This window comes from Scophthalmus maximus, chromosome 10, assembly GCF_022379125.1.
Source record: "Scophthalmus maximus strain ysfricsl-2021 chromosome 10, ASM2237912v1, whole genome shotgun sequence".
Taxonomy (NCBI): domain Eukaryota; kingdom Metazoa; phylum Chordata; class Actinopteri; order Pleuronectiformes; family Scophthalmidae; genus Scophthalmus; species Scophthalmus maximus.
Genome location: NC_061524.1, coordinates 4,653,716 through 4,725,000, shown reverse-complemented (window position 1 = coordinate 4,725,000; position 71,285 = coordinate 4,653,716). Strand labels below are relative to the sequence as shown.

The 71,285-nt window shown below is 44.6% G+C and overlaps 2 long non-coding RNA genes across 2 annotated transcripts; one reads left to right on the top strand and one right to left on the bottom strand.

The window, feature by feature from the left end:
- The first annotated feature begins 21,996 nt into the window (after nt 1–21,996).
- Nucleotides 21,997–23,625, top strand: LOC124850760. Its single transcript, XR_007031648.1, has 3 exons — nt 21,997–22,098; nt 22,379–22,433; nt 23,489–23,625. It is a non-coding gene; the product is annotated as an uncharacterized LOC124850760 (long non-coding RNA).
- Nucleotides 23,626–23,691: 66 nt separating this feature from the next.
- On the bottom strand, nt 23,692–48,228 carry LOC118283630. The gene is made up of 3 exons (XR_004784615.2): nt 47,935–48,228; nt 39,217–39,391; nt 23,692–23,825 (listed from the first exon to the last, which is right to left on the bottom strand). It is a non-coding gene; the product is annotated as an uncharacterized LOC118283630 (long non-coding RNA).
- Between the last annotated feature and the right edge of the window lie 23,057 nt (nt 48,229–71,285).

Genomic DNA, 71,285 nt, shown 5'->3' with positions numbered 1-71,285 from the left:
TCATTATCTGCAGCCTCCCTCCCTGCGTCCAGGCTCGACGTAAAGGAGAAGAGGAGGAGGAGGAGGAGGAGGAGGGCGGCTCGTTTCATTTGTTTAACCCCAAGCCACTGCAGATAAAAAAAAAATGGAAATTCAAAGGACAGAGAGAGGGAGAGAAAGTGGAAGTAACGTGATTGAGTATTATTATGTTATTATGAGTTCCATTAAGTCTGAATAACGACATCCTGAATTAAAGCGCGCAGCTTTTTACGCGCCTTTGTAGTGGCCAATATAACGTGATGATTATTAAACATATCAATTGACCTCGTGCACGCGAGGGGGAGAAAGAAACAACAGGAGAATCTGGCAAGGGGGGGGGGGGTGTTTCAGTCTGCATGATGCAGGTCATTTGTTTGACCATTTGTTTGCTCCATGAACAGAAAGAGATGCGTTATGAAAGTTTGGACCTCGGACGTAAGGAGCAGATCCAGGGCCCCTCACCGTGAAGCTCTCACATTTATGTCATTTTTATTCTTGAAATAAATTATGTTTGTTCCAAAGATTTGTTCCCCTCCTGTCCTGACAGAGACAAAGGTAAACGGTTGAGCCTAGAAATTCAAAATGACACATGCAAGAAAAAGAAATAATGAAATCAAAATCTTGTGATTCTTCAGTGGTATATATATATATATAGTTTATATATATAGTTTGTTTGGACTCCAGCTTTGGAATATGTCACAAGCTTCATCACATCATTAAACCTCTTCTGTAATTAAATAAAAGCAAAAAAACTTTTCTGGCTTTTTGATTTCCGAAGCTGGTGGTGCTGCTCTGCAATCTTACAGATAGAGAGAGGGGAGGAGGGGGCTCTAAGTGTTGCTATGTGGGCCATGGGTGGTTGGAGACATGCGCACTACAGTGTGCGGCAGACGCGAGCAGTGGAATAAGGCAAAGGGCTCGTGCAGGAGGGTAACAGGTAAAAACTGTGACAGGGTTTGTGGTGAAATTACGCAGAGCAGGAGTCTTCAGCTGTGTGTTTCCTCGCCATCCCCACAGCTCGCGAGCAGAGGCGTCGGTTGCCGGTTGGGATGACATGTCGTCATGGGCCTCGGCGTTTATTCCCCTGCTCCTGCTGCTCCTGCTGCGGGGAGGCAGCCGACGCCGCTGGCTGCGCGCACCTCTTTCCAGCGGAGAGAGGCAAACCGCGGCTCGGTTCGTAACCTAACCAGAGATGGTCCTGTCAGCACCTTCCTGGATACCCAGCCCCACTACACCCCCTCCTCTCTCTCTCTCTCTCTCTTTGAAAAGTCACCTTGGCAGAGGCATGCAGGAGGAAGAAGAAGAGCCAGAGCAGCAGCAATAGTGACCTCCTCCTCCTCTCAGGCGCACGCTCATGCAGCCCCCTTTTGCCCCCCCTCCCGCTACAGTGGATATAATAAGCAAGAGGTTTGGCTCGGAGCAGAATTATGTTGTAGCTCAAAATGACTTATTTGCAACCACACATTCTCTCCTTCCCTCCGTTTTTCTTCTTCTCCAATGAACCACCTTTGGAGAATTTAAAATAAAATTCCTCTCAGAGGGTTTGACCCGCTGAAACTGGAACCAGAAGCTTGAAACAGTGAGTCAGCCGTTCGGAGTATAGAGTCCCAGAGGGAAAACAAAACAAAAACACTAAATATAAAAAAAGAAAAGGAAAAACTTCAGTCTCCCCGCCGAGATATGAGACTGCAGAGTTTGAACAAGAATGGCGCTATTGTTCGTCGGTTGTGCGTAAAACAAAAAAAGGGACGTCACCAACACCGAACACTGGATTTGGAAAAATTGGAAAATTTATATTTATCTTCAAGAATATATTTAGGTCATTTCAGAACAATACACATAAACCAATCTTTTTTTAACTATAATTATTCGCTGATATTATCCTGCATGCAGACGTGTATTACGCATCAGCCTGTGCGTCAAACCAGGAGCGCGCCCTCGTTAATTAGCTCGTGCATAATGATATGACGGCTTGGGTGAGTTCTAATCCGGCTGTTCACTACAAGTGCTGCCTTCACGGCTGCAGGACAGAGGCTGCAGCCGTGGAAAAGAGTAAAAAAAGCGTGAGGGAGCGAGTCGAGGCTGAATTCCACGCCACCGCAGCACAATGCTGATAAATGATTGGCCCAGAGCTTTGTATACGTCTTTCATTGGTTTATTTATACTTCACCATTCATCATGAGATCCAATCTGTGCTCCTCGTCTCGCAGTGTGTTTTTTGGGTGGTGGTGACCGGGGTGTTTGCTTCCAGCCCCAAAAGTGAGGAAGGTTGTGAGATTTTATTATTTGCCAAAAAAAAGGGGGTCAGCTGTTTGAGAAGTGCAATATTATGGTCCTGAAAAAAGCTCCCACTTTATTTATCATCACTGGAATTAAGACACCGACTCAACACCGACTCAGAAGAGTGAATTACCCGGAATATCCCATTTGGGAAAAACTGCATTTACTTTTTGTATTATTCCCCTCATCATTGGCATAAGCTTCAGGACCCCTTTAAACTAAGACTTTCTCTTTTATCCCCATAGAGAAGTTTACATTTGTTTGTGTACTTTATAATAATTTAGTAATTTATTTGTCTGGTGTATTTGCTCTGTTTATGTTTAAGATTGTTGATTTTCTATATTTTCTCTACACTTTTTTTTTTACATGGCTCGTCATGGTTCTGAATTCGTGTTTGCAAGGGAACAAGGAACATGCGGTATATTCCCTGATGAAAAAGGAAGCCCCTAGATGTAACATGTCTTAAAATATCAAACAAAAATATAACAAGACAACAAGTTAAAGAAATGAATAGAAGACAGCAATAGTGTATTTGACATTCAGTCGGAGCAGAGGCCACATATTCCACACACAAAAAAAACTGTATCCCTAATCTTGATACTGGAGTCACACAGTTGCATTTGGGATTTGGTTTTAAAAAACAGAAGAAGATGTAAAAGTGACAAAGTCTCCCCCTCCACACTCCCACTGGAAGCTGTGAATACGCACTTCATCTCGCATATTCATCAGCATCACGACACTGATGGGTAAAGACAAATGTCAGCTGCACGTCGCTCTCACCCTGTCAGGCGGTTCTCCACCCTGCAACCGTGACAATGTGCGTCTTCATCGCCCGCTTTGTCTCGGTTCCTCCATACGTCTTGCTCGAGACGCAGCCTTAAGTGTGTGTGTGTGTGTGTGTGTGTGTGTGTGTGTGAGAGAGAGAAAGAGAGAGAATGAGCAGCTGAAAGCACTCGTCATTTAAAAGTAACCTTTAGTTCTGATGACGTGAATCCCTGCGAGAGTCTCAGTTTTTTCAGTTTTCAAACACATGTCGCTCTGGTAAGTAAAGTTTCTTCTCTTTGTTCAGTTGGCGTCTCTCAAACGACAGAGCTTCACTCCCCCTCCTCCTCCTACTCCTCCTCTCCACACTTTGGGCTGTGATGTGTTCGATAATGTGGTTGTGATTATTCCCTGTCCACTCAGCTCTTTCTTCTGCCACACTCTCCCATTTCATCCCTGCTTCTTTCCTTTCTTTTTTGCAAGTTCCTTCTTCATGTTAATCTTTGTGGATGTGAGAGCTTCGCCCCCCCTGACGCCACTGCGGCAGTTTAGTTTTTGCCATTTACTCAAACTATTCTGCAAAACACAGATGTTGTTTTTGGAATGACATTTTTTTGTTAAATGGCAGAGAGTGCATTGTTTTAAAGACACTATGGGTCATAAATCTTCCTGGTGGTCACTAGAGGTACTACAGTATTAAATCTCCTTCTCTGGCTTTGTCATTTATTTCATGCATCAATTCTGCAATTGGCTGGACATTAATTTCTACAATGCACCTGACTTGCCATGATAACGATCCATGTCATAGCACGGCGTGCAAGTTGTGTTAAATCTTTATATCATCTTTAAAATGATCGTGTCGGGACAGTTGGCGCAGGCTATACATCGTTTTCAACTTGTCATTGTCAGAGTCTCCGGTTTTCCACTAAATATAGGAACGTTAATCATTTAACACATTTCATGGCACATTGTGACAGGATGCAAATGAGAAAATTCCAAAACTGGAAAGACACTGGCACATTTGCATTAAGTTACAGAGAGTAATGCAAAAGCATGTGCAAGTAATTCATATTTACATAATCAACAATATGCAAGAGGAAGTCAGACCCTTATATTTTGTGGTTTTGTCTTTTTAAGAAACACTTGAAACCATTTACATGTTCTGAAATGTCCTATATATTTTCTCATCTTTACCAAAATTAGAGATATGTAGGCCTATATTGCCTGTATAAAAAGTGACTCCCCTGTCACTCTGAGAGAGATGGCACGTTTGAAATCTCTGCTCCACTCTCCGATCTCTAACCCCGTCTCTCCTCGAGACCCAGGGTTCCTTATTCTCGCACAATTTACTAAGCAAATCTCGGCCAGGGGAGCGAGGAGAGGCGGGGGCCCTGAACGGGGCACGTGTCCCCGCAGGCCCGACACTGTGCAGTGTTCCATCGCCCCGGCGCTGCACAATTTATGGACCATGGACAGTTTATAAGAAGCAATGCAGTTTATCAAGACGGGCAGGCAGGGGGAAGCGAGGAAGCTGTGTTTTTGGAATAATATACGCCCTGATAAAGATGTTTCCCCTGTGACGTAAAACAGCAGGGAGCACCAACGGCCACTTACTCTACTCCAACCAAATATGAAAGAGAGTCTTTGAGCTGCCATACACCTTCTTTCTCCCTCTTTCTCTCTCTCTCTTTCTCTCCCTCTCTCGCTTGTGGCTGCTTCATCATTCAGTTCAGCTTCCAAAAATAATTGTCAATGGCATTTGAGTCGGGCTGTAAAGGATAATTGTTGGAAAGAGCATGACATCGATATTTATCACGCAGTAGCCTCCGTGTGCGTGTTGACACTGGTCTTCTAGCAATTTAGCCATAAAAAATACTGCCAGTGCTTCTGCCTGCCACTATCAAATACCACTTCATGTAACAACAGCCGTGTCACAACACAGTGAAAGTGTGTTGACCACTACACCCATGAAGAAGAATCCCTTTCTGAGGCCTTCAAAAACAGGTTTCAGCTGTTTCCCCAAAGCAAATTGATTTGTATTTTCTAAAATCATATTTAATTCTGGTTTTCAAGTGCAGCAATCAGTCTTTGTATTTCATGTTTCAAGATTAAAGACACAAAATTCTCTGATATTGTTGAAGCAAGTTCCATTTGTACTGGACACATTAAGAAGTTGTACCCTACCAACAGATTTTTTGTCAGAAAAATGACTTGCCAAGGTGAAGATTGTCCGGATCGAGCTCCACTTAAATGCCATTTCGTAAAAGTTAAAGGAAAGTAGTCATCATCATTCATAATACATGTCATAAATAACATTTAAAAACGAAAATGACTTGTTAGCTGAAACTAAAGGAAAACTAGGGCTGCAACTAACTAACAATTTCTTTCATTATCGATTAATCTGTCGGTTGTTTTCTCGATCAATCATTTGGTTGTTTGGTCCATACAATGTCATAAAATGGTAAAATAAAATGGCCATTGTGTTTCCCAAAACTCCAAGATGTTGTTTCATTTTGTCCACACACCAAAGATATTTAGTTCACTGTCATAGAGGCGCAACGAAACCAGAAAATATTCACATTTAAGAAGCTGAAGTCAGAGAATTTTGACATAAAAAACCCCAAACAAACTACTTACTACTGCTTTAAAATTGTTGGTGATTAATTAAGTAGTCGATTACTAATCGATCAACTGTTGCAGCTCTAAATACAACAGATCTTTTACTTCTTAAAAAATTATAGATTCGCTTTTTTATTATGTCCTCACATGAGTGTCAAGTGACTCCTCAGACCTGGACGAACTCCAACAAAGCCTTGGTGGGAAGTGACTCAAAGTTGGAGCGGAGGAGAAGCTTCAACAAAACGTGACAAGAGGCAGAAGAATAATGGAAGGATCTGACCGACTTCCCTCACAGGCCTGACATCTGTCAAGGCGTCGGTGTCACGAGGGGCGGCTTGTTATGCAAATGGCCGGCACGTCCCCGAGAGACGCCCGACAGGCCAGACTGCTGTCCAGTGAAGACGTCACTCGTCTGGCCGCTGCGCTCACACACGCCGCCGTTCAAACGTCGCTTGGCTTTTTAAATAAGCAAGTGAGGAGAAAAATATGAATATGAGGCTGTTTTTCATCTGCCCCGGTTTCTATTGTTTGATGTAGCCCGGGGGGGAGGGGGGGGATTCAACTGGATAGTGAGAGACACGAGAGCAGTGAAACAGGTCTCCTCAACATGTGAGCGTTCCAGCGACGTGCCTCCGTCGGTGCGACCTGCCCCAGTGGGTTCAGGGGTTGTTTATGTGTGGATGGGAAATCCCAGGCAGCGGAGTTATCACACGCATCCATCTGATAAGAGGTTTAAAAGAGAGCTGGACGAGTCCCAGGACACGCACGCACACGCACGCACGCGCACGCACGCACGCACGCACGCACGCACACACACACACACACACACACACACACACACACACACACACACACACACACACACACACACACACACACACACACACACACACACACACACACACACACACACACACACACACACACACACACACACACACACACACACACACACACACACACACACACACACACACACACACACACACAGAGAGTTCTGTAGGTTTTCACGTGAAAAGCTTTTAGCAGTGCAGAGGCAGCTGAAGACACGGTTGTTGTTAGGCCCCGTGATGGATGAGGCGGAGGTATGTTAGTGCTAACGGACTGAAACACAGCTGAATGTATTGAGCTGCGGATAAGCGGGGTCATCATCGCATCCGAATGGAATGCCCCCGAGCCAGATATGATTTGGGGGGTGAATAAGGAGGCACTTGCGTGAGAAGGTACGGCATGTACATGGCGAGCATGCACACGAAGCGGAAGATTGAACATTTTAAAGTTTCCAAATACAATATGAAGGCACTAACATGGAGTACGCTCATGGACTGTACCACACGGACCGACGGTACCACTGACGGTGTAGTGTATCCTGGGAAAAACCTCCTCCTGGTCTCCTTGGTGATGCAAAATGAAGCTGATAGCTTTAGGTTTAGTTCTTTTCCAGGACAGTGTAGCAGCAAATACATTAAATACATTTTTACAACCATCAGGATAAAGCCTTGGGTTCTTTCAATAGTATGCATCTGTGCTGCTATTACATAGTAAAATTAAGTACAATACAGTGAACTTATAATGGCGCTATTCCCAAATACGGAAACACAAGCTTAGATAAAAAGGAATGAAGTGTTGGTACTAACATCCAACTAGCAGCCACCCTCTCACTCTAAAGTTCATATTAGATTTTTATTTGTTTTTATTTATATCCCTCTAAACACAAATTAGATCCATGATCAGTGACAGAATGACCGGGTCAAGTTCAAAACCCCCATTAACTCTCAACAAGGGGCATCTGCCCTTTAACCGAGGGGCACAAACATCCATAATGTCATACAACATAAACACACTGCGTTTGATTGGGGGACATAAAAACATTAAGACAGTTGTGTTTATGGTCAGCAAAATCATTAGAACTCAAGGGAGATATTGTGGTATTAGGAGTAGAGGGACCTCAAACAAAACCCCATAGCGGTTATACTTGTCAAGTACATGTCGCCCGCGCCACAACAAACCATCCAAGTGTACACGTTGGTAAAAGCAGGAACATCCCAAGCATCACATTACCTGAAACCCCTCTACACTTTCTTCATACTCTACATCTCTACCCATTTATCTGTCGTAAAAAAACGAAAACAGGTGCAATTTTGTTTTCACGCCCTCGTCCCGGCGTTCTCCTCGTCTCTCCTCGTCTTCGCCGGGGACCCTGCGCTCGCGGGGGCCAGCCCTCGACCTTGGCTTCCCCTCCGCCATCGCGGCGAGCCTGTCAACGGTGGCCCGTGAGTTGTGGCCCGGCGTTAAACCGTGCTCCAGCCACAGTCAATGTTTATGTCCACCAATCAAACGCAATGTGTTTATGTTATATGGCATTATGGACAAGGAGGTGCTCTCTGAGACACACAGGCTGGAGGGGGAGTGCGGCCCCAGGACCGGAGGTTAACGGGCGGCTGAGCGAAGGAGAAAAAAGATGGAGTGTCAGTCGGAGATGCGAGGTTCGGGGAACAGAGAAGCTGGTTTGTTTGGGTTTGACATAACTTAAACATGCAAATGATAAGCAAAGATGGGAAACTTAAGTACTATTTGAGGGCGTTTGTGAAGAGAGTACCCAGTAAAAATATTATGGACAGGCCTATTTTGTTAAAATTGCTTTATAGCTAAATTCTATCTTATAAACTCAGTCCAAATCCAAAATTCAAACCCTAAACTCGGACTGTCAGAAGATGGAAATCATACGATGGAACTGAGGGACGGACCCTCGAGTGTCCCCATTTAAATACCCCATCATGATCCCACTACTGCTGTCAACGTCCAAAAACGCGGCGTGTGTGTTTGTGTACAGATCAGGTGACGGGATTAGCCGACTCCTCCCCGGCCGCGGTTCGAACATGGGCGTCTTTGTGAGTTGCGAGGACACGAGGGGGGGGACTCGAGCCGTTTTGTCCGCAGCGCCACGTGCGAACGCGAAAGCAAACAGACTTAATCCTCGCGGATACTGAGACTTGACATCAATTTGTCCCTGTAGGGGAGGGGCCCCAGGCCAAGTTCACTCCTCTCCCTGTGTCCAGGCCAAAACCTCCTCCTTACTCTCGGTCTTGCCCCAACTCAAAACATCTGGATGGACCCGGAAAAACAAGGCCGCTAACTTCTTCACTCGGAACTATCTTTCATGTGTCCTTGAGCAAGGCACTTAACACCCCAACATTTTGTTTTGTTGAGATCCATTGACTGTTTGCGCACGGCTCCCACCGATATGGAAATTCATTAAAGGCAAAGCATTTCGCTGAGAGCAAAAACTAATTTAAGATGGGAGTAATCTGCGAGGGCCAAAATGTCAGAGTCTATTGTTTTAATTAAAGCACAGAAACTTCTTTTGTACGAAGAACGCTCTTTGTTTCCTCCGTTTGAGGGGGTTCATTACCAACTACCAAGTTTGGAAAACATATAGAGGCTACGGTCAGATAGTTTTTTTTTTCCATGAGATTAAAAGAAAAGTTGAGGAAAGTGGTCTAATGTTAGATCCAGAGGACTGGATCTGGAAGTGTATGTAACTTCCAGGTAAAATCCTGTGGATTGTGTTTCACCTTTGGATCTTTTTGAACAAGTAGTCCAAAAAACAACACAACCTAAACCCCCGAACTAAATCAAAAAGATCTCTTGTCAGATTCCTGTCCGTGTTTCCGCCACATCTGAAAAAAAATGCAGAGTTCAGCTGTTCTTTGTAATTCATTGCTACAAGAAGCTTTAAATGGGATGTGCAAAAGTTAAGAGAGAAAAGACTGGACTCCAGAAAGGAAAAGTGGATTCTTTGATTTCCTGGTTACTTATCTGCTTTTGAATGGGAAAAAAAACACAGTAGTTGAGAAGTCAACGTAACTTCAATCAATAAAGATTAGAAAAAATTCCCTCTATCCATCAATACAGAAACCACTAGCAAGCAAGTATTTTGCCTTGGACAGGAAAAACCGACCTAGCAATAAAGTCTAGACCCTTGTTGCTCATGCCAGATTCAAGGGGCAGGTGGAGAGTTCCTAAAAAGGTTCAAGGTTTCCTGGGAATTTCATATGGTGCCAAAGGCCGTTTCATCGTCTTCGAACAATCTGTTGGTGGCGTTTTTGCAGGTATTCCTTTTTGCTTTCGGGGCTGAAACTGCATATGTTTTGTTGTTTATCCCAAATCCAAGATGCCCCCTACTTCCTGTTTGCCAGAGAACCGCCCCCCCAACCCCCCCCAACCCAGGAAAGAGTTACCAAGCATCTGGTGGTCGGAGGAGCAGATGTAGAAACTCGCATGAAGCATTTGGCTGCATTCGCTGCTGTTTTGTATCAGCCGGTCGTAGAAAAGTAGCAAAGGAGACAAACAATATAAAGGATAAGGACTTTTTCTTTCTGCACCATCTGCGAAGTGGAAGCGATAAAAACCGATGACTTTTCCATAGCTCCCGCCGAAAACATCGGCCATTTATCAAAAGTGGTTGAAAACATCTGTTTCGGAAAAAAAATATTCCAAAGTTCATCACTCACTATATCCAAAAGACCGAGGAACGACGCCATTAAAGTTTTATCATTTTGTCAATCGCATACATCCAGTTATTTATTATCATCCTCTGAGAAAATGCCATTATTTTCTTTTCATTTTGTCATTAATCTTTCTTTTTGCAACGTGTGTTGCTTCTATCAAACAGTGACCATCTCATTTTGGAACAAGACAGTATTTGTTCAATTTCGTCCCTCCGCTACAATCCTGCCTCTGTCCTTCATCCAAAACGCTTCTGTCTCGACCCAAAGCAAAATGAATAAATTGTCCCGCTTCTCTCCCCATTTTCTCTTCCATTTTCTTCGCCCTCTCCAAATATTCCTCCATTCAGAGTTGTACGCCACGGCGATAAATCCTCGCAAGGTGGTTTCAGTCAGAGGGCCGTAACTCACGTCACCGGCGGGGCTAAATCTGAGCGCGGCGGACGGCGTGATGCAAGCCTGTTGGAGATGTATACACGTGGGGATTTATCGTGGCGTATTTCATCGGAGGCAACGCTTGCGCCGGTTCCGATGTCTGTTTTGCACTTGTGAACCGGGACGTCTGGCGGAGAGGCACGTGGACAGAGCTGTTCCGGGCGCGATGATAAACACTAGGAAAAAGGCAGAGCAAGAGAGCTCCTTCAATTCCGTTTTAAATGTCATTTAAATTTGTATTTTCTCTGTATACACCGACTGAGCACTTTATTAGGCACACCTGTGCGCCTGCGTACTCGTGCAATTATTCAACGGGCCAGTCATGCAGAGACAGGTCCTGAACTTCAGTTAATGTTCACATCAAACATCAGAATGGGGGGGGGGTAAAATGGCACGATTGGTGGGTCGCCAGATGGGCTGGTTGGAGTATTTCTGAATCTGCTGATCTCCTGGGATATATTTGAACACACAGCACAGTCTCTTGAGCTCATTCAGCATGGCGCCAAAAGCACAAAAAAAGACCCAGTGAGCGGCCGGTCTCTGCGAACAGCGATGCCTTGTCGAGGAGGGGTCGGCCGGTGGTGACTGGTTTGAGTCGACAGAAAAGTCTACGGTAACTCAGGTAACCGCTCTTTGCAACCGTGACGGGCAGAGAAGCCGATGATATCAATCATTTGAATGATCGGCGTCATTGTAACGTCTTCTAATGGCAACTTTCCAACCAACACAATGCACTATACGTCACGAAGCAGAATCCACCTGAACAACGAGTTCGGCGAACGTGAACGGGCTCCCCGGTCAACAAATCAGCATCCAGTTGAGCAGCTTTGGGAATGTGTTAGAATGGGAGGAAACCGCTGAACGACAAATTTTACCGAAAATGATGTAATGTGCAATCGTGTCAACGCGTACCTGCCAACATTTTGTGGAATCAACGCCGTGAAGACCTGATGCTGTTTCGGGAGCAAAGGCGATGATCTGCCCCGTCTTGTGATGGTGTTCCTAATAAAGTGCTCAGTGACTGTATATGATGTACTCTCGTCGGTATCTGGTCTGAATAAATGCCGAATGTATGACATGTGAGACACCACTTGTGTCTATGCCAAAAGGAAAATGAGAACGTAACTCCCAGGTTCACTGTTTTATATATAAAAACCCACCCACATGGTGAATCTTGCCTTAAGCTTTCTTTAACCTGGAGGACTGAAGCTCACAGTTGTGGCATTTACCCTTTGTTTCTAATTTAAAACATTTATTTCCTGACAACATGAAGATAGATAACCATCTTCCATGGGAAATATAGACATCTATCTTCATATGAGTGATGTCATTTTGTTTAGAATCGGTGAAGCCCCGCGTGAGAAGGAAAGGAAAAACTGTTTGTGTTTGAAATATTCCACGGGACAATAAATAAGCTTTTCATTAACTATGAAGTGTATATCGATCGTATTATTTCCTCAGATGGCAGCCCTTTTCCACGTGCGACGAGCCTCGGCCCCGTTGCATATGCTGACGAAATCTAAGAAAAAAAAATCTGCTGCGTGAAAGATGAATCGGAGGCTCTGTGCCCCCGACTGGTCACCGGAACACATGTGGGTGATGTGGAGGAGATCGAGCGAGCGGAGGGGAGAGAGCGAGGTCACCGGGAGGCTACGAACACAGATACACGTGGAAAAAAGAAAAAAAAACTGCCCCGTAGAGAAAACTCCGACGAAAAAACGGCAACCAACTCGTGGGACACCCAGTCCCGTTGCTCGCATGCTGCTCGTCGGCTTTTGAATGGTAGTTAAGTGTCAACAATCCTCTTTTTCACGGTGGGAAATCATCAGCATTCGCTACACACGACTGAGAAAAGACACTTGTGGCATTCCTACTAATTGACTTGCAAGGGATTCAGGTGGAACATGTGGATCCTTTGAAAGATTTTTTTCATCATTCCGTGGCTTTCCTTTGCCCCCCATTTATGCTTTTTCTTCCCTCCTTTCTTTAGAAGACTAAAGAAAAAGTAAAAAAAGAAAAAACCTGCCAATCGTGAACCGGCGGGGTGAGGCAGAGGACACGCTGTCTTGTAAAACATATGCACTTAATATTAGGGTCATAAAACTTGTTAAAATTAAAAGCTATTTTGGAAAATAGAAAGAGAAATATTTATGCGTCTGGCTCGGGATAGAGGTCGTTTTATCAAGGGGGCAGCGAGGGCCCGCCGGGGCACAGGTAACGACTGTCAACAGATGGGGGGGCGGCGGCGGCGGGGGCTGCGTGCTCTCCGTTTTCCAACCAGCTGCATTGCGCACTGTGTCCAACCAGATGTCAATATGTGTGACTGGGTTTCCCCCTTTGCCGTTGGCCAACGACGAGGGGTTTTCGAGAGAACGAGGGGGAAATAAGTTCGGAGAGAGTTAAGAGAAGAGATTGAGAAAAAAGAACCCAGGATTCTTCGCCACTGCGGTCCAAACAAAAGTCACCAAAGCAACACTGGCGCGCAGCTAGGGACGCGCAGCGCAGCCTCCCCGACGGCAAAAACAAAGTCCACCAAGACGCGCTGATTGAAAAGCTGCAAAAAAGCAATTATGATTGTGAGAATGTGCAGACCCTCGCCTGAGCCGCCAGCAAACATCGTAAATCGTGCGGCGGTCCATGTTTACATTGCGTTGACCCCTGCGTGCCCTCTTGGTGCTGGCTGGGCTCCCCGTGCCCTCGGCACTGTTGACATACGTACACATGGAGGCTACTCCACATATACATGAACTCTGTATATAAATATATATATATATATATATATATGTATATATATATGAGGTGTTTTTCAAATTTCCATGACTTTCGTCATGTCTGCTGATTTGAGATAATTGGCCTGATGGGTTTTTGTTGACCAACTGTCTTTGTAATTATTGCCGTCTCTAATCCCTTGAGTTCTGTTCTGTTTTTTTGGGGCGTTTTGTTTTTTGGCGAGGTCAAGCACATGTCACGTCTGCAGCATATGTTGAATGCATGAATGTGCAGTTCCCCTCGATTTTCCTTTGCTTTCTGGACATAAGGGCAGCGAGGAGAAACCCGAAGCTGCAGCTACAGCATTGGCCTTTGGACCAGCGGCGGTCCCCCTTCACTGTCTTTGGTGTCCTCCACCTGGAGCTCAGCAGCTGGGATAGGAGGGGTGCAGCGGCCGCAATCTGACCAATGGATAACCAGCTACTGACGCCTACTAAAGGTTCTTTTGGTCTGGCACCTGAAAGAGGCCTGAGAAGAAAAACTGTGGGCTATATGTTCAAAGAGCTTGCTGAATTGTTGAAGAGGACATTTTTGTCCACTTTCTCAAAAACGGGCCATCCAGACTGGCACGGCGAGGGGATTGCAGATTTGCAGGAAATGAGCTTTCAAATTAAAATAAATATCAAAGCTTTCCCCATTTTGAACACGTCTACTCCCATCACTTTGCATGCCAAATACGAACAACACCATGAATGGTGAGGAAAGACTGTAGCGAATTGCAACTATTTTTAGTGTCTCCAGGCCTCAAAACTGAGGTTTTCACTTCTCCCCCACTTCTCTCTCCCCTTCACCCCAACTGGTCGCGGCAGATGGCCGGCCCACAACTCGAGTCCGGTTAATATTGCAAGGTCTCAACCTTCAAGTGCCTCGAGATAACGTATGTTGTGATTTGGGCGCTAATGAAGTTTAATTGAATTCAAGTGAATTGAACGGAGCCGCGTCCTGTTTCGGTTGGTTTGATGGATCAGAGGGAGTTGGCTGCTGTGTGTGTGTGTGTGTGTGTGTGTGTGTGTGTGCGCGCGCGCACGCAGCCACTGCAACTGGACTCGACTCCCATGCACTTCAGCAATTTTCTCAACTGCGCGGAGGTCAAGAGACCGAGAGTCCGGGACAAATCTGCTTTCTTACAGCAGCCTACTCTGATATTTATCGGAAAAAAAACGAGTGAAAACTCGACTCGTCAGCCGCGAGCATCTTGGCCAACAAGTTTCTCCAGTATGACCGACCGCGATGCAGGAATCTTTACAAACAAAAGAACACACGAATAAAAAGTGAAGTGCAAAAAAGGGCTGAATGAATTTTTGGAACCGTCCCTCACACTCTAGAACACCACCGCTGTCCAAGACCGGACCCCGAGGAGCAGCTGGCTGCAAAGTCATCATTTTGGTGATTTACCGACCGAAACACACACACACTTGTGCAAAGTCAATTCAAACAGCTCCATGAAGGTCGAGTGTTCGACAAAGCCGCAGAAGATTTGAAAAGTAGGAGTCACAAGGTCAGATTGGGGTTTGCCTCAGGCCCAAATCATGAAGTGTCATGATCTGTAAAAGAGAAAACCGCTCTCAGAAGAATATGTTTTTAATGGACGTAACATTCGCTTCATCGTACGCAGAGGAGCGTGGCAGCAACAGCAGCACTTTACTGCTCGCTCTTGGAGAGAGACACAGATATTTTAAATGTATCGTCGGAACAGATGGGAGCTCGGTCAGGCGTCGGTTTTAAAGCAGGTAGTAAAGAGCAGTTACTGGATATACTGTTAACTAAATATATGTCGATATCATTGCAAAGGGTGTATAAATAGATCATTTGGAAATAAATACCAAGCGATAAATTTATTTGAATGAAATACTGGATATTGAGTGCGTCTGTTCTCCTGTTAGATTTGATGGCACATTTGAAAGTGAGAGAAGATCGTAAGAGGATCTTTAAAACACCGAAGACGTAGCAGCGCAATTTATAGTAAAATATCCAAGCTATGCCTTTGTGCAAATGCTGACGAGTGAATACACACACACACACACACACACTCTTTGGGTGCGTAAAACACAAACTGCGTGTGCAGCTCTGGCAGACCTTTATGTTTTCGAACAATAAATACAGACGCAGCCTTTTTCTCCGTGAACCTCACGCGCATGCACGCACGCACACGCACGCACACACACACACAACGGACATGCTCTTAACGTACACCTATGCACACCTCAGCACGGCCAAAATGCACTAAAAAAATTTACGACCCCAACATTCCTGCAGGGTCAAGCAATTTATCAAATCCTGCACATTCTGGTTTCAATTACACCGCCGATTGTGGAGAGCGGTTATTTTAGCAGGTTCATTTGGCCCAGTAGGGGAGGTTGAGTACGTCTCTCTCTTGTTTTCTTTCTTTGCCCGACTCCCCGTCCCCACGCGCGCAACTCGGGCATTACTTGGTGAGGCGCAGATGCTGCAGCCTCTCCCGACGCTACAGATGGCGAGAGAGGAATCGCGGGGCTGCTGGAAACTGAGCAGATGAGCCGCGGGTGTCATCACACAACTGTCTCTCTTAATTTCGTTTCCCCTCTCGTCTTTTGGCCCGGCCCCTTCTTTTCCAGACCGTTTTCAGTCCATCATCCTTGCATGTTCCCTCCTTCAACCTCCCTCATCTGTCTGAGGCTTTACAATGATGAAGGGTCTTCTCTCTTTATCCCTCCGCAGGTTTCCCTCTCTGCCCCTTCTCTATCCCCTTTTTCTCTCCCACGTCACCCGTCTCTATCTGACTTTCTTGATCTCTTCGTCCCTTTCTCAGCCTCACACCCTCTCTTTCTCTCTCTCTTTCTCTCTGTCTCTCTCTCCTCTCTCTCTGTGGTAGAGTGGTGATAAATCCCCATTTTATTGCCGGAGAATTCCTCTCTCCCTGCAGGGCTGACAGCTCCCCACGTTCTAAGACACTGCTAGGACCAAACCCAATCCTCCCTCCCTCCATCACTCCATCTCTGCCTCCATCTGGCCCTGATTACTGGGAGGGTGGAAGAGTGGCGGGGCGGGGCTGGGGGGGGGGGGGGGGGGGGGGGGGGGGGGGAAGCATCGCACCATTGCACCCTGGGAGAGGAAAAGGGAGACAGGAAGCGGGGACGGAGGGAGTGGATGATGCACAACATGCTGGTGTGGAGGAGGAAGACGAGGAGGAGGACGAGCGGGAGAGCGGACGCCGGAGGTGAAAATTGAGAGAATAAGGATGTTGAAATAGAAGTGGACAAGACGTAGACAAGAGGGACCCGAGTGGTCCGGATGAAGAGAAGGATAAAGGGTAGAACAGCAGAAGAATTCCACAAAAATGTATTTCTTTATTTCAAATTTGTTGCTGCTCTTGGTCTCAGCAAATGATAAATGGGGTGAGCAGAGAGAGAGAGAGACAGAGAGGGAGCAGAGGCCGGAGAAACAAAGTATTTAATGTCATATTCTCACTGTGACGGAACAGGGCAAGAAGAAGAAGGTCAATAGAATTTATTCCGTCGAGCCACACAGGAAAAATGTCCGTTTCCAGGAGACGGAGAGAGAACAAGGAAACAACAGGTGACGAGCCGAGGGCAACAAGCGTCGGGACGAGAGCTGAATAAATGTCGGGGCACGGTCTGTGGCGTGTAGTCTCAGACGCAGCTCACGGGAGACGCGATGTGGGATGACGTGCATCCAGCATCCCCCCCCCCGCAAAGCTACAAAACATCAACATTAAAAATTCAATAGTTCTGTTATTATATTACGTCGTGCCTTTTGATTAAAGCTTCCCAGTTGTAAGAAATGGTCGCGCGAGTTTTAATAATAAAAAAGAAACTGTTGGGTACGTGGTGTTTGTTTTTCACAATGCGACGCACAGCACGCCACTGAGGCAGCAGCTGAGTCCCCGCTCGCCGTAATTGAAAAGTGATAATGGCTAAACATTTGAGTGGGAAATGGGCGAAATGGAGAGATTTTGGAAGAGTGTGTGAGTGTGTGTGTGTGTGTGTGTGTGTGTGTGTGTGTGTGTGTGTGTGTGTGTGTGTGTCCTGGCAGGGCGGCTCGCTGCAGCAGGTGCCAAAAGAAGTGTGCAATAAACACAACTGCTTTGGACAAGCTGGGCCTCCCACATCGGATAATGCGTTCTGGCGTCGTGTCCACTCGAGCTGTTCACACGATCAACACTCGGCGGCGAGCGAGCGAGCGAATCAAGGCGCTCAAGAAAAAACACAACTCATTAATATTACAGGTTTCCTTCTCGTGGCGGGGGGCAGCGGCGTGCGATCCGAGTCCAGTTCGGGTATGGTTCAGTCATGGTGCCGGGTCAACAGGTATACGTCAACTCTATAGGCAAGTGGATACTTTTGGTTCAAAAATGAGATTTACACCATTCGATGACACAAAATCACACAAAGCACAGAAAAGAAAGTTCAGTGTACCTTTTTTTTTTTTTTTAAACATATATGTCAACACTAAGGTTAATAACGTTCATGGAGTATTACTGTAAATACAATATCTTGTCACATCAGTTGCGATTTTAATGTTACCGCTGCTTTACACGTGTTGGCGAGAGGGTCCGCGCTTGATTAAACCCCTTTTTTAATCACACAGGATAAACATGAACACATAATGAATCTCATTAAATCCCCAAAGGTTAGTACATGCAAATTGTTGCATTAAATAATTTCAGATTCATTTTTAATTTGAAAATAAACGCAGCGTTCAAAGGTGTGCCCGTACGTATTTGTGCGAAGGGAGTTGCCGAACATTAGAGAACATCCACAACACACTGTTGACTAAACTGTAAGCTCCACGTCTCACCCCCCCTCCCCCCTCCTCCTCACTCGCTCTCTCTCTCTCTCTCTCTCTCACCACCTCCGCCCAAAATAATCAGGATAATTTCTATTCATTATTACACCTCCATTTATCTGCGAGACGAGACGCGGGGAGGACGGGGGTATAACTCTGAGGAATAACAATACCATTAAAAAGCCTGCGCGGCAAATATCAATCATTGTTGCCGTTAATGTCCCTCCAGCCTATTCAGATGGCCCCTCTCTCTCTTTTCCTAATGTCCACCCATCTGTGTGTGTGTGTGTGTGTGTGTGTGTGTGTGTGTGTGTGTGTGTGTGTGTGTGTGTGTGTGTGTGTGTGTGTGTGTGTGTGTGTGTGTGTGTGTGTGTGTGTGTGTGTGTGTATGTGTGTGTGTGTGTGTGTGTGTGTGTGTGTGTGTGTGTGTGTGTGTGCAGAAGTGTGTGTGGCCGTTATATTCAAAGCCCTTTAATCAACAATCGCTGCATCTGGGCCAGATAATGAATGGCATTGTTTATAACGTCGCTCCTGTACCGGGGTGATAAATGCGCGCGCGCCTTAATGCTATCATTTGAATAAGCAATGAGATTGTGCTTTATTTTTAATATCGAAAGAGAGATCGTGTTAATATAAATTTCTCTTGGTGAAGTTATGATGATGATGTTGATGATGGTCGATGGTGATGGTGAGGATGATGATGATGATGTTCCAGGCCATTGTAATAATAAAATAGTAAAAATGTGATGATGCAAAATGAAGCTGGGAAGCAGTTGTTTGTGATTCATTGCCTCTGACGATCAGATACAAACAGCAGCGGCTAAAAGGCAAAGAGAATTACGTCCAAGAGAAAAAGTGGATTTATTGAGTCGCAAATTTATACACACAAAAAGAAATACACAAACTAAATGTTCTGCGAGCAAATCCACTTGAAAGTAATTCCTGGATCACACGAGCACTGATGCCATGTATGTGCGGCAGCACTTGTGTTTGTAAAGTGAAACTAGCCGTTGTGGAAAAATGTCACGCCTCGGATTAGATGAAATATTGTAAAATGTACATTTTTTGGTTTTTGTTGAATTTGAGTGCAAAAGTTCAGAGTCGCACAGTTTGAACTTTGAACTGAAATGAGCCGAAACTCTGGATGTTAATCATCTTAATCTCCATCACAATTTCCCGTGGCGTCGTAACTTCGGTCGTAGCTACAAGCTGAAATGTTCATATTTATGTTACTGGTATTATAATAATATAATATGTGTGAGGTGTTTGACGAAATGCTATGATGCACAATACAATTGGTCGTTCTTGACTAGGGATATAAAACTGTGCAGGTTGTTTTCGTACAACACCCGCAAACCTTTCAGACAATTTTGAAAAGGTGAGAATATCTATTTATGTATTTTTCGCTGAACGTCCTGGATAGAACAGGCTCCAGAAACCCCCCTCAATCCTGCATAAAAGACCCCATATCATACAGAAAAAGGAAGAAACCCCCCCCAGTGCAGACAGATTCCTGGCACTATTTCCTCGGTGTCCTTCTCCCACCGGAGCGGCGGCGGCGTTACAACCTCGCGTGTTGCCACAGTGGAATACAGACGGAGAACAGGCTCTGCTGCTCGCTACCCGGGGAGACTGGAGCTGTCCAAATCTTTTGACGGTTTCTTAGCAGCTCGCGAGCCCCCCCCACCCCCCTTTAAACTACGAAAGATTCCAGTGACAGATATAGGGGGAAGCCCCCCCCTCCCTCCATATCAGGCACAATCATTGATAGAGACAGCCTTTCAGGGATGACACTGATAGCTGCTCCCAAACCATTCCAACAGTGATTTGCCTGCCATTTTAGCCGCCGCCGCCGCCGCCTTTATGACGCGCACACGTGTCCGGGGGGGAAGACGACGAGATCGCCCAGCCTGACGATATTCGATTTATTGAAGAAGAAAAAATGGAGCATTAAATGCAATGAAGCGTTACGTTATTTAACTTTCATTTTAAAGCGGATCAATTTAGAGCTGATAAGCGTTTTCCAATTTCCAAGTGGCGTTTATATGATTTGACAGAAGCTGCCGCCCCCCATTCCTACGATAAATACCTCTTTTTTTTTAATTGATATTAAATGAATCTATAAAACATGAGGGAAAAAAACGCATTTCTCATCCTGTGTAAAACGGATTAATGTGGGTTGTTAAAGAAATGTCAAAGAGCATCTTGAAGACGTAGATACAGCTGAGGGTCTGGTATCAACATCTTCCAATAGTCATCACAAGAAATGCACGATGAAGACAAAGACGTCGGAGCGCTTCAGGCTCGCACGAGAAGACGAAACACGGGGGCCAATCGCGACGATTTTCTTTTCGTAAAGATGAAAACGAAAAAAACAGCTGAGGCGCGTCGGAACAGACATTTTGAAAGACGAGATATCACTTCTTTTTTTACCTCCAAAATGTTTCACCAAGACTTTAATTTACTGCATTTGAGGGGGCCAACTCAGATATGACATGGGAGACACTTGTCTCTTCTCCTCCGTCCCCGTCCCCCTCCCCTCGGCTCCCGCCTCCCCCTTCGCCCCTATTTTCCTCGCCCTCCGTCCCCCATCTTCGGTCCAAATGAACGACAGCCAGCTGGGTGTCGGTTGGCTGATGCTGGGCCCTGCTAGGTGGCATTGACAGCTGAATTATCCCACAGGCCACGGCAGCTGATTATCAGTGGAGAAGTCATCAAGGGTGTCCCCCAGCCTCCGCTCCCACTCCCCCCCAAATCCCCAATCTCTCTACCCCCACCTGTCCTCTTCCACCCCCCCCTGTCACCCCTTGTCAAGAGAGGGACGCCTCCTCCGAGCCCGCCGCCCGGGCCCTCTTGACAGGTAATCTCAACAATAACAATTACCGCCATTACTGGTGTCATAAACAAGTGGCCGACCCCAAGCCGGGGCAATAACAAAGGCTTTATAATTCACCATGCAAGGCCATATAAATACATGTCAACAGGTAACAAGTAATCTCGCAGAATGGATGAGGGCTGGTGCTCCCGGAGCAGTGGACTGAATCAGTGTGTGTGTGTGTGTGTGTGTGTGTGTGTGTGTGTGTGTGTGTGTGTGTGTGTGTGTGTGTGTGTGTGTGTGTGTGTTGCAAGGAGCCGTGAGGATGCAGGAACAGATTGGAGTTGAGGCTGCAGACATGCATTTGAATATGATGTCATTAAAAAAAAAAAAAATGTGTGTATGTGTATGAATATTCTTTGTGCAAGTCACATTTGTTTGATTTTCAAATATGTGCCGGCGTGTTTCGTCAGGGTATCGTCGAGACCATTTTTTTTCCGAGGATGTTATCGATCTTTGAGCTATGTCATTGATTTTGCAATATAGAGACAATAGCTCGCCAGAGTTTTCTGTAAATCTTTTTGATCATCGGGGAGGAAAGACGACGACGCCAAAAATGCATTGAACAAAGACAAAGAATATTGTCAGAAGAGAAGAAAAAAAAAAATCTAAAATAGAACAAAACTATGACAAAATTATATATTTTCAATAAATACAAATATTTGATTTAATAATAAATTAATAATTTGACTGCATCATAAACACAAAGTTGTTGCAATAAAATAATATTATTATAACCCTTTTTTATTGTTATAATTTCTTCATAATTTCAATTTAGTTTAAACAATTTTTTTTTGGGGGGGGGGCTCGTAGATAATTAATAATTTTAACAAAATTCATTTATCGTAATAATTTCCTATTCACCAAATAATAATTCTGCCTGGCGCCTCCTCTCCTCGTCTCCTCCTTCTTCCTCCTCCTCTCCTCCCTCCTCCTTCCTCGGCAGAGCACACAAGGCGTCGTGGCCCGGAGTGCTAAAATAATCTGCGCCTCCCTAATGAGGAGAGCTGAGCGGCAATTAACACGTGTCACAGTCGACATCATCAGGTGCCACTCTCATTTTCTTCCCCAAGACTCAATGGATTTGTTTTTTCCCTCTCTCTCTCTTTCCTCTCGTTCCTTCCTTCTCTTGTTTATTCCCAATCCGAAGGCGACGGTGTTTAAAATAATAATAATAATAAACAGAAGAGGTGGTTCGATGCGCCTGTGGACTGCGGCGCGTTTCATAATCGACGCCACCGACCGAGACTCCGTCGCTCGACGTCCCGCCTCATCCTTTATTCGTTTCCTTTATTTCCCTTTTCATTTGTTTCTTCCTCTCTTGCAGCGGCAGTCGGAGCAGACAGGCCCGGGCAGCGGCGGCAGCAGCGGCAGCAGCAGCGGTGCGTAAAACTCCTGCAGGAGCGACGCTCCGCGTAAAGGAACCGGGCGAGGAGGAGGAAGAAGGAGGAGGAGGAGGAGGAGGAGGAGGATGGGCGTTAAAAACTGAACAATAACTGACAGATTGAATTATTATTTTAGACAAGCAACAAGTGAACTACATAATTTTAGATATAATAATATTAAAAATGTTTTTTTTATAGTGTTGGCAACAGGAGTGGTCTAATAATTTGTATTATTCCCGATTAATAGAGCTGTTTATTTAGCCAAATAAAAGCCAACTAGACAATACGAAGTAAATATAAATTGGGGTAAATGTGTATTTTCTTCTTTTTTATTTGAGGGATTTTATATTAAAATAATAAGGTTATTTCTAGTCAGACGTGTAAAGGAAAAAATAAATGGCTGTGTTTAATTTATTTAATTAAGAAATAACAAAAACAAACACTGAAAAGCATTTGACACCAGCAACACGATATTAGAAGCAGACCTGAAAAATATTAGAATTAATAAAAGCCGGATAGCATCAAATAACTGCCAGTCAGAACAGTCTTCTGTAATATTAACGTTGTATTTTATTATAGAATTAAAACTGTTCATTTCACTCACATCTAAAGCCCCGTTTCATGACACTACACTGTGACGACTAAATACCCATGTTGGAGTTTTATTTTGTAATTATGTGTCAAAAGGAATTACTGTCAAATTTATATAAACAAATGTGACGTCCGCATGAGCACAATTACAGGGCACACTTTGATTTCTTTGCTGAGCTCAATTTTGTTTTCACTGTCATAAATTATGACAATTATTATTACAATCATTATTACTGTGACAGTGTGTAAAGTCTGGATGTAAAACACAGATGTGTTTGATCTCCCGCTAATCCCACGAATCCCACCGTGCTTCACAGAGACAGACAAGGAGAGAAAGAAGGAAAGGAAGAAAAAAAACCTACCTAAATCTAGAAATGAAAAAAGCAAACAACAACAACACATCAACACCTTCATTATGTGGCAACACGGCGACCTCATCTTTCACTTTGTGTTTTTACCAGTTGGCATCTTCTCTGCAACTCTGTGACGCGCAGGACGGAGGAAAGGGGACAGAGGAGAAGAGAAGAAAAAGGGAGTAGGAGGGTTGTTTTGTTGCCATTCTTCTGACCTGAGCCGCTCATCTTCCTCAGAGCTCAGCGGGAACTCGGCCCGGCGCTCGCCTCGCCCTACCCAGGGTCCTTTTGGTGTGTGCGCATCTCATTTGCATACATTACTCGCCCGCCGGACGAGGCCTCTTCTCTCATTAAAGCCTCGTCCTCGCAAATTCCCTCCCGGAGTCCTGCTGGTCCTCGCTGCCATGGATCCCGTATACCTGCGGTGGCCGCCGATGACGGCATGCTGTTTGTCCAAAAAGAAACCGAGGCGAGGGTGAGAAGATGGTGGGGTGGGGGGGGGGGGGGCAAAGCCAGCGAGTAACAGAGGAGAAGTAAAGGAAGAAAGGGCAACAGTTGCTGTGCTGTGAAAACAAAAGAGAAAGAGCAAAAACCGAAGGAAGAAAAAACTGCAGTCGAGAGAAAGAAGATAAATGAGTCGTCTGTGCGCCTCTCTCCCTCACTCCCTCGATGTTCCCCTCTCTCTCTCTCTCTCTCCCTTTCTGACTCTTGAACCAGGCTCCATTTTGTGTTAAGCAGCCCCCTCTCATGACAGATCTCTGGAGGAGTCAGGGGTCAAAGTTGAGGACAGGGTCAGCTGAAACACAACATGCAACGGGGGAAACTCTACAAACTCTCTCCCTCGCCAAAACGTCTCTTCCATCACTCTTCTGTCCCTCTCGGCAAAGGACAAAAAAAAGAAAAGAAAAAGTGCTTCACAAGCTGCCGGGTGATGAACTATACTGCGTGGTGTACGATATGAAGATAAGCCCTGTTGTCCACGAATGCCATGAAGAGACCGGGGCCGACAATGCGTTGCTGCAAACTGATCCAGGACGTCCACTTTTTAAAAAAAAATTGATAATAAAAATTACAAGTTAAAAACAACTTCATAACCGTTTCTAAAACGATGGAAGCAGATTTTACAAGTGTGAAAAGTTGTGGGTGTCAGGCTAAAAGAAAAATAAAGCTCGCCACACATGTTCGACAGGAGCGGCACCTTGCATGCTGTCGCACTGTGGTGTTAGGTTTTTGGAGAAGAAGCCAGACCTCAGCTCCACTGCGCCGTGTCAGCGCGGGACAACGGCCTGACGGCAGCCACTGTCTTTCTGCCATAGATTTTTTAAAAAACATAAACATCTGGGCAAAGAATTACTCAACCAGAGCCAAATAGTTCATTAGTTTTTTTTAAACTGTATAAATACATATTTAGTGTGTATTCAGGACAGTGTTTTTGTGATTGACTTGCTGTGTTCAGGGCAATAAAAGGAACAGGTCCTCCAGTTTTGGATCAACAGAGGATGCGTGTAATATGTATCTGACATCACCCGGGCTTCACCTTTAGAGGTTTACTCCAATCAGAGGGAAGAGCCGTTGAAGACCGCAACACGACACGCCAAAGGAATTTAGACATATTGCAATGTATATAGCAATAGCAGAGACATCGCTCTCTCTCTCGCTCTCGCTCTCCCACACACACACACACACACACACACACACACACACACACACACACACACACACACACACACACACACACACACACACACACACACACACACACACACACACACACACACACACACACACACACACACACACACACACACACACACACACACACACACACACACACACACACACAGAATGAATCAAGACAGTTCAACCACGCCGACCAGCCACATCACTCAAAACTCTACACCACCGAACACAAGTGGAGGAGAAGAAAAAACAGAACGTGAAAGAGCGAGAGAGGGGAAAATTGATGAAGTCGGACTCGAACATCAAACAATAAACAGTCCATTAGGTCGGTGGGTGGAAGGGTTTTTGGGGGGTGATGGTGGTCGCAAGGCAGATATTGGAGAGAAGGGGGGGGGGGGGGGGTAGAGGAATGATGGGAGTTTATTTAAAGCATGGTGACCCCGTGGCCGAAGGCTGCCTCGGTGCAGGGATGAATAAAACTTTAATGGCTCATAAAACACAGCGACTCCTTCTCCGAGCCCAGTTCTCACTGCGTTTATTCCTGCCGGGCCAATCGGATCGCGCGGATCTCCAAACACAGAGGGCGAAAATGGAGGGGGAGAGGGGGAGAGGGGGGGGGGGGGGAGAGAGAGAGAGAGAGAGAGAGAGAGAGAGAGAGATGGAGGGGAGAAACAGGTTAAAGGAATAGTTCAACATTCTGGTGGGGGGGGGGCGGCTTATTTGCTTTCTTCCCAAGAGTGAGAGCAAAAGGTCGATATCAATCTCATGTCCATGCAGTCTGCGCTAATCAACACATTTCTCATTTGTATAAGCTGCGAACTATACCGGAGGCATTTAAAAAAAACAACATCATTTCAGACTTGTCATTCCGCAAGCGTCGGCTGCCAAAAATCATCAGCGATCACTACTTTTGGTTTTTGGAGTCTGCGGGGGGCTCGATAACTGCAAACCCCAACCAGGTATCGACCTCAGGATGTTGTTCGGAAAGAAATAGCTCCAGCGCTGAAGCCCCTTTAAAAAACGTAAATCAACGTATTTTCATTTTTGTCAGAGTTGCGGTTAAACAAATTAGGAACCACATGTAAATTAGCGAGCTGGTCGGGGGGTTACAAGTGTATTTTTATAAGTCTGGACGAAGCCGGGCTCATCATTTGCCACTACTTTCAGGCCACGTCTACATCACTACATTTTCATATTACCAACACGTATATCACATCGCATCACTGCTGCTACGTTCTTTTTAGCCTGCCGCCTGAATACTAAGTTTGGAAACGCTGCAGGCCCAAATTTATTTTGAAAACCCGTGGTATGGACGAGCAAAACAGGTTAGACGTTTGGAAATTAGGACGCAGTCACTCATTGGTTGCTATCAGACGTGACTGGGCGAAGGCAAAATGTTGTAAATACTTTCTTTAAGTTAGTAGTCAAAGCACCCCGTCATCAGTCGAAGAGAATAAACCCCTGCTCTTACTTTTCTGTAACCAATCAACCAACTGAGTGGACAATCCGCTTCCTGTTTATACCTGTACGTGATTGGTCACGTGATGCAAGTTCTAGTATAGACGGGGATTGATAATGATACGGAGCTGCTGTGGACGCAGATCGTTCCAGCTTTCAAATGACGAATTGAGACGAAAAAAGTTGTGGTATGGACGTAGCCTCAGTCTTTATGCTAAGCTAGGCTAACGCCATCCAGACTTCAGCATGTTATACTGCACACTTCTCGTAAAGATGTTTGCAAGAAAAAGGCGTGCGTAAAACTCAGCCGTAAGTGGAAGGAGAATATAAGTTGTGGCGGTGTAGTTACACAGAGAGAGAAGGGGAGGGCAGGGTGAGAAACTGTAGATCGGGAATAAACCACAAATGAGGCCGCGCTATTTATCCTGGTAGAGTTTCCACACCGACATGTAAATCACACACACACACACACACACACACACACACACACACACACACACACACACACACACACACACACACACACACACACACACACACACACACACACACACACACACACACACACACACACACACACACACACACACACACACACACACACACACACACACTCTCACTCACACACACTCACACTCACTCTCACTCTTGCCCCTCGACCTTTTTTAGCACGACGCTGCGAAGGTACAAACCTATCACCAGTGGTGATATCAAACCCATGTGAACCGTACTTTGCTGCCAGGCACCATTTGCCTCGCTGGAAGTGGGCCCGTGACAGCCCTGCAGCCGAGGTGTCAACCCACCAGCGTGACCCCCCCCGGGGGGGGTGCTGGGGTCGGTAAACAAGCAGCTGTCACCTCCTTCAACACTCGGCCATTTTGTTACTCGTCGCTTCACTCGAGTCGATCCCGCACTCGTCGTTTGGCCGACGCGTTGACGTGCCGGTCATTTGCGCACGTTTTCCCCGGGATCCCTCGATCTTAATGAGCCGACAGCTCCCCGATTGCTTTTTCGTCGAACCGCCGTGAAGGAGGTTTCGCTCAATCACGGTAAATAATGACTGCGGTCGCATTGTATGCGCATCGCAATGATGAATGCATCGTCGTTTACCTCTCGAGTTACATGTTGGATCTTTAACGACGCCCTAATAAAGTGACCTGGAAATTTGTTTTGTTTTCCTCGTTGTCCGTGTACCGGAAGTGAGAAAAAAAAAATGTTTTTAGTCATCCAAAGACCGGCAGAGGCGTCTTTGTTGTCAAAGTGAATGTGTATTCCACTGTTTGACTGTACAAGATGAAACATGTAGTGTGTGTGTGTGCGTGCTACAGTACCTGACCCCCACCCCCCCACCCCGCCCCTCTCTCCCCTCCCTTTTCAGCCCAGCGGGTGTCATGCTCAGGTCATGAGACTGTAAATATACACAGTTGGACCCCAGAGCCATAAATCAGGGCCGAACAGCCCCCGAACTCCTACATGCACAGATAACATGAGACATGACACGTCTGCTGGAATAAAATATTAATAGCACATATTCTGCTTACACTGAGCCAGGAGTAAAAATATTAACACAGCTAACAGTAGCGCTATTGATACACGCAAGCACGCACGCACACACGCACGCTATAGAATCATAAGATGCAGTGTTACTACCATTGTAACGTACGGTGCACTATAATTGTTACATTCCTTTTTAATAAATACATTTATACACTTATACAATTATTTTGGTAATCGATTAATCGGTTCAAGTAGTTTTTATGAAGAAGAAAAAAAATTTTCAGCTTCTTAAATGTGAATATTTTCTGGTTTCTTTGCTCCTCTGTGACAGTAAACTAAATATCTTTGGTGCTAAGACAAAATAAAACAAAATCTTGGTCTTTTGGGAAACATGATCAACATTTTATGGACCAAAAAAGTAATTGATTAATCAAGAACATAATCGACAGATTAATCAATGATGAAAATAATCATAATAATAATAATCGTAATAATGCGCACGTTCAATAGAGGCTACTATCTATACACAATGGTTTTGTCGCCAAAATAAGTTTCATATGGATACTAAATGCGAAATATTTCACGCAACATTAAAGGTCTCAGAAGTGAATCATGTGGGAATTCACACTCCCAAGAAATATTCCGACCGTTTGGTGGAAATAAATCTATGCAACTTTGAGTTGTTTGCACACCCACACACATGCACGCACTTGAACGCTCCAAAAAAAGCGAATGCGTGGACCGTGAGTTGAGATTACTTTGTCATCCTGAAGTCAAGAATAGACTTTAAATGTTACCAAACATTTAAGATAAATGTTACACACTGAAATATGAATATAGCATTATCATTCCCATAAGAAACACCATTGTACAACTTGTACAACAAAGGCTATGACCTTCGCCACCACGACACCTGCCGTCGCTGCCCCTCTGCTACTTATTACGTCTTCTATTCATCCTGCTCGTGTTTTTAACTCGTCGACTTGTCTTCCAGCAATAAATTTAGATAAGTCTCGGCTTCACGTTCATTAAAAACTGCCTTGAAACAGAGCGACCGGACTAATAAGCACGCCAACGCTCATAAACATGTCGCGACATGGAGAGGGAAAAGAAATCAGAGTTGAATTCTGGGATGAATCTGTTTACGGAGCTTCTAGTAATGCGAGACGACGGCTCTACAGCTGGACTGCATTCGTGCTGATTTCCATCACTCCTTTTGGATACGTTGTTATTATAAATATCCACAATGCGTATTGATTCATGTCCGGGCAATTTGTTTAAGAGTCTTGTTTTCTCTGTGCTATCAATACTTTTGAAGTCAAGTTGACTCTACTGTCACTACGATAAGTTCAACTGTCTTTCGGAATGTGTCCTTATTATTGTAGTCGTTATATTTATATTCAGGCAGCGTGTGTAGACTAGAGACATTTCTATTAAAGAGAGATAATAGGCGCAGAGGCTGAATATTGATGATCCCATTTATGCGGCGTCCTAAAAGTAAAAGTAACTCGCCTGTCAAAGCTTGTCATCGAAGCCAGGTGTCGAGCGATATAAAGAAAACTGTTAAGATTTTTAAACACAGCTTTTAAAAATATCACGCATCTCTCACTCTCACACTTCAAAGATGTTTTACAATCCAGAAGGTATTTCTGCGTTGCTTCGGGGCAACAGGCAGACTTACATAAAATAAAAAAAAATCCTTCTTGTAAAAGACAAAGACGCTGTCACTTCCCCCCCACTGCATGTCCATCAAGTGGAAACTGCAGGAGCACGGGGACGTTAAGAATGCTTTCATCGACCATAAAGATTATGTTCAACAGAATGTCTCCATTTTCAGAATAATGAGGGGCGAGTTGCAAATATTGCAACTTTTCTGCACGACAAAAGGAGTTTTTAATGATCCATTTATTATGATAATATTAGTTACACAATCTGATGGTTAAACAGATTACAGATCACTCTATTTGTATACAGTTCTTTGAGAAACGATCCTTCCCTCTGTTCTTTCATGATCTGTACTCCCACAATCATCAATTTCATTCAATCGTCTCACAGTTTTAGTTATGAAATGATTTTCTCACGTCTCATAATATCTCTGTTAAAGGTTTGTTTTGTCTGAACTAGCAGTTGCATTGTGAGTGCCCAGATCAAGCCCCTGTTAAGTATTTTTTGTTTTGCAGCCCTCCATCACATTTTATATACATAAATTTGTATATCTTGTAGCTTATACGTGTAAACCAATATGAAATCAATCATAATGGTTGAAATCCAAGGTGGGCATAAATGTCATTTACCGGAGAACTGGCAGTGGTATCATCAAACTTGAAATTATTTTTGGAAGATAAAAATGTTTTCTAATTATAATAACATTGCTTTATAAAATTTCTATTAAAGCTACAGTAACAGTCATGCATGAAGCCATGGATGAATAATTGAACGGATCAACCAATGCGGTGAGGGTATATACTGCTCCCAAAAAATCATTAATCATCATAAAATCATTATAAATCAAATTTCTTACCTCATGAGAATATTATTTTTTCATACAGTTGCCATGACACCATTTAGTTATAGACAGTCTCAAAAGTGGCTTTCATGTGTTTTCAAGGTCTGCAGAGATTTGTGAACGTACAGTACTGGCCAGCTGCCTGGTGTGAACATGTGCAATTTCTGAAAAATAACATGTGTGCTCCGACAAATTTCACCGGCGTATGAAAAGTTGAATAAATTGCAATGGCTATGGTCGATATGATCCACCATTACCGCTGCATTAATGTCACCTCCTGTCCAGAAAATCAGCTAAAGACTCCAGTCATCGAGCATTTAACGATAATTACCCAGTTCTACTGACCTCACCGGAATTAGTCACTAGAGCTCCCATTACTGAATTATACAAAAATAATATCATTCATTATGTCATTTCTAATGGCATCTGTGCGGATCAAAGGTGTGAAAATGGAATATAATGTATAATATTTTCAACACCCTGGCAACAGTTGAGTCAAAACATCTCGGGGAAGAAGGCAAAACGAACTAAGCGTTTCGTCGTCTCCTGATATCAGGGGGCAGTTAACTTGAACCGCATCACATTTACATCATTCCATCTGTGATCTCTGAGGCGGTAAATGTTTTTCCAGGCATTAACGCATCATCAAAGTGTCCGAAATCCTAGAGGAGTCTGATCCTCGGGAATCTCTGGAGGGTCCGCGGACACAAAGTCTACAATTATCTCTCTGTTATGTCAAGTGCGCTTGAGCCAAAAATTGCTCGCCTCGGATTGTTCAGCGCTATCGGGTTCCCATGTGAAAACACAGGGAATATGACATCACTGCATCACTTTGCTGTAGCTGGCTACCACACACACACACACACACACACACACACACACACACACACACACACACACACACACACACACACACACACACACACACACACACACACACACACACACACACACACACACACACACACACACACACACACACACACACACACACACACACTAATCCCTCGTTTTAAGAATGCGAGGCCAATACAGACTGTTTGTCTGCTTGTTCCATTACTGAACGAACCGGGGGGTTTGGGGGGGGGGAATGCCGTACCCCCTGAAATGTGTCACCATAATGAATCATGAGAAATCAAAACATGCCACGGGACTATGCTCGGGTTTTTGATGGAAATATTTTGACCAGGAATTGATCTATATAGCTGATTGGTAGAGACGCTTTGCAACTCCGCTCTCGCCCATGGTACAAAATATGCAGCCAATTAAGGTTTTGGGTTTTTTTGGCCATTAAAAAACGGAACTATGTCAAGTATGACACACTAAGTTTTGGAGTTTTAAGTAAACAGCAGAAATAACTGTTTAATATGTGTGGAGGTTGTCGGTAACTCATATTTTATGCAAATTTGTTCTGTGGACCATTATTAATTTTGCTATAAAACAAACAAACAACCACAAAAAACGTAACCACTTATACAGCTACAAATATAGATATGGCTATTTACTCATTTTATTTACTCAAGTTTATTTCCCAAAAATGCTAAAAAAGTGGTGGGATGTCCTGCCATAGGAGGACATTGATGAATCCATCAATCCGATCCTAATCTGTACCCATTCATGTTTAAAGTTGCTGGTTGCCTAGACAACACAGTAACTTGCTAGACAAATGATTTTGTAAATCTGCTATTAAGCTATTTAACAAAAAAAAAAAATCTACACAGAAAAGCAAACTTCTGTCCCCTTGAAAACCAAAACCAGGAACCCTAATTATACACTAGCAATGAACATTGCTTCAAATAAAGGCTCTATTAGCTTTATCGTGCTTTAATTTCTATTGAAGATTAATATCAGCCTTGCATTGTGTCGTCTCACCCAAAACAACACATTTTCTCAGCTGCAGCAGAGATGAAGGTAACTGAAACAGCCTAAAAGCCTGATAACAACTAATCTAATCTGAATGTGGTGAAAAATTAATTATGTGTCAAAAGTAGAAGGTGAGCTAAAGAAGGTGTATTTTGGTCAATTATCCCAGATGATTCTTTACTCCCGAATCTCACACACAGACGCACAGATTTTCATTATTTCTTTAAAAATTATAATTGGGCTGTTTCCCCGTTTCGGCGCAGGTCTCACCTACTGGTCTGCCGTTACGAGTGTCAGCGGCGTTTTCGTGGGTTTCCTCACTACAGATGCAATTAGCGAGGCTGCCACTTAAGAGCCGAACAAAGGTGAAAACGGGAGAGGTGAGAATTAGACGAGTAAAAGCAAAGTCATCATATCTGAGAGAAACCTGCCTGCCAGCGTGGAGGGGGGAGGCGGTGGACACTTTGGTTTGTGCTGCATTCACTTCTTAATTAATCTTAAAATGGGTATATGACATTTTTCCAATGCTTGTGTTGTTTTATAAATGCCAGTGCCCGAAGTGAAGTGATAACATTGTCTTAGGTAAAGTTTTATCAAAAGGTAACAACAATCAAGGCCTAGTGGTTTTTTTGCCTAAACCATACCTACCAACAAACTAGACAAAGAAAACATCTTCGTCACTTCATCTTCCAATGATTCCATCTGCTCGACCGCAGTTGTCAGTTTCTGCGGCTTGTCACCTGTTCAAAAATAACGCTCGAATGAAAATTTAAGGGGGAAACTAAAGGCTAAACCAGACATCATATCAAACCATGATTCATAATCTTGCAGACGTCATGAATCACTCCTGATCCATCTCAACCGCGACCGCTTCCCTGCTCTTTGACTTGCGACCATCAACCGCAGCGTAATAAAACAAAAGGCACAAACATGGTTATAAATTATGAGGCGAATGCAACGAACACAAACGGCGCAGCACCCCTCGCTTCATACGGCTACCGGTGGAAATGTGTCCCGTCACTGCTGCAGCCAACGGAATTCATTCGTCTCCTGCTTCCAACATGACACCAGCCGTTCACTCAGTGGCCGTCTGATGGATAGAAATGTTGCTGTAATCTTAAAGAACGTACATGTGCACATTAAATGCAGATGTGATCACTGAACGCAGACACTCGTCAAAGTAGTTCAAGTCAAACCATCGTGTGTATCACTTCAGAAGGAAAAAGCGACATGTCTGATGTCATGATGAGTTTGTGAAGCAGCCTGAGATCCAAATGTGACTAATCAAGACGGATCAGATGAATGGAAAAGATAAAAAAGCAGAAGAAACTGGAGATTATCCATTTTGTTTTAACATCTATCCATTAATTAATTTCCAGAGCATCTTTCAACTTGTGTATTCATGTCAGACAGTCAATCAGTTTTGGTGTTCACCTTACTTAGTGCGTACATGAAGTTGACCAGACATCTTTTCTAAGCAGTTTGTTGGATTGAACTAGAGTATTGCTTTAAAAAATACTTTACTAAAACTACAAGTTGAATTTACTGTCTTTAAGTGAACTAGGCAGACTAACTGAATGTTGTCCATGGTGTCTAATCTGTGGGGATTCAGTGGTGGGGGCTGGACTGGTCACAGCTCCGTCTCACCTTGTGACTCAACAACCTCAAACTCTGAATGGGATCTTTGACACACACACACACACACACACACACACACACACACACACACACACACACACACACACACACACACACACACACACACACACACACACACACACACACACACACACACACACACACACACACACACACACACACACACACACACACACACACACACACACACACACACACACTTGCCTTTTGTATTGGCTTTGATAAAACGGCTGGGAGGAGGGGACCGGGGGGGGGGGGGGGGGGGGGGGTAGCAGAGTGTGTCGGCTCCTGGAGTAGGCTTACTGTGTTGGGAGATGCACTGGGCCATTACACATGACCCCTGACCCCGGCAGGCACCCAGAGGTGAAGCGGTGCGGGCCTGGTCTTACTCAGCTGGAACACGGGGGGAGGAGGGAGGCGGCAGGGGTGACTGCGAGTGTGTCGTTAGTGGTTGCATATATGCATATGTGTTTTTTTGTCTGTGTGTGTGTGTGTGTTGGTTTATACACACACTGACGTGTGAGTAGTGTTCATTCATCCCACCAGCCCGGTGCCTGACACTCGGAGCTGCAGGCCTGTCCCGTGGCTATGCAGATGCGACGGGAGGGGGGATGCAAAATATGAATTTTAATCGCAGCCACCTCCCCCCATTTATCAGCTAGCGACACTAACGAGGCTCCGTCGGCAGTCGGGGTGGATGGGGTGGGGGGGAGGAATGACAGTGCACGTGACTTTCTTTATCATGAATGCAAACAGTCTCAAAGAAAACAAAAGATCTATTTGGGGTTTGATCTTTACATGCAGACTGTTTTGCAGTGTCATTAGAATAGTTATCCAAGTCTCAGAAATTTAGAAGATTGACAAAATCAAGCTCTTGCCGTTGTAGTTGTCCATTTTGATGTTTGGTGGAGGGACTTTGCTGTGGACAACTCGCCAAATGTGCACATTTAATGTCTCCTGTTGAAATATTTCTTGAATCTATTGCGGCATTGTGAAACATCGACAGCGAGTCTGTTCGAATCCTCTCAGATTCCTCATCTTGTGCCAAAGCCAGGACAATTACAAAAGATGGAGGAGAGTCTAAGTGAAGCTAAGAGTACCACAGTTCAAACGAAGGATTCTGCTCAAAGGCTATAAGTATTGTGTTTTTTTTCTACTGACGTAAAATCGGTAAAGAAACAAGTTTACATGTGTTTTTTTTAGGGGTCGTAGCCTCTCGGTGCTTCCTCCCAGATTATGTGTTGTAACCACTAGTTCTGTCAGTCAAATGCTTTTGAGTTATAAAGTGAAACGTTTCGGGTTGGGGCCGTGGTGAGCGTCTGACTAGGAGCTCAGCAGACAACCGGTCGCACCACAAGGAGGGTTCACACAATGTGCACATCAGGAACAGACCCTGAATGTCTTGTTTGTTGTCATAGACAACAACAAAAAATTGGACTGTACAATGTGATATGTCCTCACAGGTCTGCCTCTGGGACTTGGAGATGATTTAAAGTTACACAAGAACGACTGAACGACATCCTAGACTGATAATATTTCGGCGACCATTAAGACGTGGGGACAAAGTCACACATCGGCAAACCAAAACTCTCAGCTCACGGATTACCCGTTCTGCAGTTGCGCACACACAAGAGATACGCGGACACATTTGCATAAAGTCACACACCGTCGCAACACTTAAACGTAAGGGATTCATAATTAGCGAGGAGTGTCTCCGTCCTCTGGGTCCATATGCCAGTCACCCAGGGTTGTGACGAGTTTGTTCCCATTAGCACGACCCTCCTCCTCCTCCCTCCCTCATCCTCATCAATTCATTTCCATTTGCTGGTGTCTTCTTGGCAACAAATAAGAACAAAGGAATAAAAGTAATAACTGTGCTTGTTACTGTCGTCTATTTAATTCTATTTATTTTTTCTATATCATAACTAGATATACTTTAAATCAACAAATACTTTTTTTGTCTTGATTGATCAAATGACTTATTTTCATAAGTTTTACTTTTCGAATATGAATTTGCTGTCGCTTAAACTACTATAGTTATGTATTTATGACGTGTTAACATAATTGTATTGTTTATTAATGGTTTTTTGGACTTTTGATCAATTATTTTATGGTATATACTTTTGTATATTATCAAATTGTTGTCTCGATATAACTAACTGGTCTGGTTGACCGGAGGTAGCTCTTGTCCTTGAAAAGCATCAATAAGTTCCCAAGACAGAAATAAACTGCAGTCGAGTGAAATACAGAATCAATAATTTCTATTTACAGAATGCAAATGTTCACAAAAACACATTTTTCAGAGGAAGCATTGTCTTTAAACACTCTTTTGAAACACTTTTTTAAAGTGTTCACTCACCAAGTCTCACTAGCCGCTCACAAACACATGCAAATGTAAACATACAGAAATGTACACCCTCTACTATCACTGTTGAAAGCTATATATATATATATATATATATATATGTATAGAAGACAAGTGACAAAGTAGTTGCTGACATTCATATGTAAATACTAACCAGGGCCTGAGCCTGCGTCGTTGCGCACGCTCCTTTGTTCGGATACACTCACTCAGAAACAATGACGGGGAGGGGGGGGGGGCGGAGATGCCAAACATCCCCTCTTGGCAAGAGGGAGGTCACCGCAGGAGGGTCAGAAGACAGTGAAGAGGGTAGAAGGTCAGCAACACACAAGAGAGTGTGTGTGTGTGTGTTTATTGTTTCCTACCAGTGTGTGTGTGTGTGTGTGTGTGTGTGTGTGTGTGTGTGTGTGTGTGTGTGTGTGTGTGTGTGTGTGTGTGTGTGTGTGTGTGTGTGTGTGTGCATCTTAGTCAGTGCTCGGATCATTTAATGAGAGATCCCATTAGTTCTCCATTAACCAAAGTGTCAATGAAATTACTCACAATCCAAATTAATAAATAGCTCTGCTCCAACTTAACTCTTAAATTTGTATTGCGAGGGAATTATACACTCAGGAAAAATGTGAGCGGAAACGGTGAAGCGGTTTACGGCGTCTAAGCTGCGTGTGACAATAGCACAATAGCTCTTCTGTCTCATTCAATCGACGTAACGGCGAGTTTAAGTGGGTGGGAATTCTGCGAAACACGGCCGCAAACGACCGCGTTACTGCGCGATTATGAAAGTCATTTGCAGCGGCTCTAAACGTCGCAGAGCGATTGAAAAAAAATTGAAAATACTCAAGGACACGTGAGGTAATTGCTTCAGGGTGCCAACGGGGCTTCGACGTGACAGTTACGATTAAAACAGATTTCCACATTCCACACGTCCATGCGTGCACACACACACAAAATATACACTTCCTGCACATGCACACTTATAACTCCAATACAAATAAACACACTTGTGCATATGACACACAATTGCCAATCTCTCACATCGCACATTTGATTTGACCTCCCCTCCTCTGCGCGCACACATACGTCTCTGTGACTTCAGAGGACATTACCACTGACTTCTTTGAGATTTACTCAACCCTTAACCATAACTACCTTTTGCCTAACCATAACCCTTACCTCAACCTCACCTTCATTCATGTCATCACCTGAAAAAAACTGTGGTGATTTACATTACGGGAACTTGCATTTGGTCCCCATAACCGAGACAAATCCCCCAAAATGTCCCTGTGTAAACAGATTTGGGTCCCCACAACATGAGTAATGCACACACACACACACACACACACACACACACACACACACACACACACACACACACACACACACACACACACACACACACACACACACACACACACACACACACACACACACACACACACACACACACACACACACACACACACACACACACACACACACACACACACACACCTCACCAGGGCAGACTCCGCTCGCAAACCCACACAACCATTATAACCAGCATAAACAAGAATGACAAGTTGAGATTAATGAAGGGCCCAGCAGTGACGGGCCAATTTAATTGTCAGCCATGATGGCTGTTGAACTCCAGTCTATTTATACAAGGTTACCGTATAGTGCCTCGAAACGCAGCTAATTGATCATGACCAATAAGTAATTAGAAAAAAAGAAAAGAACTGATAGTGCGTCCTCCCTCCCTCCGCGCACACGTGTCAAAGGCACGCACTCGTCACGGGGGCGTCGAGGAGGGGGCGACCGAGCCTCGGAATAACGAGCACGAAGAGAGAGATCGGAGATCGTGTGTGACATGTTGCTGCTACAGAGCCGCGTCGGTGGAGACGTCGTACACTGTATAGTTCCATAGGCGGCAGATCGACACAGTGGTGACCAATTTGCTGCTTTTTAAAATACTGAGGGATTTTATATTTGAAAGGCTAAAAGTTGGGTTGGTTTTAGAAGAGAATGTTAAACAAAAAAACGTATGAAACTCTCTATAAAGTCCATCCAAGAGGGAAATCTGTGTTTCAAAGCACAAAATCCTATCCCATCACTTCATGAGGAGGTTTTGAATGCAGCTGGTTGAGGCGTCAAAACAATGATAGATGAAGAATAATAACAAACAAAAATCAAATAGATGAAGAATAATAACAAACATCAAATATACTGAATATGATAATATAAAATGAAGTCCTAGAAATGAGGTGTGCATTTGTACGAGCACATGGAGACTTACAAACGAAAATGATGCAAATCCAACTGTTGAATTTGACTGACTTGTTCCACAACAATCGCAGCGGGATGGAAATGGAAAACTACCACGGGATTCCTACTTGATTTATATTCAAATTTAACGACACACAAACTACAAGCTTCTAATTCAATGAAGCCAAAGCACTAATGAAGGTTTCCGGAATTTCAAGATGAATGATTTCGGAAGTATACGGGGATGTTAACTAAGAAAAGAAAATGGCTGCCTGAACGTGTGGGTCTTTGTAAAGGTTAAAAGCTGATCTACTGCATACATCTATACTTTGGTGGTACAAATAGTTAAATTCCAAACGTTCAATTTCACACAGTGACAGTAAATCAATAAAATGATGTGACATCCAAGTTTAAGTAGATAAGAAAAACCCTACAGATTTCTGATTGTCATCGTCCCCCCCCTCCCCCCTCCCTCCACATTCCACCTGGGTTCAGTTACTTCCTCAACTTCATCTTTTGAAAAAAGAAGAAGAAAGAAATCTCCTTCATCTACTTACCTCTCACTCATCTTACCTCTCACATATTCTCCTTTGCCAGCTGTGGTGCGATTCCAATCCGGTTCCCAGGAGGTTTTTTTAAAAAAAAATTTTTTACGGGGGTTATTCTAAACACTGAGGGGCCGACGGTGGCCTTGGCTCCCTGGCTTGACTTCACGTTCCTCCGCTGGCAGCTCAAGGCCTGCGGCTCACTGGGAAGGAATGTGTGAGAGAAAGACAGTGTAAATAAATACTGTAAGGTCGAACAGTGAAAGTGAAATGGGAATTTGAAAAAAAAAGAGAGAAAGAAAGAAAGAAAGAAAAAAGGTGTAGTGGAGAAGGCTGAAAGTCATCTGGGCCACCTGTTGTATTGTAAAAATGGATATTACACAGCACTTGATTCAGATGTAAATATTTAAAATCAAATCACTCCTTTTGTTTCTCACACACACACACACACACACACACATCAAGTCGGATCAATCGACAAATATGAATTCAACTCAAAGTCAAATGGTGTTTATTTACAGAAAATAACCAAGACAAGCTGGTGACCACAGTCTGTCTCCTGACAGTCACTTCTACTCACTTTTCTAAAAAGAAAAATCTTTAATTGATAAGGTACACACACGCACACACAGTCTCACCTTACAGCTCTCATGAGGCCGAAGAACAAAATCACAGAGACTGAACTGAGCGACTAAACCACAGAGTTTGCACAACCAGTGCATCTCAAGAGCCGTGAACGTGATGACAGATTAAAATGGACGACTTATATATATTTGAATGTTGGCAGGAAGCAGAAGTGGAGAGTGAGACAACACCGTGATGCCAAGAAGTTTCCAGATGATCGGTTTTGGGTTTGATATTTACTTTCTACTTTATTGAAACGAGTTCTGTTTGTGTTGTCCACTCGCTCGCTGTCTTGTCCCCTCTCCATCTTTTCACTCAGTTGTGTGAAGAAATTGGAATTCTGGCTCCACGACTTTAGACATAAACATTCATAATCTGAAAGAGTTTTGGTTCTGCGGGCTGAACTATGAAGAAATGATTTGCGCATGAGGACATCATTTTTTGGAAGTTCTGAACTGTGAATGAACCGTGTTTGGAATTCGGTCTTTGAGACTTGACTACAGTATAGCGGACATTTCTGATAATATACGCTTGCTCCGATTGCCAAGTAGGTTACAGTTAAAAGTGTTTTTCTCCGTTTTAAAAAACTCAGAATCTCATTTCAACAAAAAACACTTGACAGTCACTGTTGGGATCATCGCTCCCGTCGTTGCACTAAACCCTGGTAAATTCTATTGCTCCGTCAGGAACAACGCAGAAGTCAAAGACTGACTTTATATTATTGCTGTGCAGGGCGGCACCACTCAGCCAGTCACCGGGTATCAGCGGCGCGTGTATATAAAAGCCTGAACTGAACGACACCTAAATCAAGATATGGATACGTCAACCGACAGACTGCAATGCCAGCACCTCGTGCCCATATTAGGCCGCGCATGATGCCGCGGCCTCGTGCACAAAAAACAAAAAGGCCCTTCTCCATCTCCCTCTCTCCGACTTGTGTATATAATGTAAATGACAACTTTTAGTGTAAATCATATGTCATACTCCACGTGCAGCATGATTTCTGTGTCACACTTTAAGTGCTATCGCAAATCTCGGCGTTGTGGGTTTTTTTTGTGTGAGTTTTTTTACACATCACCGCTCGGCGAAGCAGACGCCGAGTTTATATTAAGAAAAGTGAGAAGGTGTTACAGCTGGGATGTGTGTAAGAGTAGATCAGGGCGGGCGAGTGAGGGGGAAAAAAACCAGCAAAATACCAAGGTATTATTGTAGCACCTTTTAGGGACATTAGGGTCAAATATGAGAGAGCCAGATATTGCGATGTTGATTTTGAAGCATGCAGGCTCACATTAGGAGTTGTTGGGGCAAACGAGAAAACCCACTGACTAACACCTGAGACGTTCTTTTTCCTCGCTGCGTTTGTTGTGGCTCTTCTACCAATTTTAAAGCAGCGCACTTCAGATTTCCAGACCTCTAAAACCTTGAAGAATGACAAAAAAGTTGTACTATAAAAAGTCCTTCTGGGTTCACGTCACCTTCGTTGCTTGACGGGAACTGTTCGTGAAGCAAAATGAGACTTTTCCACGAGGCAGTAGCTCACACGCGAACAAAACACCAAAAGTGTGGCCGCATTCCTTTGACGTGACGAATGCTGATTAATTAAAAAGTGGAGACACTTTCACCTCGAGGCAGCTGATACACATCACCTCAGCACGTCACCCTGTAAACATCTTTGCCGATAGGCGACATGTCTTTTGGCATTTCAACCGCCGCGGCGTTACCGATATCTCTGCAGCAAATGCGCAACGCCTTCATTTGCATGCATCGCTATTAACACGCGCTCAAGAAATCCTCGTGGCCCCGCCCCGTTTCCCCAAGTTGTCTCGGGGCCTGCTGTTAGTGTAAAGGCTAATGACATCTGTGGGTCTGGTAGTGTGTGTGTGTGTGTGTGTGTGTGTGTGTGTGTGTGTGTGTGCGCGCGCGCGCGCTTGTTGGTGTGGGTGCGTGCGGCAGCGGGGGTAAAAAGGTGTTCACCCTCGCACATGCTGAGTTGATGCAAACCTCTGCAGACACCTAGGCCGAGGAGGGGAGGGTGCGACCTCACCCCTGACACAGGAGTCGGCACCTGTCACACACGTTAACGCTCGCAAAAAAACAAACACACCACACAGAAACGCGCGTATGAATGAGCGTTTGCACATGCTGCTGCGCCCCCCAGAAAAAATGCTTACGTCCACAGACGTGCACAAACACGAGACAAACACATCCTCCTTCAACGCCGTCTGCCACCTCCCGCTCCCCCGTTGGCAGCCGGCTGCCGAGCGCAGTGGGCAGCGTCTGATAAGAGGATACGCACGGGCTGTGTTTCAAGGTAACCTGTGTACTGTAACAACAGAGGAAATCGCGGGGCTGATTAAAGTCTCGTCAGGTTAATAAAACATTAGGACATCCACTACGAGAGGCCCGGGTAATTAGTGAATGTTTTAGGATTAAGTAGAGAAATGTACAGTAACAATAGCCGCAGATAAATTAGTAAAAGACGGACTTAAGTAATGGCCGAGGGTTCGAAAAGCGGATACATTTACAATCAGACCTCCAAAGTACACACCTTGAATAGAGTACAACAGATGATTCATCAGGACTCAAATCTGAAGACCAGACATGTTGGTTGGCGTCTGAAATTAACACAACTGATCAAAAATGTCCTTATATCAAATCCAGACAGTAAGATGACGGCCAGGATTACAGATTTAATGACATAGCAACATCGCGTAATGAAAACACAACCTAATACACGTTTTAAAAAAATTGATCTGTTTCACATTGTCGCTCGTTGCCATATTAGTGTTTCCTTCCGAGGCTGCCAATGAAAATAGGATGTATCCGAGAGCCTCGTACAGCTGAGAATAAGTATACAGAAAGTGAGAGGCGAAAAAGATAGAGGAGCCAAGACCAATTCAGTCTCTGCAGCTCTCTTCGTGATCCAAAATAAGCACTTGACCAAAGCTAACATCATAGACTGGAGCTATATTTATGGTGCAGATAAAATATTTATACAGTGAGTCATAAAGTCTGGTCCTGGAAAACAGCTGCAAGGGTATTAGACACTGCAAGACTTTTTGGCAATTAGGATACTTTTACTTTTTTTCTAGCAGGATGTGCTCGTACACGTGGGTCGCTATTTTCGTATACAGTATGTATGCTGCATTGTGCAATTGTGGCACAATGCAGCCAGTGGCCATTAGTTTTAGAGGAACAGGTGCGACCCCTTTATCACCTGGCATTGAAATCCCTCTGCAGACCACTATTGAAATCTCAAAGGGATGGACTAAAAATAGCCCCAATAGCCGTGCAATAAAACTTACAGTACATCCATTATCTACTCCGTGTTATCCTTTAGGGGTCGCGGGGAGGCTGGAGCCCATCCCCAGCTGACATTGGGTGGTAGGGTCAAACGCTGGACAGGTCGCCAGTCCGTCACAGGGTCAACATACAAACAATCATTCACACTCACATTTCAAACATACAAGAGACAAACAATCATTCACACTCACATTTACACCTAGGAGTCTCCAGTTGACCTAATCCCAATCTGCATTTTGTTGGGAGGAAGCCAGAGTAGCCCGAGAAAACCCAAGGACACGCGTGGAGAAGGTTCTTGGTTCGAATCCAGGTTCGGACCAACCACGAACCTTCTTGCTGTGAGATGACAGTGCCAACCACCACACCCCTGTGTCGCCCTTATATATTGTATAGTATGTCTAGTACAATCAATAGTTATATACAACTGATATGAAACAACAAATTAGTTTGAAAAAAACATAATTGCAACAGGATTACGTGTTCTATTAGGAGAATAAGGAACTGTAAAATATTAAAAGACAGTTTGGCTTTTCTCGAGGCTAAGTGCTGTATACAATGTGTACAGTAAAAGATGTGAACCATTTATGATTTGACAGTTTTAGTTGGAAAAGATAAGGCATACTGTAAAGAGCATCAAGTGGACTTTGTGCTAGAAAAAAGACCCAGTTCTTTGTTGTGGTTCGAGTTCATTTTGAAACGTCCTTTAAACCTTTTTCGTCAAAGTGTTTAAAAGAGAGAGAGAGAACAATAAAAAGATCAAGAAATATTTCTGTCCTCCGGCTCTCCCAATCTGCTCCACAGCCCTGCTTTAAAACTTGATCTTCGGTGAATAATGGATTGTGGCACTATCGAATACGGAGCGCCGGATGGACCTTGGTATCCCAGACTAAACATTGGCCCAGATGCGGGAATGAGTTTGAGGAATGAGTCTATTCCGGTCTATAGTTTCATGAATTTGAATGAAAAGCACTGAATCAGAGATGAATAAATCATGGCGGGCTATCGGTGGCTGGTGTCGGTGTTTGGTGTCGGATGGATGGCGCTGAGGCACAGCAAGTTCCAGATTAAAGTTAATAATGGATTAAACTTAAAAAGTACTGGATCATAGTACACAGAGCCGATATCCAGCTACACCGCAAACAACGAGTCTGGTCTTTGTCGATGCTTGTCAGCATGACACTGTTACAGGACACTATTCCAAGGCCAATCGTTCAGTATGCGATTACACCCTGTCCACATATTTTCACTTGCTGCTACCGATTGCAACAATAAATTTACACTGCTGCAGTTTGGAGTAAACCCCTTTGCAGTTATACCATTGTTATCCCACTGTACACAAAGCTAGGTCCATCAAGGAAAAGGTGGGACGCCAAATGTGAACCGGACCTTTTCATCCAACGCCAGTGGCCGACCCCACTAACACTAAGTGGCTAAATGGGAGCAAAGCCCTGCTTCCTCATACATTTGGTCATGTAGAGTATGTAAACAACAGGACAAAAGCTGGACTGGGTAACATAACCCTAATAGTCATCATCATTAATGTCATTTTAAACATTCCATACCGGGAAAAAAAAGACATTTGGATTTGGCTTGCCAAGCAAAATAATATGTTTTGGATGGAAATCAACAGGTTTTAGCCGTAGTCAACTTCTAAAACATATTTAAATTACTTTAACCTTCTAAAGTGGCAAAAAAAAAGAAAAGAGTCTGCGTTGAAAGCATCTTTGAAGGGCGTCTCTGCATCGCATCCCTCGTTCTCTGTGGCGGTGATTCATAGACAGACCTCATAACCTCGGCATTTCAAATGCAGCACAAAATGAGACAAAATACCACGAAGATCCAGAGGGTCGTTATGGAAATGGAGGAGGGGGAATCAGGTCATGTTTGATATTATGCACGATATGAACAGAGGGATGGGGATGGGGGGGCAAAAAAGAGCATTTATGCAACTATTAAGACGCTCTCATCCCCAGTCTTATTCATTAAACATACAAAGTTCTCACACTCACGGTGACTCGCCCCTCGAGATGAAATTCTAATGTGATATTAAGAGAACTGGGACAATGGCGGCTTATTAGCATGACGCTGCGGCAGGCGGGCCATGTACTCGGAGTGTAAACACGAGTAGAGCGGAACACACTACAAGATGCAAACTCCGACGCTGCCGCACAGTTAGTATGCAGCGTGGAGCTCAGCAATTCTCTGGATCTATATTAACTCATCTTGTACATTTGTACGAGTGGAGGCTGAAATCGCAGGTTGTAAATTATACACCACATATTTCTGTTTTTATGCAGGTATGAAGCTGTTCAACCGGCACATACTGTGGCAAGTATTAAATATTTCTCACCTCTGTCTGGTATAAATTAGTCTGTTGTCTGTTATGTCGAATTTACAGGAAGCAGTGTGCTAACCAATGAAACACATTCCCGAACTCTCGTCACCTTCAGAGTGAAAAGCTTATCACATTGGAAACACATCCACGAGTAACACGTTTCCAATTCTTTCCATCTCCCCCCACAAAAAAGGAGAGAAAAAAAAGCCAGTTAGAGGAAACAAAAATGCTGATTGGGAATTCTAAACAGCCTACAAATCTCAAAAAGTATCGCTGGTGTCAAACTCTTTCAGTTGACTTAGTTTACCAAACATCTGCCGTTATCACATTATATTAGCACAAAGAGACCTTTTGTACAGTTGAACTTAAGACGGCACTGTTCCATATTTTATATTTTAAAATGTAATGTTAAAGGTGACGCTCAAATTAAGAAACCCCACAGAGGGACGCCAACGGACTCCGCCCTGCGGAACATTTTAGATCCGTTCACTCTCTCAACTCTTATCAAGTGAGTGTAGCGTTTAGCAGCAAATGAGTCAGGTACTTTCCTCGGGAGTCAGTGGAGAGACAGAAACAGAGAGTGAATATTTGACTTAAGCTACTTTCAGACATGCACTGAAGGCCAGACATTTTTCAGAGTTTATTATCTGAAAACAGTTTTAGATGAAGGTGACCCAGAGGCCAAGTATTTGGATCTTCAGTTTGTCCCACTTACGGTTTACCAACTTCCCCAACAGAGCTTCTATGAAAAGTTGAGCTCAGTGGCTTTGGAATTGCTCAACTGCAGCGTCTTAAACTGCAGGCGGACCACGTGGCAGCAGCCCGGCATATCTACTTGCGCATGAGCTAAATTCTTTTTGGTGTTGCACCAGCCGCCCGGTGTCACCCCTCCAAGCAGACGAAACACTGACCCAGATACAGAGATAAGGAGCAGACATCACCTTCTCTTCTAATTCCCCGTCTACAAGCCTGCATCTCGGAGATTTGCCGCGGAATCAATGACCATCTCGAAGTGTGACACTGACGGGCCCAACTGTCAGCCCTGCTTCTAATGCGAACCCGCCTTCCACTGCTTAATTTATTACGTTCAGATTAAATCCGTTGAAATTCAATATTTTAATTGAATGTTTAGAGCCTGAGTGTTCAGTGATAAATTTCCATTGGCACCCTGCACTCCGCTATCATGTTTCTTGGCCTAATTACATTTGCATAAATGATGTTCGTCGTTATTATCGCGGGGTTGGGTAGGCACTGGAGGGGTGAAAGACGGAGCTGTGCAGTGTGAAGGGGCAAGGGCACGCTGAAAGGACACCGGCACCGATGAGGTTTTCTTTTTCCCTCCCTCTTCTGGTGACCCACAATAAAGTGCCAGGGATGCATTTCTCCCCAGTGTGGAGAGAGTGAGAGTGGTAAGTTTTCATCTAAATGGAGGTTTATAAAAAGCGAGCGTGGGGCAATATCAAGTCGCCGTGCCTGAGCGTACACTGACGCGAATGACTAAAGCGGCACCGGCTCGCCTTCAGACAGAGCAGAGCCGGTTGAACTATCAAGCGTTCGACCTATCGTCCGAGATCGATGAAAGAGAGATTTATCTCGTCTTGATAATGTCACGCAAACCTAATGTAAAGACAGTGCAGTATATTACGTGTTGACCTTTACCTGTTATTCATTTATCACAGTTAAAGAAAGGGGCGCTCAATGGAAGCCACACACCATTTTGCTCGAAGGATGAGGTTTCAATTTTTTTTTTAAGTTTCCAAACTCACAACGGCATCAATCAACATTTCCAATGACGACAGTGACAGGGAAAAGGCAATGCCAAATTGACAAGGAATTGCCACACGTCGTTGCAGCTCTCTTTTGCCTAATGTTGTATTTTGACATTAATCACTATGAAGAGTTTCAACATTTGAAACAAACAAAATAAAAATAAAAACCTTATCATTAGGATGCATTAGTATTTTCTCCTCCATTTCCAGGAAGAAGCCAGGCTGAGTCAGAGGGAGGAGGTCCACCTGGGCCTTTAAAATTGGCCTGCTCAGTCCCACGTACTGTGGTGTTTGGTTTGCTTCCTTAGTAGGTCTATCACTCATTCATTCAGCCATCCACACAACTGTAACCTTCATTTACTGAAATAACTCGATTTTGTTTCACTTCAGGCACCGAACAACTGAGAAACAGAAAGCTACTGAAGGACAGGTTACACAGAGTGGGGCGTTTAGCAGCTAAGCTAAACCTGCTAAATGCTTTAGCAGCCAAGCTAAAGCTGCTAACCCATTTAGCAGCCAAGCTAAAGCTGCTAACCCATTTAGCAGCTAAGCTAAAGCTGCTAACCCATTTAGCAGCCAAGCTAAAGCTGCTAACCCATTTAGCAGCCAAGCTAAAGCTGCTAACCCATTTAGCAGCCAAGCAAAAGCAGATATCTCCCTCAAAAGTTATTGGAGACCAAGACAGAGTTAAATAGTTAATAAATATTAGACTTACGTTGGTGACGTGGGCAGAAACACGGCTCCGAAATGGATGCTAATGTGGTGCTCCGTGTGTGCTTGACGTTAGTTAACGCACTGTCATGGTGGCCTGTGGTTAAGGAGGAACGGGGAGGCTCAGCTTAACGTTAGTTCTCTCAAAGTGCCCACGTGGGCCATTACACAGTGTCGCTGTGGGCGGCAACGGAACAGAAGAGCAACAACAACGACGAACACCTCACACCACTTACCTTTATATACCATCCCGGTAAAAGATTGAATCACCTGGACTACACCACCTGCGGGGGGGAGCTCAATATACCTATACACATAAACTTGTCCTAAATGATATTCAAATAGATATTTTTTAAATACAGTTTTCATCACTAATCAGCAAGCGACTGCAGAAACAAACGTCAATGTACCCGCCTGCTTCAGGAAAGTATGTATCATCATTAACACACATGTGCCTGTCCCCCCCTCACCTCAAACAGTGACATGGTACAACCAGGAAGCAGAAAACAGATGCTCTCCTCAGCAGTCCTTCCAATCAGATTGACTTCCAATGAGAAGAATCTCCACCCCAGGTAGAACACATTCATGAGAGGCTGGTGTGGGATATCTGTGACATATTTATTTTTAATTTTTTTTGCACCTTATTAGACAAAAAAAGATTAACAGATTTTACATACAGCTCTGACCAAGAACAGTCAAGATGTTAAAGACAATGGAGGTGCAACATGGGAATTTCTTTCCCTGTGGAGATGGAAGCACATTTGCTCTCTAGGAATGCAACAGAAATGCTAGATTGTCGGAGATAGTTCCTGTTAAATTTGGGCAGACAATGCTACAGATAATCTACTGTATATACCACAGCAAACCCCCCCCTATTATCCCACACTGGGCCCCTGTCAGACCTGTAACTGATGGCAGTGGGTAAGGTGATCCCTGGTTACAGTAACACCACTTGTAGTCATATGTACACAGTGCTTCAGAGTTCTCAAGTGGGTGTCAACCACTGATGCAGGCAGGGTGCGGGAACAATATGTGCCTAAGGAGGAGAGTGAGATTGGAAGAGATGAGCAGAGAGATGAGAGCGACTTGAGTGCCGGCAATGGTGGCCGCTATTCCAACCTTTTAATAGAGGTTTTAAACATTATGTCAACCGAAGGCAGAAGTAGGGCTTGGGCGGACTTGTTGATATCTTAACTGTGAAGTAATCCTCAAATTTAAATGAAAAGGAAAGTCATCATATTTTTTTCTGTTTGAGTTGTGGCAAAAATTGTTACAATTAGATCTGTAAGATAGATTTGTGTGGGATATGAGCTGCAGTTTATCCAAGTGCACTGAAAAAAAGGAACTGAACGTAATTAATGAAGTAGAGGTTTGAGTTTTAAAGGGACATATTTTTCAGCATGACATCAGCGCAGGCCCCTGTTTGTATAACGTCCGTTGCCTCTTGATTAAAAGTCCGCTCAGATTTTCACCCAGAGGACTTCTGAAGAGGAGTAGCCTGGCTTCGGCGTCGGCTTTGGCTTCAGCTTCGGCGACCAGATCCTATTAAGAACTGCCTTGTAAGAGGTTTTCTCCTCTTCACTGCGGAAATAACGGCTGTAATGTCTCCCCTTCTTCACCACTTTGGAATGCTCTTCTCTGCCTCCCCCTGGTCCCTCTCAGTTTCCCTCGCTTTCTTTCTCCTTGCTCGCATGCGGAGAAAAGTAAGTGAGAAAAATGATTAAATCATATTTTGTGGGGGCGGGGGGGCTGGACAGGACAGACGGGGGCTCTTAAAACAACACTAGGTACATCGTCAAAAAGCAATTTTGGCGCTTAGGTTACAGCCACTGACGGGCCGTTACACAGCGCCCCATGGTGTGGGGCTGGTGGTTAAAATATGAGTGAAGCTGAAAGGACCTCCTTATAGTGATTGAGGAGGATTCCCCACTGTTCGAGGCAAGTCGGAGGTTAGAGCCCAGAAAGATTCACTGCACTCTGCTCTGCTGGACAGGATAAACCTGTCTCCCTGATTCCTCCCAAAACAATGCCATCGGTAGAGTGATACGCACTTGGATTAAAGCTCTCTTCCGTTAAACAAAATGGAGCATTGTTAATTTAAATACTCGGGAGAGAAGAAATGCACTTGCACATTCAGGTCAACTTTGATTTGATAGGCTCAAAACACATTTCCAGATGGAGAACTTCTCCTCACGTTCAAGGGAAGGCAGGCGTTCTCTTTCTTCAACAAGAGCAGGGAAAACGATAGCATAATTTGTCCGCTAAGGGAAGCTCCTGTCACCACTAAACCCTTTTTTGGGGGGGGGGAATTAAAGCCCATAGAGGGAGGAGATGCCCAGGGGACAGTGGTGTTGTCTCTAAAGTCGGGAGTATAGTTACCAGAAAGTCCCATCCCTTGAGCCTGACCCCCACTGTGACCCCCCCTCTTACCCCAGGGATGGTCCAATGTAGGCCCATACAAGTAAGGAATGAACACAGTGCTTCATGACATTGAGACAGTAAGTGGTGCCATTGTCAAAAAGGGCCATCTGGGAGGGTATCAGGAGGTTAAGTGTCCTGCAAAAAGGTCCTTTTCTTCCAATTCTATCTACACTGCCATCCCACCACTTAATAGAATTGCGGCCGGCTTTCCCTCTATAGCTACACCACACACACAAAGACCATACCACCTTCTCAAAGTCTCTAAGGTGCTGCTTTTAGTTGACTTTTAAAAAAAATAGATTTTCTTACTTTTTTTTACATCACCGCCAACTTCAAAGGAGGGGCATGTGACCGGCGGCTACAGAGAGAGGCTGCCACTGGCCGGCTTCAAACGCTGCCATACAATGCCACATTGTCATAATAACCAGCTACCTGGGCCTCCTGTTATGATGTGAAGATGATATGCCCCCACCGACCTCAAAGTGCCCTATTATACCAGGCATTCCTTCTTTTTTTTTTGTGCTCCAGTCTTTTGATATGAGTTGAATGTTTGAATGGGCTGCGAATCTCTCCACTATGGGCATATTGTAGAAACAGCTATATGTACAGCGTCCACTACTGCAATGGTCAGTTTGAGTATGTTTTTATTGATTAATGTTGCATATGTCACGTGAAGTATGAATGCAAATATTCTTTCCCTAAAAGACTGAGACCTGAATGCAAACACACATCTCTTCTTCTAGTGAGCGAGCTTTATTCCCCTAATATCTTCGTCTACATAACCTTGCCTTCATAACAATGCCATCTGAGGTTTTCTATTGATCAGTGAAGTGACTGATGAATTACTACAGATATTTTTTATTTCTTATTTTCGGGGAGTCAAAGTGTTGCATGTATATTGGTCAAAGTTCAGTTATCTGGACTTTTTCAGGTACCCTGTGGGTTCACTGTCTTTTAAGTAGGTAATGTTATACCTAACTATTCCTTCCTGTTATTAAAGCCATCGGTCATTTTGCTTCTGATGGAAAAAAGATGCTGTAAACTCAAGCGCTCCAAAAAGATGCTTGAAAAGTTACCATTTACAGATATAAAGTCAGGTTTATAATATAGTGAATGTATTTGTCATTTGGTGAAGGCGGCTCCCCTGACAATAAAATCAAAGTTCTTTTTTTTGAATGCACTGATTCTGTTTTTTTTTTCTTTCAAGAACATTTTGCAGGTCATCATCATTCACCCAAGGAAGTTACTCAAGGCCCAATGAAGATGCACATGTGGACATTTCTCACAACTATTCTTCCCACATTTGTCACCATCCCGTCTTTCCCTCACGCTCTCTCTCTCTCTATCTCCTTCCGCCTCAACACAACTTTCCCCTGTCACGGCATATTAAAAGTGGTTTACATGTGCATGTCCAATGCGATGAATATGGATGTGACCTCTTTCTTTGGTGCCTGGCCGCCTGCCTGCCCTCTCGCCGGCACCCCCTCGGGCACAAGACACCACTTCTCAATGAGCACAGCATGCATAGGAGACAGAGCTTTACCCCCGCTGAAGACACACACACACACACACACACACACACACCATGGAATTATACTCATAATCATAGACACACATGGACGCATATATATGTATACATACATGCATGCGCGCGCTTAAACACACATCTGACTCTCTCATGCTCTCGCTTTTTCTCCGGTGCATCTCTCCACTGACCTTTCACAATGTGTTTTACATAAAAATAAAAGAAGAAGGGAGCGGAAAGGGCCTGAAGACTGAGGTGAAGGAGGAGGTTGATTTATAATTCATGTTTGTGACACCTCTAATGAAACAGTGGCCTCTGGTCTATGACTTTATATATGTGGGATTTCAGGGCTTAGGGGCATGTGGATACATGTATGTGTGCACAATATCAGGTATCTCTGCACATATTGGTATGTCAAAGTATTTCTTCATATCTTAAGTCTGATGTTTCTCATGGAATAAACTCATAGTTCACAATAGTGGTGTTGTTTCGAAATGAAAACAATTTGAATGCAACATGCAATGAAGAAAATTTGTTTTTGTTCTGTCGATCAAAATTTTCTCTTAAATTGTTTTTTTGGTTTTGATCTATTCTATGAGTTTATTTCCCTTTAATTGTGTTTATTACATTTTATTCACATTTTCACATGGTTTACATCGTATGCGCTGTGGTCTCTTATTGTTTTACTCTTTATTTACCTGCTTTATTATCATTAGCTTATAAGGGACATTTTAACGGCACTATAAAAGGTGCTATACTAAGACAGGCTTTGATTGATCGACTGACTGATTGACACCAGAGTTTCCACAAGCATCATCAAGCAACTTCAAGCGAACAAACACATTTTTGCAACAAGGCAATAAGTTGTATTTTACGGCACTTTGCACCAGAGTAAAAAGTCAAATGTGTTCACCGGTGACGGCACCAAAAAAAAAAGTTAGCTCCATTTAGCAACACAACAACATAACAGAAAACAATCGTTGCACGTGTTTTTTATCCAAAGCCCCGATTTGGTCACTTTAATTGGCGTTCTGTTTTCTTGATAAGGCTAATTAGACAATAGCGAAGGTGATGCTGGGTTTGGCAATTAGCGTGCAGGAGACGAGCTCAGGCTAATCATCTCAGGCTTCTTGGTGGCACGCAAGATGGGAGGCTGGCACATAGTGGCTCCCCCTCCATACTGGGGGGGGGGGGGGGGGGGGGGGGGGGGGGGGGGGGGGGGGGGGTAAACATTTGTTTTATGATCAGAGACAAACCTTGTGTGTTAAATCGAGACCAGAGTGGGTGTAGGGCTATATATGAAGATACACTCTCGTCTTTATTACTTTCAGTCACATGACACGTACATGCCCGTTTGGGAAGTGAACAACTTTCATTGGTTTCCTTTGTGGTACTCAAAGAGAAGGAGACATTACAGTCACCAACAAGCCAAACCAAGCTAGAGTGTGCAGGTTAAAGGTTTGTCAAAGTGACAGCAATACAAAAGAAAGCCAGGTAAGTAACAATATAGGAAAAAGTAGGAAAAATATAGTAAATGTCTTCATTCAAGCTCAGTTGTGTGGCTTTATTCCAGAGTAAACTGTACTTTTTGTTAACTGTAATTTATAAGTTCAGCAAAGCAAAAGATCTGCTAACAGTTACATATTTTCAGGGGTTTCAGGGGGTTTTCAAATGCAAACCTTACCATTTTAATAATTTAGTGGATAACAGTTGCTTTTCGGCAGTAACATTCTTGGCAGCGGTACTTTCCCAGATGAAAGATCCCCGTTTTCAGAACCCAAAATTTCCTAAAAGCTGAACGAGTACAATGTGGAACAGGAGGGAGGAGGGGGGAAAATTACACATCGTAGCTATTAATGTCCTTGAACTCTGGTCTTTCCCAAGCCCGATGAACAATATACCCTCTATGTGGCTTCGTGACAGGGCAGGAACAGAGCGAGGACACTCCGAGAGCCGTGGCACCACTAGACCAACACAGTGGCATTGGCGGACGTCTGGGGTTGAGTCATGAGTCAAGCACGCCTTGCCAATCTATGAATGTGTGTATACATAACGGAGGGGGTGTACCACTGTACAATTGCCCATGTGAGGTTCGGGGGGGATTTCAGGGCAGAATGCGTTTCAAATGGAGGAAGGCAAATGAAGCTCTGTTTACCACTTTCCTTCTGACCCACACTATGCTTGTATGTAGAAATTGACATACATGTATTTCTGGTAGGAACAATGCAACCAGATAGATTGAGGCAGAAATTTCACACACATTACATACTGAAAATACAGAAAAGCCACATGCTCACATATGCATGGATGGATGGATACATGTACACACACACACACATGCATATAAATACATAGGAACATGCAACCATCTACAGTAGCTTCATCGAATTGAGCTGTTCGGACATAGTTAAGAAAGACGCACCTGTCACACGACATATCAGGACAAAAACCCAGCCTTAAAATCCAAGGATCCTTTCGTAGACCATGATCCAATTGTGGTGAGGCGAAGGGTATTAAATATTTCTAAATATTTGAGTGCAGGAGTACGATAACCTCGAAAATTGTGATATGGAAGAAGTTTGGATCCACCAGGACTCTTCCCAGTGTTGGGCCATCCAACCAAACTGAGCGACCGGGCAAGAAGGCCTTGGTCAGGGAGATGAATGAGAACCCAACACTTGCTCTAAAAGAACTTCCATAGAAGTCCTGTGCAGGGATGAGAGCAACCAGTCGTTCTTCCGGCTCTCATTCCGTCAATCAGACCTTTATAGCAGAGCAATTAGACGGAAGCCACTTTGAGCAAGGGGCACAGGACAGCCCACTTGGAGTTTGCCAAACTGCATTTAAAAGGACCCTCAGAGCATGAGGCAAAATATTATCTTGTGTTGATTGAAGACAAAAATGGAGCTGTTTGGGCAGAACACCATACACTATGCCTGGAAAAGCTGTGAATTCTTCGGAGATTCTCTCGCTGCATTCTCGCATGGGCTCAACCCGAAACTCCGGAGAAAGTCCAGAGCAACATCTGCGGACAGTTGTGTTCTCACATAGAATCCCTCCGGAGGAGTTCAGGACAATGTCCGGCCTTCAGCGCATGTCCCCCGGCCAGAACATGAGTGTGAAGACCTCACAATGCTGCTTCCCATTCAATCTGATGGAGCTTGAGAGAATGCTTTTGTGAGCGCGACATTTCAGTTCTTGATTTTGAATAAATTTGCTAATGTTTTCTCTTTGTCATTATGGGTAATTGAGTGTGGATTGATGGGCCAAAATTGCAATTCATCCATTTAAATCTACAACACAAATGCAAAACGCGAAGTGGTCCGAACGCCCTCTGAAGCCACTGTATATCGCCTATCATCTTTCAAATGCTGGTTTCCCTCCCTGGCACCCTTTCTGAGTGGGGGAAGTTCGAAAACCCAAATTCCTTTGGCCACGATTTGTTTTCTTTCCCATTGATCACCAAGCGGCTGCTGACTGATTCTCTGCACAGCCAACATAGCCACAATGTTTTTCTCAGCATTTCAGATATGCAGACAGACAGGGTGAGAAAAGAGAGGCTGGTGAGGAGTGGGAAGGAGCAGGCCAAAAAAAAAAAGGAAAAAGCAGGGAAAGAGTGTGTGGGAGGGCGGAGAGCTCGCTCGAGTTGGTTCGGCAGGTATTTGATTGGAATGGTCCCTGAACCAAATGTGAAAATCAGGACAATGTCGTGCTACTTCCACCTTCAGGCGGAGCGGACACTGCAAAACTGGAAAAGGTTGCATGCTATTAGCCTCCCAGTGAATTACCTATGATTATAGGCTGATGACATTTTTAGCTTCAATGTAGCTGAAAAGACGTAATGGTGTTGTGGTAGGTCAGTACATGAAGTAAGGCTTGTGAATCTGTGACATTGAAAGCTGCAGCGCCTCAGCTCTTGTCTTCTCTCCTCTCTTCCCTAAATCAGCTTGGTAAACCTCCAAACTTCTGTCCGGCTGAATAGCCCGGAGGCTAATTTAACAAAAAACCCCATTGTGGACGTTAACATGCGGGGCCATTTGCAGCTTTCAGTTCTCATGAATTCGACTTGATCTGTTTGCTTCTGTGCTAATCAGATGTGCTTATGACGGGACATTGATGGATGGCTGTTGGCTAATGAGCTAAAATGATCCAAACTCAAAATCGATCGATTGCATCGGGTACGGAAATGAGCTGTTACCTCAACAACAGCGGCACAGAAATCAACCGCATCCTTTTAAGATCTTTTATGAACACACAGCCGGCAACACCCAGAGGAAGAGGATCAAAATATGTCGTTGTTGAAAGAGCTAAAATATACAAGGACACTTTCGGTGACTGATATGGAATAAATGTATAATTTCCTGCATTTCTTCCCTCTGTCATTTCCTCCGCCTATTCATCCTGTGCTCCCTTGGCACCAGAGCCACCATCCTCCTTCCTCCATCTCTCCATCCCCTCTTTAATAAACGAGCGCTGGTGGTAATTGCCCAGTCTGGGACGGTGTCATTACTCATTCAGAAGTCCAATAATGCTGCAGCACCCAACACACACACACACACACACACACACACACACATGCAAACACACACACGCACATAGGATGGAGGCTCAGTCTGCAGATCTATATAATTGATCTCTCACCCAACCTCCCCCTCTCCCTCCCATGCTCCATTTTTCATATTCAATGAGTGACTTGTAGATTTGGCTGCTCAATACAAATACGTCTCAATTAAGAGGAGCCGAGGGTCTGAAGTGACATGTGCTGTGGACTGGTCGAGCGCCCGGTCAGAAACCTCACAGCAACAAGCTTCAGCTTGCACTTTTGATGCAGGTTTTTTTTTTCAATTTATTTCTTTGACAAGATTTATCAACGTGAGAATGGTCCCCAATCTTCAAAAGGAATGTCTGCTCAAGATGTCAAATTGTTTGTTGACGTCCATTCATTTTCCGTTTCTTGAACAAAAGATAGCATCATTGAATAGCTCCAAAAAAAATTCCCTTCGAAATAGCATGCACTTATGTTGACACGGGATTTCTCATTTTTCAGGAGTTCATTTAAAAAACCTTTTAAAAAATGTATTTATACTGCATCCAATTTCTTCCCTCGGTCTCCTACTTCAACCCTCGGCCTTCAGATTGGATGTCCATGTCTAATTCATGTGACCATTTAATGCCCTTTCTCCCCTTCCATGTACAGTAACAGAATGAATTCCCTTCATCAATATCACCACATATGAGTGAAAAGAAAGGTTCACCCAACACCGTCCTGACAAAACTCGATACGTGTCCAACATTTTGGCTGGACTCAAACGTAATAATTCAATGCTGTTTCCCTCGAAGCTACTTTAGAGACAACTCTTGAGGGACAAGTCGTAGATCACAAGCGTCCAGCGGTGAGGAGTTCAGGGGTCGAAGCCACAACTTCCACACAAACACAGACTAGACCTGAATAAGGACTGCAAGGCCTCCAAGCGCAGACCGCTGGATCCGAGCAGCTGATGAGATGTGGTTTCCTCGGTCTCTGTTGTCAAACTCCGCGCAGCACCTGAGGGAAAACAGAGCAGCCTGGGAAAAGAGAAAGTGGGCTGCAGTGATTGTGTACGACGGAAGGACACGCTGCACAGTGAGAGTGAAGGGAATTCTGTTATAAAAAGTGCTTTTTTAATAAATGCAATGCTAGGTTTTTACTCTGTTTAACAAGAACAGTTAATTTAATTACATTTAATATTCATATTGCCTTTATTTTCCCACAAAATATTAAAAACCAAAAATAATAACAAAAAGAGCAAAAATACTCTTTTTGTTACTATTGCATATGTTTTATTTGAAATTGTTCGAAATAATGATACAAATCAAATCAAATCAATCAAATCAAAAAATCACTCAATAATATTTGTCTGACAATATTAACTGTCAGACCATCTATCAACCACATCACTTATTAAGTGTATTCCACAAATGTCAACATCCTGATTTATTTGTCTTTATACAAGACTATTTAAATAATTCAGTCAGTCAAAAGAATTTGACGAGGTTTCATCTTTCGTGCAAAGTCATGAGGATGTTCATTACAAACTTGAGCAAACTCAAAAAATATGTGTATTTACAAAAGGCATCGCGGGTGAAGCCACAACACAAACGAGACAAAAAAGAAACGCCATATTAATTATGTATTTCGTGCATCTTCTTTTTCTGTCTCTGACCGGGATACAGCTGGGTAGTTTTGTGGGGCAGATACTTGACCAAAAGGTCACAAATCAAACAGGAGATCAGGGCAAATGAAAACGAATGAGTTAGGCTCTGCGTCACAAGTCTCCGTGCAATCGTTACGGACATCGTTGCGTCCGTTGGACACTGAAGCCAGAGCAGGTCGGAGGAGGAGGAGGAGGAGGAGGAGGAACAAAGAGAAGAAGAGTCGGCCTTCACCCAAACCCCTCAAGCCAAACATACTGTAAAGGGACCAATGGTTGAGTAAAGTGTAGGAATGTGCCATCTTTTATGAGGGGGAATGGAGAGAGTAAAAGGTACTCTGCTTCATAAAAAGCATGTATATACCTATATTGGATAACCGTACGTCTTGCCGCTGTAACCCATAAATCTCCGAGCCGGGACTGTAAAAAGGGGCCGGGATGAAAGAGCTGATTGGCTTATTTTGACTGATCGTCGGTGGAAGAGTTATTTTTCGCCTGCGGATAGACGTTTCTGGCAGACGCGGCAGGGAATTCACTGTCAGCCAAGTGTTAATATTAACTGTCCATAACAAAAGAGTGTTAGTCTGAAGGGGAGAGGTGGCGGAGCCTGACGCTGCGCAGGCACCTGTGTGATATCACAGCTGAAGACGTGTGTGCTCGGTGTATGTCCGCGGTTATAGGTTTCGCAGTAAAACATGTGTTATGTCTTTCACTTAGACTATACAGACCCGGTGCGGGACTCATACATCGTCTGACTGGTTGTTGTTGGCGGTTTTTTTGCCTCACGTGTGATTGCACAAACTCAAACTTTGGACCTGCTGTGCACCTTCAATGTCCCTGCACATGATTTATTGTGATGAAACGTCAGCAGTCAGCATGTGTTTTCTTCAAAGCGGCGGAATCCCGTTAAAAAACCGGCCACTGCGCCCCGCGCAGCATTGTGAGTGAGAACAATCGGGCCCCCGGGGCCGTGGGCTTCAGTTGGGATGTTTATAAAGATAGAAGAAGAAATGAGAGATGCTTCACACACACACACACACACACACACAGGAAACTGACCTAATTCCCTGGCTCGGCGAACATCAACAAATGAGTTTTTGAACTTCCCCCGAAAAATATTCGTCATCGCTGTTGATGCCGACTGCGGCTCCTCGTTCGGACCACTCGTCACTCTTCACACATCTTCACTTCAGTTCCCCTTTTCCTGTTCTTCCTCTCTCTCTCTCTCTCTCTCTCTCTCGCTCTCTCATTTTTACAGGCTTCAGGAATGCGAGGTCTCCTTAGTGATTTATAAACATACACATAATAAATGGGAGGCCGCTGTTTAAGCGGTGATGAAGCATTCTCTCTCTGGGACACAGCGCCGGCCTGCGTGTGATTTAAAGGGCTGACATTTACGGCTCGCAGGCCTATTATTCAGAGTGACTGTCTGTGTACAGACCAGCGTTTTACGGCGGCTACGCAGAGGTAAGCCCAAAACTGAGCTCGGATCTGTCACAGGCTACACACCCAGGAAGAATAACACAGTAGCGTACAGCATCGCGCGGCGCTTGAGTGGTGGATGTCAGACAAGAATATGCGGCCATAGCCCCCAATTCATCCTTCAGCAGCTTGAGCTCAGGGCATCCAGGCCCGGCACTAAATATGCCAAATTTCACACAGCCAGGAAATTCCGCTTCCCAAAAACATAATAGCAAACGGTCCCACTTCCGATGATGTGCCCATGTATTCGCCCCGACCGAGAACATGTGATTTTATGTACTGGTGTAACAGCAGTTCAGCATCAGCCGGTTATTTAATCGCGAACTGGCGCGCTCCGTTGTGCTGTTCGGGTGCATTGTCTCGCGCCCTACATTAATTATGAATGTTGCGCATTTGATTGCGGCGCAAAGTGGGGCCCAAATTATCCCTTTCACAGTTAACTGCTGCTTTGTTTTCACACAACCCATAACCTGTCTGCCTGCCACCGGCGCGCAGTGGATTGCAATCGACGACTCAGCGGCCGGCATCACTATCTGTCCGGGATAATAGATGACAATAATGGGAAACTGTCCCTAAGCACTCGTTTGGAGTCTTCCTGCCCATTTACTGATACCCTTCATATTTAATTCCCCTCCTACAGCCAGGAAAACAGACACTTTAAGTCCATCTAGAGGGAGCACATTTACAATAAAAGGCCGGCTGAATCCTCGGCTCACGTTTCCTCCTGACTGTGGCAGGACATAAACCTCCGAGCCAGACCTCATTTTCTCGGCGCCATCTCCCGGACACTGCTGCAAAAAAAAATCAATAAGGGCTGCACACAATCCTCTTAACTTCGGAAGCCATCGCGAAAATGGCTTTGTCGGAAAAAGAATGCGCTGAATATTCCTCCTATTCTTGCTTAGGTTATTTTCGTGTCTCTCCAATTTCCTTTTAATAGCCAGGAGGAGTGTGGGCCCGATCACTTGTTGCTAAATTAGCATCCAGCGATGTGCTCTGCCCCGTGTTTTCTTGACAAAGGTCCGCGACACAAGCAGTCTGTTGCTGTGCATTATGGTCACTGTAACTCAATTCCTCCTGCTGAGCAAGGGGAAATAATTCAATCGCGTCGCGAAGATAAAGATCCCCGGAGCAGGGCGGGGAGATCTGCTCCGCCTGTATCAAGTTACACTCTGGAGATTAGCGCACATAGCGTGTAGCGTTTAGCTGGTAGCTGCACGGAATCAGTGCCGACTGTGATTCACAAAGTCAATAAAGCAGGTTGGCTTATTGCTTCACACGGCTTCATGCCGTCAAAACTTGACACAAGTGCTTTCACCAAGACGGCCCTCCACACTGGGAGGGATGATTGTGTCCATGCAACACGGACTCCTGGCACATCCACGGGTCAAGATAAAGAAGTACTATAGAATGTGTTAAAAGGAATATTTGTAAATAACAGAGACGAGAATTGTTTTGCAGCATCTAAGCTAAGGATAGCTTAGCATCTAAGCTAAGGATAGCTTAGATGCTGCCATTGTGCCACCAGAGACACACGTGTACGTTAAACTCATATTGCCCAAATATGAGCCTTCTTGAATGACTCTTTTTATATCTAGAGCATTTAAAATCTTCTCTTGGACATTTCTTTTTGTTTTTATGGCACAGGCTCTGCCATAGCCTACCCGTGGTTGCTCTAGCCTACTCCATTTTCGTTGAGTTGGGGTTTTCGTGGGATTTTAGCTCCGCCTCTGCATTTAACGTTATGAGCGGTCCAAATGTGTGCTGTGCATACGTTATATAGTGCAACTGACCAGCATTATAATTGACATCAGGGCTTTTCAAACTACTGTCTGTTGACCGACATCGGTGAATCCCATTCAAATTGATTAAAATCAAGCTCAGTGAAAAGAAACTGCCAAAACTGATTGAGTAGTAGTATCTTATACAAATTATTTTTTTTCGAAGTAGCCAATGACATACATTTAAAACATGACTTTGTGAACCTTGCATGGAATTTGTACGAGCTTGAAAGGGGATTATGAGCTATATGTCTGTGAGCATGTGCATATCAGTGTGTGTGTGTGTGTGTGTGTCCCTTCAATCTCTTTCACTCTCAGCGTCAATTGCCTTCTGCTGTGCATCACTCTGACAGCGGGGGCTTGGGCAGAGCCTCCAGGTGGAAGAGGTCTTCTGGGCTGCCTCGTGTGATGGACAGGAATAGTCTGGAATCCCCCCCAAACGGAAGTAACCTCACATTGACCTCGACCAGGCATGACTTGCGTAACCCCTCAACTTATAACCCTTGACCCCTGATTCCTGATTCTGCAGCGTATAAACAGGAGAGGGTCAACATTCTTATGAAACAGCTGCATTTGTCTTCTTGTAGCCTAAATTTCCAGAATAAAACCGCATCATTTCTGCTTGAACTACAGTCATTTACATAATACTTAATGGAAGTTATTAGCTCTTATTAGCTCTTTTTTTTGTGTGTGTGTGTGTGTGTGTTAAATGTGTGTAATATTTCATAAGCACGACTACAAAATGCGTCGCCTTACTTTTCGGCCACAGTAAATCTCTCTTGGCCAATAAAGTGTTAAAAAGCAATATGTATGCTGCAAACAGCAGCCACGTCTCCCCAGAGCTGTGCAACTGGGATATTCTTCCTCCAAAAATAAATGACAACGGTGCAACCAGAAGCGGCACGTAAATTAATGTGGCACTGCGAATCACTTTTTTTGGTAGAACTGGGGAATATGCATGAACGAAAACACGCACACGTGCATTATCTTGCACATGCATACACACAAAGACAACCAGACGTGTAACCACATCAATCCAAAAACCCTTCGCTACATCCTAAAATATACCCTTGAGAGCAGGAGAAAGTGTGTTTGCATACTTCAATGTGTGTCCGTGTGTGTGTGTGTGTGTGCGTGTGTAGTCAAACTCCACAACCCCTAAATAAGCTCCATGCAATATTAAAAGATGCAAAATTAGTCTGCGAGTGAGGGTGCGCGCTTGGAGCACCATTGGTGACTGACCCTCCAAGGGCTCCATGGGAAATAAGCAGCCTTATTTCCTGCGATTGCAACGCAGACCAGTGGATATTGTTTCCTGCCCCTGTTCAACCTATCCATCACTTACTCCACACCATGTTAATTCTCCTCTACAGGCCATGAGCCATCCACGGGGGATACCTGCTGTATACTACCGGAGGGGACAGCCAACCTATTGACCATATTACCATGGCGACCATTTACAACCCACATCGAACTCTGGGTGTGTTTCAGATGATCACAGTGTGGTTGAACAGAGCTACAAAGAGATTTTTTACTTTTGGAAATCACAGATGAGCGCAACACAGCTCTGAAGCAGCTGCTGTATACTGTACGTCTGCCAGTACGTTGAGTCACCACTTGTTCGGCTATTGTTTCATATTTATCCGCCAAAAATGTAAAACGAGTTCAAAAAGGAACCACGGGACAGATTTTCTTTTAAGAAGAAAGTCCAAACATTCTTGGACATTGATCTCGAGTATTTATGTTGCAATAGGAGAGAGAGAGGATCATGAAAAAAACTCTCGTGAGGGATTCCTTGTAATGGCTCTGATGTGGAACAAGCTCACAGAGCTTCGGTTCACGTCTGGACAGTTCTCAGCTCGACTCGAGTCTCAAGTCAGCGAGGGCTAACGTCACGTCCAAATGTTAAGTCCCCCCTCTCCACAGCTCTGGTGGCAACGGAAATGAGAATAATCACAACGTTGACTTTTCCTTGATAAATTAATACAAATACAACAAAGTGCATTGGTATATGGTATGGTGTTTATGGTAGAAGGCATCTGCACATGTGAACTATTGGAAGTCTTTCATGGGAAGAGGAGAGGCTGGTGTTTTAAAGGGGGGGGGGGGGGGGGGGGGCAAGTCAGTATGAGATCAACCCTCACCATGGAACACGGCGGCTCTCACTGTAGCTCGTCATGCTGTTTGCGTGGGGTGGATAGATAAACGGATGGAGAGACAGATAGAATACTCCAGAGACTGCGTGTATGTTTACATCATGGCGGAAGGAGGGAGAAGATTGAGCAGCGGGAGAGAGCGGGGGGGGGGGGGCGGGAGAAGGAAAGGTGGAGGGCGGGCGGGCGCTCAGTCCAGCGCCGTCTTTTATAGCTCCATTCCAGCAGATGAGCAGCATCAATCTTTACCTCGCCACTGGGATGAGGCCTGCTGGCTCCTGCTATCAGCAGACTGGGAGTGGGAGGGCAACTACAAAACACGCGCCGCACATGCATGCATGCAGAGAGAGAGACGGGAAAACACAGGAAGCACAAAACACACAAGTGACGAGGCCGCAGTTTCTCCGTCACGCACAGGTTCTCCTCCTCTGGTCTCACATGTTTGCATATTATTAATTTGTTTGTTGGGGGCAATTCCTCCGAGGATTATGTTCAGTTCGAGTCATGTCATTGTGCTATGTTCTTGTACCACACAGAGGCACATGTCACTGTTAAAGTGCCATCGAAAAATACATTAAATGGTAGAAGCAGATATCATGTGGGAAAAAATTGAAACTGATTGTCACTGATTTATTTATTTCCCTAATACAGTCATTGAAAAATATGTTTTTTGAAATTCAATTGTATTCAACCTTATTTGGACTATCTCAATGTATTTAACAACGCTAAGTCAAGACCTTAACATATTACGGAGAGAAACCTGTAAATTGTCCATAATGAAAAGAAAAATCCCTTTAAATGTATTTGCTGTTGGAAAACGTGTAGTATATTATTGTCACTTTAGGATACAGTTCACGTACAGTATAGGCAGAGGCAGGGCGACAGATGTACCTGCACACGAGAGCTCATCCGCTCACTCACACGCAGAGTGAAGCATTACGGTAAGAGACAAATGAACTTGGCGCACGCAGGAACAGAAATGTTCTGAGAACATTCCATCATTTAATCAGCGTCATTTGGCTGCACCACATATCAAAAAAAAAAAAAATACAATAACTCGTGCCACATTTACGTTCTTGGACATGTAGTAAATGAATAAAGTAAGAGGGATGTTGGTGTGTGTGTGTGTGTGTGTGTGTGTGGTGATGGTGTTTGTGGTGGTGGCGTGTTTGGGGCGAGGGAGGGAACCAACACACAGCAAAACAGAAAAAATGTTTTGAATTATACATTCCTGCCATCAGTGACAAATTGAGAGAGGGGCTCGTCATAAATCACGAGCAAGCCACGCCGCGTACCGGGAGAATTGCTTGGTGGGCAGCAGCCAGAGAGATTTAGGAGTGTGTGTGTTTGTGTGTTTGTGTGTGTGTGTGTGTGTGTGTGTGTGTGTGTGTGTGTGTGAGTGTTGTTGTCTGGTCTGTGGCTCCAGCCTGCAGCCACACTTCTTACCTGCTACTCTCCTGTGAGATATACATGTTGTTTTCAACATACATCAGATGACAGTGTAAAGAGAAAAGTCTTCATCCTTGTTTTTTCTTCTTCTGTTTCGCTCTTTTGTCACCAAAGCAGCAGCTACATATTAATATATATATACATATATTAATATTTATTTTACATATGATATACTATTAAAACACTGTTCTTTACTGTAGACTTTTCATTTGGAACCGATTGTCTTTCGCTTCTGCTCTTCTTTTTTTGGTTACTCTCCAAAAAGCACATTTGAATTACTAATTATGTTGTTGCACAGTTTAGGGTTGTCAAAAGAATTTGCTCCATTTATCTACAGCCATCTGTAAAGTGCAGTAAATCAGTCACTGACTCATGCAAACTTTCCGGTACTAAATGTTTTCCGAGGAGGAGACAAGACAACAATTTTTGTTTTCTAATTTGTTCTCTTTATCATAAGCAGCAAGATTCGATTGCTCAGGTCATTTTGTCCCAGCGGAGGATGTGCATGTGTGGTTGATGTCATAAATAATCGTAACACATAGCACAACTTTGCCAAACACAAAATTTCCCGAGAGACAAAAAAAAGAAAGAAATGACAATAATGACATCATACGTGTGTTCGTGTTTCAAATGAAAACATAAAAAAAAGGACGACCCTTCCTCTTTTCACGCGCACTGTGCATTCAGCCCACAGGATAAAACATCACCTCCAAGGTTTACTGTATATATGAATGATACAGTGAGTGTGTCCTGCACGACGGGAATGTAACGCTGACGTCAAAAGAACTGTTTGGATCGCAGAGGGGTTCAAAAATGACGACGAGCGGGTTTTCGCAAAACGACGTGAAATAAAAATCCAACGACCTGAAAAGCGTATTAAACACTCCGTTTAAGGAAAAATGAGAGGAACGCAGTTTTGCCACGTGGGAAAGTGGCAGCGACGTGGCCATAAACAGGCGACTGTTAGAAAATAGTATAGTCGGCTTCGTGTTCCCTTCCCGTCCCTGATTTATGGCCCACAAGCTGTTGACTGAGAGGGAAGTTTCCCATTTTACATCACAAAACACTGAGTGGCGAAGAGTCTGCACGCCGAAAGATTATGATACGTGAAAAAAAATGTATCGCACCGCAAACAACCGAGCGGCGCTCCGTGCCGCGGGCTCTCCATCAACCCAACCAACGATGTACATACTTGAACAACGGCTCAGTCATGTGTGCGAATGTGCGTGGATCCAAGCTACTACGTGACGCGCGGACTTTGAGTGTTTGGAGCGTCATGGAGAGGCCCCGAGGATCTCGCGGTTTTTTCCCATGCGCCCAGCGGTCCACACTGGACGTCTGTTGTCGATAAATAAATCAGCGATGAGGTCAGACTCCTGTATTTGCACAGTGATTAAAACTCACGAGCCGGGGCGCTTAAATGAACCTAAACAAAACAAATGAGCGCAAAGGGTTCCCACACACACACACACACACACACACACACACACACACACACACACACACACACACACACACACACACACACACACACACACACACACACACACACACACACACACACACACACACACACACACACACACACACACACACACACACACACACGTACTTGCATTGCACACACGAGTGTGTGGGGAGAAAAAAATAGCTGAGCTTATACCTTTGAAAACACACACACACACACACACACACACACGGGTTTGCGTTTACGGAGATCTGAGGGGCACAAACACACAAATCCTAAATATACGTTCCCATGAAAAAGGCTAATCTTTTCTCTGTTTTCTCTGAACGCATTCTAGAAAATGATATTAAATGACTTCCCACAGTCCGTCATGGAATCCATTAAACTAGTGACTGGCAAACGTGCAAACCGGCGTTGGTGGACAGTTGGACAAACCTGACCTCTCGTAGTGATAAATGTGACCCTTTCCAAATAGCAAATTAAAGCATTGTGAAAAAAGTGTTTTTATTATATCTGCCGTTCTGCAGAAGAAAGTGCTTTTCCAGTTTTCTTTCCTGAGCTCTTGTGTCTGTCTCCTTTATCAGCTCCAATGTTATTTTAGGGGAAGGAATGTGCATTTCTTGCCCCCCCCCCCCTCCTCCCCTTTCAATGTGAAACAAGACTTTTGATGTGATCCTGTTCTTTTAAAAACTCTGGAGTCACAGCAGCCACAACCTTTACCATCCATCAGCATCTCCTGATTTATCCGGGGGGGGGCGAAAAGCCAAAGCTCAAGCTGCGGCATCGGCGGCGTGAAACCTGCAAACCCCCAGAAAATCCGGTAACAGAACAGGACACGGGCCCGTCTCCCCCGTTGTCGCGGATACAGACGGTGTTTTTTTCCCTCTGTAGTTCTGACTCACGCCACCTGTGTGCAGGGGTGTACTTTTCAGTTTGGGCAGATGAAACACTCTACTGCACAATACCGGAACCTGGGCCGAGGGTTTGGCTGTCGGAGAGACAAAAAAAAAAGCGTCTTTTTCATTTTCAAGTTTCATCCAAGGCTGTTTCCAAGTCATCGGCCGAGGATTTTCTTAAAATCATTTGTATTGAAGAACGGCTGCTAAAAAGTCTCCTCACCGTACCAACCAGTCTGCCACCTCCCGAGACGGAATTTGATGAGGGGACGCCATGACTGGCAGATGGGGATGTGGTACGGAGCTTCGAATAAACGTCCCTGGGTAAATGAGCGACTGTGGCGCACACACACGCACACGCACACACACACACACACACACACACACACACCTTCAAACCGCCCCAAGCCCCGAATCCCGCTGATTTAATATCTGCTCGAAGCCTCGCTCCGAGTTCACCGTCTCGCCGACTATCGGAGGGGGGAAAAAAATCAAACATTTTGTTTTGAGCTTCACTAATATCAGCATTTTTTCACTCCACCCCTAATGGCATTTTTATTGATCGCCTTCTAAATGGCGGGCCCCGTATATTTGACGGCGCTCATTTAAAGTAGAAGTGAGTAATAGCTGTCTGAGGGAAAGGCTGTAAAGCTGCGTGTGTGTGTGTGTGTGTGTGTGTGTGTGTGTTTTCCTTCCGTATGGATGGAAGGGAAGACATAAAGGAGGAAAGAAAGGACGGAGGAGAGGGGAAGAGATGGAGTTTTTAATTTACTAAGCACAGGAGAGCAAGGGGAAAAGGGAGAGGTGGAGGAAGACAAAGGGGGAGACTTTGGGAAAGGTGGGTGAAGGATCTACGCAGTAAAAAAAACCACATTTTCCATAACTAACAAAAATTTGCACTAAAGCATTTCTGCAAACGCAACCCGTTTCACCTACACACGGTCATACATCACCTCTCGGCTTTTGCAAACAAACTTCACAGCCCCCCCCCACCCACACCACCCTTTCTGTCCCCTCCTTCATTTCCCTCTCTCTCTCTCTCTCTCTCTCTCTCTCTCCATCCCTCTCTCAGGTCATCAGCGAGCAAAACCACAACAAAGGGGGGGCCGTTGCCGCGGTGACCTTGGCTGTGACATCATGTGGCGGCAGAAAGAAATGAAGCCATTAGTCCGAGGCAGTGCTTGCCCATAAATCAGACTGTTTCCAATAAGCTGCCTTAATGGTCATCCATCACCCCGCCAGCCAGCGCCCTCCGCACCCAACCGCCTGGGGAACGGCCACAGGGATGCAGGGGGGGGGGGGGGGGGGGGGGGGGGGGGGGGGGGCAATAATGGGGGGGGGGGGGGGGGGGGGGGGGGGGGGGGGAGAGGAGAAACAGCCTGAGTTAAATCTGGGGGACACAGGAGGAAGGAGAAAGGAGAGAGACGTGGTAGTGATATAGGAAAGCGAGGAACCAAGCAGGGATGTGGAATAGAAATAAAGGGGCTTGAGAAGAAGAGGAGGAGGAGGAGGAGGAAGAGGGAAGAGGTAAAATGGAGGAAAGGGGTAATGACAGGCCAAAGAGGGCAGTTGAAGGATAAGAGACGGAGAGGAGAGACGAGGCGAGCAGAAACTGGGGGGAGTAAAGGGGGAGACAGAAGCGCCCCGCGTCAGCTGAGGTTAACAAGGAGAGAGGAGGAGACGGGAGAGACAGGGGAGGGAGAGGTAGGTGGTGAGAGAGAGGACGTGGACATCAGAAGACCGGAGGAGGAGAGGTCCGGAGGAGATGAAATAGGAGAGCGGGGAACGAGAGAAGATTGAAAGTGAGGGAGCGAGGGAGAAAACGAAAGGAGAGGAGGAGGAAGCAGAGAACGGGGAAAGACATTTGCTGCATCTCCAGCTCAGTGGGTTCATATTAAACTGTTGCTGTGCATCTACTCGCGATAACCACATTTTGACCTCAATGTTTCGTTAAATAAATAACGAATCAGACGCAATTTGTGTTGCGCGGCAGGAGCGTCAGACTTGGATGATTCTGTCCAAACAGTCGAAATACGTGTTCAAAAGATTTTCTGGTTTAGTCCCGATGGGACTGAAACAGTCACCGTGAACATGGACATGTGGGAGATATATCAGGGCCAGGGATGAGAACAAATAGGAGATGGGGACGAATCGGACAAAGTGTTGGGAATCTGACTTGGAATTTCTAGATTCAAGTGGAAGAAGATATCGAACGACCACACCTCTGCGTCCACGAGGAGCCTCGGGGCGATTCATCGGTGGAACTGTTCCACAGAATCGGCTTTGGTCACTTGTCCTCCCGGCAGGATGGAACAACGACCGCCAGTCGCCTCCTCTAACCGGTTCCGATGGAACAGAGCACATCACATGAAAACAATCCTTGTGCTGTGGAAACCTCCCCCGCGTGCCAAACCATGGCTGCGGGAAATACAGTCATGTCACGGGGAACCCGGTGGAACCGGCCCCCGTCCATAGGCCACACCGCACCGGCCTCTCGCTGAAAGGTTCAATGTAGATTATGACGCCTGCGGGCTGCAATTGTGGTTCTGCGTCCTCACTCTCCCTCGCCGGCTTGTTGGCTTGTTGCCCCGCCCGTCTCTCCGTGTCCTTGCGCGAGGTTTTCTCTACAGACTCGGACTCAATATTTTTTCTCAATATTCCGACTCTTGTTCTCTCTCCACCTTGTGTCTCATCTAGTCCGCGGTCCAATCTGTCTCTCCTTCCTCGTCACAGGTGTGTGTGTGTGTGTGTGTGTGTGTGTGTGTGTGTGTGTGTGTGTGTGTGTGTGTGTGGACCAGATTCTTACGGAGAGCGAGAGAAACCATTTTGGCCAAAATCAACTCGCCCAGAATTCACTTTACAACCCTGCGCTCTTATGAGCATGTGTGTGTGTGTGTGTGTGTGTGTGTGTGTGTGTGTGTGTGTGTGTGTGTGTGTCGGCTCCGCTCCCAAGCACAGCGGGCAGATTGTTGTGTGTTTTTTTCCCTCGCCGGGCACCGCGCGAGGCATTATCCATCATCTCCAATGAGCTCTGTAGTTGGGATCACAGGAGCGAAGGTGCAAAAGTTGACTCTGAGAGTGACAGCGCCACAAGTGGGCCTTTCAGATGAAATAGGAGGGCGAGTGTGTGTGCCGCGCGTTAGTGCTTTGCCACGTGTTTGGTTAGCAGTCGTGTGTGTGTGTGTGTGAGAGAGTGAGTTAGTGCCATGTCTTTGTGTGGGCGTACATTCATTTTGCACGTGTCGGAAACTGCAGCAATTTCTGTTCGTCTGTGTGAAACTTAGGTCTGAACATTCAAATCGCAGACTCACTGCTGTACCTTGGCCCGGCATGGGGCACGACAACTTTCTGCGTTCAGAGAGAAGATTGAGAGATGCCGCATGAAGTGTCACAGATCTAGATTTCGAGAGAGACCGACAGATCCAATTTTTCATCCGGCATCAGTCAGAAAAAACCTCCTGCTCCAGTTTGGAGATAGTCCGTAGTTTGCTGGCATTGACACTATTATTATTATTATTATCATTATTATTATTATTAGCTTGATCCGTCAATTATTGATCATGACTGATCAATTCAACTGTCTTGCTCTGTAAAATATCAGAAACATTTCTCAATTTGCATTGATGCCAAACTCAACAGTCAATTGAACCTGGAGCCACCAAATGTTTGGAATTGCCAACAGTCAAATAGTTTTGAGTGTTGCTTTATTTACTAAAGTACGTTGGCGAGAGCTTTTAGTGAGCATCCGCTTTCTTCACCGCGACGAAGAGAAGAAAGACGGATGAAAGAAAAATGTGATGCCGTCAAACCCGCGGGCGACAAACTTTTCTCCAAAGTAAGCAAAGACCTCTTCTTTTCCACATTGGTGTCGGTTTGTATTAGTCCTGGATGTGGCCTCCACGCTAAAATACATCTGAACAGTAATCCAAAAGTATCAGATGTGCGCGGCACCTTTGGCGAAGAGCTCTTGAGGCCTGCGGCCGGCGATG